A 72,089-nucleotide genomic window follows, 5' to 3' on the forward strand; every position below is an offset into this window, starting at 1 on the left:
CATTGAAGAAAAAAAAATACTCTTTTTTGTTTTAGGTGATGGTATAAGAAGAAAAATTAACTAAAATGAAAACAACCCCTTAAAACTGTTAAAGAAGTTTATGAAATCTGAGGGTGACAAAGTAAGCTCATCTAAGTATTTCACAAACCAGCTTGGAAGCCAAACTGCATAAGACTAAAGGCCTATGCAAGTCTTTATTTAAAATCTGAAATAAATACTTTTATTTCTTATGCTGGTACCCAAAAGCAAGAAAAAAAAAGATCAAAACACAATTCCTTCTTATGCTATTGTGCTCTGTACCTCACTGACACGGTGTGAGTATGTTTGGGCAGGTTTTCCGCACTTGGTTCTGCAGCCCATCAGTTTCTGCTGAAAAGCTGCTTTATAACGACCCTGTTCTTGTATCAGTTTATTGGCTGAAGTTACTAGCCTACACCAAAGCCCTAATGAAATTCTATGGCTCTCACTGGGCTTTGCAACTACAGATACAGCCAGGTAATCATTACCAAGTAAAGGACCCTTCCAACATGGTGGTCAAGTGTAGGAAAGATTTGGGGTACTACTGTTATTTAGGTTTGTCATTCTCATTAGTCTTTTTTTTGTGAATATTCTGGTGAATAAAAAAATCTCTTTGAAAAGAAGTAGGGACTTGTATCTATGTTTCCACATGTGCCAGTTTGCAGGTTGCTGTCTGTCTCTGGAGCTGCTCTGCTTTATAAATAATTAAATATTCAGTGAAGCACAGACTGGAATCTCTTGTTCTCACCTCAGTGCCCTAACCACTGAGCCTGAAAGTCCTTGTTTCCTTCTCTTCGGATCAATAAATATTTAATTATTATCCCAAGTGGAGTAATGCCAAATGATTGAGATTTTTTATGATACACAATAATCTCATGGGTGGGATGCACTCATGGGATATTTCGTGTGCCCATTCCATTCAGCAGCTTGGAAAACAAATTTCTGACCTGCCAAAGGTTTACCTGCTGGTGGAGCAAGTCCCGCCATGGCTTCATTTTGCTTGAGCTTGAGCTTGAGCAAATGACTCATAGGAGGAGGCCTACTGGAGTAAAAAAGAACAGCATCTGTAAATGTTTTGTATTAAGGCTTCAACTGATATTTTAATGAGTAACACAGAAATTGAAGTCTATATTATTCAATTCCAGATTACATGATATTGTTTTTATAAATAAGCAAGGATACAGTTTTTTGTATGTGCCATAAAAATAGATCCATTTGAGATGAGAAACAAAGGTGGAGCCCAAGACTGGTCTGTCAGGACCTGGTGGTATAATAATGTCACACTGTGAGTGACCTTGTGGCTTGCCTGGAATGCTGACTGGGAGCAGGATACCATGGTATGGGAGGCTCACCAGCCCCTTCTGTGCTGGAGCTGCTGTGCCAGTGCAACAGTGACTGAGTGTCTGTGCTCCGTCGGAGCAGGCTAGATGATCTCTGCCATGCCTATGGGCTGGATGTGGAGAGACAAGGACTGATGCAGCCACCGTGAGGTCCCAGCTGGAGTTTGCCTGGCTGTGGTGCTGGGTACAGAACTGTGGTTCTTTATTCTCCTGTACTATGAAATGAAAATGGCAGCACCAGAACTTCTCAGCATGATTCTGAGGGCAGGCAGACATACTTGGGACTCAGTCTCCACACCAGAGCCCTATTCTAACAAAACACAGACTTTATCACCAGGATTAAATATTCACCTTGTGTTGTTTAGTGTAAAGAATTATTTCCTATACATTTGCAGAAAAAACAAGAAGGCAAAAAGGCACACTGGCACACACTGTATACTAAACTACCATTACTAGTGTGGCGGGATGTGTAGAATGGTACAGATTTTATATCTCTCAGCTTGAAATCAGTCCTTAAGGGGTTTTTGTGGTTGCATGAGCATTCTTTCTCTTTGACAGTTTGCACAGGAAACATAGCTGGATGTTGCATTTCATTTCCCAGCATTGCTGCTCTTCAGAGACTATTGTGAGGTACTAAACCACCAATCCTCCTTCAGTGTGAAAGTGCTGGCTGGAATTACCACATGTGGTTTAGCGTAGTTATGTTGCAGTACTTTTAATATAGCTGATATTTTACAATTAAAATATTTGAAAATTGTAACTCAAATGGTTGTATGTACATGTGGGGGAAATATCTGAGATTACAGCAGTGTCTCTAGGATGATTGTTTCAATCACATTGCTTTTCCCTCAGTAAAAATTATTTGATTTTTTTGACAACACAGTATGTTAGGTTTCCACATTCAAAAGCAGAATCAAGCAGGTAGCTGACACTATGCAGGATTGTCAATGTACTTTTAAGCAATATCAGGGTGGGTGTATGCTAGCATTTTGACTGGAAAATGCAATAAAAACTGATAATTAATTGCCACTGCACAGTCAGAACTGGATGCTGTTGCTGATCTAAATCTCCACTTATTCTGAACTAAATTCAAATCCCAGCAAGGAAGAGTTTCTTGAGTAGCCATAGAGAATTTCTAAGAAAAATGAAAATAATGAATTTTTTAAATTAATGTGTGTGGCCTCTATAACCTCACAAACTGTTGACATGCTTTGTTTGGATTGGCCAACATAAATAAATATATCAACGTTTTCAAATGTGCATTTGTGCATTTGTTAGAGCTAATATAACTGTAGCTTAGCAAAATGAATTGTACAAATGATTTTGCCATGCTTGATTTTGCCTTTATCATTAAAATGTCCTCTTGTATTTCAGTTTTCATAATTTATTTTTATAAAGTTATATTTAGGCCTTGCTTGTTTCTTGTAACCTAAGCAATATTGTATACCTGTTGCATCTGTGCCTATAACTGAAACCTGATGCTACAAAAAGGAAAAAGAGTTATTTAATCAAGAGCATTAGCATTGCAGAAGAAAGCCATGTGATAAATGCTTGTGTTGACATTCATACATCCACCCAAGCCTATTATTTACTGTCCTCCCTCAGGTGTGAGAGGTCACTGGAGGTAGAGGTGAGTGTAACCTCAGTGACTGGTGACTCTGGGAGCAGAGTGATTTTAACAATAACTTTTTGGGCACAAAACCTCTCAATATATCTCAGAAATTCACATTTTGAGTTAAACAGGCCAGGTGTGTCACAAAGAGTTAGTTATACAAAGCTCCTAAGCAGTTAAACCTGGATGGGTTGTAATTGTTTAGGCTGCTAAAATCCCAGCAAGCCAGAACTGTGCTCAGCTCTTTTTGCCTGCCTATTGCTGGTGAATGGGGCACCATTAAAATGGAGCTGAGAGTAGATCTTTTGTTCTGCCCTGTACCTTCCCTCCCAAAGGAATTCTGCACAAATGGTAGAGCCTTACTAATTCTTGTCAGCCCAGAAATTAATGCTTAAATCAACCTGTCTTTCTTCTCTACAACCTGTCTTTAAAGGAAAGAGAAAAAACAATAAAAGTAGGTATTAACATTAATTGTGACTGAAAACTAGTAAAGCAAGATATACTGCACGTGGAGATGACAAGATGAAAGCTTTGTTTACACAAGATAAATTTGATTTCATAGTACTTGTTCCTATTAGTTTGTTTTACCTCTTACAAAGGTGGGGAGGAAATAAGAACTCCAAATATGGGGAAACTGTGGGGAAAAGTGCCCATCTTGTTTGGCCTGAAAGTCTGAGAAACATGCAGGAATTACTGAGTGATAAACTCCCATACTATTGCATGGGCCAAAAAAAAAAAAAAAACCAAAAAAAAAAACAACCAACAAACAAATAGGAGACAACTTGAATCACAAATGTTAATTGTTTTGGATTATGTACTCCTCTGCTTGGAGGACTTTCAAATTTGAGACTATTTAGCAGCTATCATGCCATAGGATTTAACTCCATAAAACCTCTTAGTTTAAGCTCCATTAGTATTACTAATTAAATGTAGTTTCCTACTGAGTTCCACCTTCATGCATCTGAATGCAAGATATCAATTTAGACACAGAAAGTGCTTTGCCTTCAGTATCTGTGTTTTGCGTAGGATCCATTAAGTTGATTAGTTAGTGAGAATTTAACATTAGATTTTAATAGAAAATGTTTTCCTTTGATAATTTCAATTAGAATCTGCTCACACTAAAGTATAAACTTGTCTGTTGTGGAAAATAATATGTGCCTGGATGACTTGCTCTTTTCAACAGCAAACAAATATATAGTGTTTAAGTACTCGAAATGTCTTAAGGATTAAGTCTTCTGCTTACTAAATTTTTCCAAAGGAAAGTGGAATGCAATCTATCTTATTTTATGGCAACATAGTTAGCTGGATTTTTCATTATTTTAGTGAGTGCACAGGTGATTGCATTTAGAAATCATGACTGTTTAACATCAGAGCATTTCACTTACAAGATTTGGGAGAGAGGTTATTTTATCTGTGTCAACAACAGCTCATCCTGAAGGATCAAGTGAAGAGGAACTTTTTTACTTTGTTTTTACTTTACATCTAATGCCAGAGTCTTTTAAACATCTGGAATGAAGCTACCTATGAGCTCTGAAAATTTTCCTTTTTCCTTCTAGTTAAAAGCCTAGAGCAGATGTTAATGAGGAATGTACTTTCATGTTACCAAGGAAAAATGTACAATTGTGCAGAATTTTTTTGTATTTATGAGTCTTTATGCTATCAAAGATGATGGGAAACCTGAACTAAAAGCATGGGGTTTGACACTCTATTAGTCATGCTACTGCCATCAGGTTCTGCATGACAGACTTATGTGATCTGAATAATGTGTTACAGTTCAGCATTGTGATCCATCTGTCAAAACCAGCAGGCTGGGTGGAGGGCTGTCATGAAGCATGCATATGTACAGAAGTCCAGTATTATAGGTGTTGCTGCTTCAGTGCTGCTCGTTGTGTTAATTGCACATCAAGGTTAATGGGTCTGAATGGGCCAGCTCCTGAGGTTTCACAGTGAAGTTTTCAGGAAACTCTTTGTCAGAATTAAATGCATTTATATACGGTGTGATTGGTACAAAATACTCTGTCAGTCAGTTTCCTTATTTTATACAAACTTTGTGACATAATGCAGCAACAGGACAGTAACATGCATGTAGGTTTCTAACTCAAGCATAGGTATGGCCCCTTATGTCAGAAGATATTTCTTACATTATATTTTGCTTTCAGTACTTGGGTGGTAATTTCTGTTCTTCTTATATGAAAACCCTAGCAGCTATGTCATTTTTTGTTAGGTTACCTAATAATATTCTTTTAAGACCTTGATACCCGGGACAGCTGTAGAGTGTTTTGCATCCTCTTCCCTGCTTTGGGAAGCAGTTTTGATAGTACTTATATGTTAGTTATATTTGTGTGTGTAGCACAGAATGGAGCTACAGGTTGGGAACAGCATTTTTTGTTTGTTTTTAAATATAATTTACCAAATAAGTATTAGGAACTTTAATGAATAGTGCAATAGGAAGTATACGTACAAATCCCCAACTGTTTCTATGTAATAAGATAATTTCCTGAACGGGAATATGCATATTGTTATGTAATATAAAATATTTATGTATATAAATCATATTTTTATCGTGATTTTAGATTATGAAATCAAAATGTTTTCTCCTACTTAGGAACAGATAAAATAGCTTTGTCCTGGATTTCTGCAGCTCATTGTCCAGCTGACCTGACGTAGATCCTCTACAGGTTTTATTACCATAAAGTAGAAATCTTTTCTCATAAAACAAAGTGAATGTTGGGACTTATGTAATGTTTGAAGTTGTTATGTTGCTTTCAATGCTATTTGAGATTTCAAATCCTAGTGGCTTAGTGGATTTAAGACTTTTTCATTTAAGGTGACACATAATGTGAAACAGATATAAATGTTAAAATCAATATAAAGGCCAATCTACAGATTTCTGTCTTTTCTTAACTAGAAGTCTGTTTGGAACAGAATAGGGTAAGATAAAACACATTTCTTCTTGGGTGAGACTGGTGCGGCTGGATAAGGCCCTGGGCAACCTGATCTACTCATGGATGTCCCTGTTCATTGCAAGGGAGTTGGATTAGGTGGCCTTCAGAAGTCCCTTCCAACTCTAAGGATTCTATAATTTAATATTTCTATGATTGTGAAATGAAATATAAGTAATAAACTTTGGAAAAAGACATAAATGTTTGAAGTCATTTATCTGGAAAACTTAATATTCTGAAATTTACGGGAAATATTTTGCAGTTCAAAGGATAAAATGCCCAGACAAGCTCTGAATTGTTTGCCCTTATAGTAAGTAGAGAATGGCCAGGTAACACACTACAAAATAATATTTCAGATCTGAACTGCCTAGATCTATCAGGCTATTTATCGTGGTAGGATTTAATTTTGAGTAGAAACTTCTAAGAAAATTATTTTCTCAGTAGTGCTGTCTTAGGTGCATAATGAGAGTTTCTGCTGGTTCAGCTTGCTGCTGCATCTTGTTTAACCCTTTCACCATCTTTCAATCTGCCAGGTATTGAATCTGTGTGGTTGAAAGAGAGTGAATGTCACCTTTGGATGTCATTGGATTAGGAATGAAATACTATTGCCATTGTATAGTTTAGATTTTGCCTGTGTCCTTCTCTGATCTTTTCTTTGGCCTACACAAAGGGAGTGAGGTAACATTCAGACTGTAATAATATAGTAATAATGTTTCCATTGCCTCAGTAGAAGCATAAAAGGCCAACACCAAAAAATAAAGTACCTTTGAGAATGGTGTTGTGGCATCAGATATATGAATTGAAAACGGCAAAGTGAAAGGAAAATTTATTACTAACACTTTCACACTCTTGCTTATTAAATGAGAAAGTGTGTCTTTTGATTGCTACATCATGCCTGACTTTTTTTTCATAGCAAAACTCTCACTTTTCTTTCTCTGTTAGAAATATGTTACTTTCTAATCCAATTTTTATCAATAACGTAACCACGGTTTACTCTATGCAAGTAAATTTTAATTGTGTTCACAAATTTCAGCCAGAGTTTAAGGTCACGTAAATAATAAGTGCACAGAAATCAGGCAGTGAGGTGTAGCTGGAGACTTCTTCCTGTTCCCTCCACACCCTGTGTTATTTTTTTTTAGGAAAAGAGAAACTGCAAAAAGACATTAATTCCAAAGCAAAATCATTCTCTTCTTGCTTTCTTATCCTGAAGGTACAAAGACTACTCTAGTAAAGCCTCTCCTATACTTGCAATGTTTTTTTGAGTTTTATACCAAATTTGTTGTTTATTCTTTGCATCATCAGTAAACAAATGTCTCAGTGAAAAATAATACTTTGGAAAAGGAGCATGGGATCTGTATTATACGAGATGCTTAAATTACAGACTGCTTACATGATCTCCAACATCAAGTTGTGTCTTTGGTGTATACAGTTACAGCTGTCATCTATTTTGCTAAATCTACCTAAAATCTGCCTTAGAGTCATTCTAAGGAAAGTCATCACATATAGTGCTTCTACAAAAGGTCTTGCAGTAAATCATATCTTATTTGTGTATTCAGTGGCTGTCACAGAGTTAACTAGATCAATCTACGCCTGTGACAGGGGGGCAGTAGACCCCTGGGCCCCCCCTTGGCCCCACAAAATGGGAAGGAAAAGGGAAAAGGGACAGGGAGATGGGAGCTGGGCTCAAGGAAGGAAGAAAAACAGCAGCAACAATCAGTGGAGGAGAACTTATTTTACTAACTGTGATATAGGAATGCAAGATAACACAATATAGTACAATCTAATTGAAATTGAGACTAATAAATAAAATAGAGGAGAGAGAGTTCCTGAGGCTGAGTCAAACCTGAAAAGCTTGGAACGTATAGGAAAGTGCCCTCCAGCACTCACTGCAAGGCAGTAAGAGGCTGCCACACACAGAAGGGCCAGTTCCCATGACTTCTGTGATGTATAGGGATAGGAACCTGGAATTGGAGCATTAACACTTTAACTGCCTGTACACTACATGATGTTATGATATGGAATACTGAAAACCAACAAAACACAAAACCATGACAGTGGAGCACATGGGAGCACATCTGTTATTCAGTGACCTTACGCACTGTTCATCCTGTACCACTTTGATTTGATTTTTTTGGGATAGTTTTGTTACTCAAGTTTTTCACTTTATAACAAGACAGATTTTCATGGCATTTGTTACATAAACACATTTTATGAGAAATTGCTTGCTCCTATTTCAAAAATCAATTGACCTGAAGAGAAATCAAATAATTATCAGTGAAGCTGCGTGTATGTTAAAAATGAAAGTTAATGGTGCCTAACCACTCTCCTATTGTTCAGAATACTAAGTGGAGAAAATTTGCTTGAAAATCATGCATGTTGGTGCTGAAACATAGCTTAGTTTTAGTATTTTGGAGATAATATCTTTATGTATTATGACTTCAAAATATCTTTATAAAATTGTCTTAGCTTTAGAACCTTTGGATTAAGACGCATCTGTTTCCATCCCAAAGTAGCATCGAGTTTATGATATCTAGAGTTTGCGTAATCACCAACCCAAGCTGTCCAGATTGCATTTCTTATGGATGTTTCTGTCTTCAAAAGTACGTTGGCAGAACTGATATTTTGTGATCTTCTCAGTCTTATTTCATTCTTGTTTATTACTGTAAGATGAATTTTATGACCATATAAATTGTGAGGTTATAACATATGATAGCTGAGGTCTATGTACACTTCCTGCTGCATGAGACAGCATGACTGAACTAAGCTACAAAGACCTGTAACATATTACATTGACAAAAGACTCATCTGCCAGAAACAGAGCTGAATTTCTCTGAATTGGGCCCACCACTCTGTCTCACACAAAAATTAAAGTAGCATCTTAATAACAGACTTGAGAAATGGTCGGCACAGAAAATGTTCAACACTCACTGATGAGTGAGTTGTTAAATCAGTTTCCATGTTCTTACCTATGCAAAACGTTATGAGCTAAACTGCCCACCTGAGTTTAGTTTGTAAGAGGAATCTTTGACAAGGTGCTGGTGGAGATGCTGGGAACAGCTTTTCAAGATCAGTGCTTTGCTGCAGCAAGGGTGATTAGAACCTTTTGCTAGACACACTTCTTCACACTTCAGTGCTCCTCAGGAAAATCGTAGGTTTGTAGAATCATAGAATCACCAAAGTTGGAAAAAATCTCCAAGATCATCCAGTCCAACCATGCACCTATCATCAGTATTTCCCCACTAAGCCACATCCCTTAGTACAGCATCTAAACTTTTCTTGAACACTTCCAGGGATGGCAACTCAATCATCACCTTGCACAGCCCATTCCACTGCCTGCCCATTCTTTCAAAGAAGAATTTTTTTGCTAGTATTCAACCTGAGCCTCCTCCAGCATAACTTGAGGCCATTCCCTCTTGTTCTATCACTAAATAGAGAGGAGACCAACTTCCACCTTGCCACAGCCTCCTTTAGGTCGTTGTAGAGAGGGATAAGATTTTCCCTCAGCCTATTCTTCTGCAGACTAAACATTCCCAGTCTCCTCAGCTGCTCCTCATAGTTGTGTCAGCAATTGCAAGCCACCAAATCCTATTGCAATTCTTGCCCTGAGACCATGGTAGCAATGTACAATATCCAAATATTTCTTCTTACCAGTATTTACAGGATGGAGAAATCCTGCTTGACTGGCTTTTCTCTCTGCACTGCATTATATTTTCACTCTGAAATATTTCAGGTTTGTCAGTTTTCTGGCTTTTTATTTTGTGGATGTTTTTGTTTGTTTGTTGTTGCTTTTTTTATTTGTTGGTTGGTTGGTTGTGTGTGTGTGGCTGGATTTTTTTTTGTGTGTGTGTGTTTGTTTTTGTCATCGTTGTTGTTTTTCAGTGAGGTGCACAGGCTGTGAATATAAAGCTGAGAGGCTGGCTACTGCAGTTCGAGGATGTCCCTAGAGAACTCAGACACTTTCAGTTTATAAAGTTGTGCTATTTTCAAGTTTAGTCTGCAGACTTACTTCCTTGTGCCATGAAATGCCAGCAGGTAAAGTAAGGTCTTGACACGAAATGGCTGAAAGTCCTGCAGGCTCTGCACAAAAGACCACTACTGATGATGTTTCTAGCTACATAGTCTAATGCTTTAGAGTAAGAATTTTAAAAAAGCAATGCAGATATAATGCCTAGGAAAGCTGCAAATGTGATATGAAATTTCCATTGCAGATTCTTCCCTAAAAACATACACAGTGGTCACAGAGTGAAGTGTCTTAATTCTAACCCAGCATCTAGCAAGGCTAGACAGGAAAAAGTAAATGATGCAAGGTGCAGCTGAGAAACAGAAGACTACATGCATAGGAGGAACATAGTGCAATTTTCATTTGACATTCATAGAATCATAGAATCATAGAATAGTCTGGGTTGAAAAGGATCGCAAAGATCATCTAGTTTCAACCCCCCTGCCAGGGGCAGGATCACCAAAAACTACAGCAGGCTGCCCAGAGCCACATCCATGGATGGAGCATCCAGAGCCTCTCTAGGCAGCCTGTTCCAGTGCGTCACTACCCTCTGAGTGAAAAACTTCTTTCTAACTAAACTGAACTAAATCTTCCCTACCTTAGTTTAAAACCATTCCCCTTGTCTTTATTTTTTTTTTTCCTTCTTCTATAACATCCCTCTTTTCCATACTGAGGATGGAGAAGATCTGAGAGTTTCCTGTGGAAAGAGCAAGAAAAGGCCATCTCAGTATGTTGGAATGTCTTGGAGAGCTTCAGGGCTACTATGCTTAGCTACCACCTTTATTACTCACTACCTCCCTGCATGCATAGCATTTGTCTAGGGCTACAGAGTGAATGTGAGATGTACATCCTGCATGTACATGTATCACTGAGGTCTGACATGTCTTTATTTTGCAAGGATCAGTACTGCAGTGGGGAGCTGATAATGGTAGATGGAAGCCCCTTCCTGTGCTCGTCATTAACATAGTCTTGGCTGGGCTACAACAATAATCTTTTGAGTAATGGCAGGTAGAACATATGGCAGGACTTCCTCACTAGGTGTTTGCATTTCCTGTATTCTGGATTGCCCCCCAAATATTGAAAGATTTGAATGTTTGTTATAGATATTTACATTCCTGTGCTTGGATATTTTTTCAGGGTATTACAGTTCAAGGTGAGCAGTCAGGGCCAGCAAGTAATTTTCTAAATGCCTTTTCTAATTGCTTGGCTACAACTGCTAGCTGAACAGCAGAGTAACAACTAAAAACATGCTACATAAATGCATTAGAAGTAAATAATGTGCAACTTGAAATTAGCACAAATTATATGGGACCAGAAAGTAAGACTAGTTTACCTGTAAAATTAATTTCTCTGTAAGTTATTTTCAACCCTGCTTTAAAGTGAGGATGAATAGCATTTCTGAAATGAGCACCACATCTTGCCTTCTTTGCAATTAGTTATGTAAGTTCTCCACTATGGAAATACAGTGTTTGTCTTCTTGGGCACATACAAGTTAATGGTACCCCTGGCCCAACTCCCACTGACTGTGTGGTTAGAATATTTGAGTTGCATATTGTTTGCTCTCAGGCAAATATTCAATCTGTCACCTTCTATTCCTTCCTACATTCTGTGTTTCTTAACTATTTGCAGAAATCTCTGAATTTGCATGTAAACTCATTATTCAATGTGGAAAATCACAGTTGAGTCACTGAATAGATTTGCACTTAGGGACGAATGTTACTGAAATTCTTCATAAAAATAATAGTTATAAAACTGTGTAGTGATTCAAGAGCTACCATGGTCTTGGATGTGCAAAAGTGCAAGCATGCCTGCCTGAGAAAATGTACATGAATGCTTTTCTAGTTATTATTGATAGATAAAAAACTAGAAAACATTTAATAAAAAGTAGTTAATAGCAGACCAGGCATACTCTATGAGGAGGACTGGAGAAAGCTGGACTGTCACTTTTGAAAATCAGAGGCAGATATTCTAATTTTATCATCTGTACTTCAAAGAAAAGAATATAGTGCTATCTTCCTCTAAGACTTTCACAAGGCTGACAGAAGGTGAATTAATAGGTTTTGATTTTATTTACAAATCATGAAAAATCGGTATTGTTGGAAGGTGCTGTGTACACTTTGAAGTATAATGCTTACACTAAAAAAATCTGCTTCTGAACAAAAAAATCATATACAGGTATCTTTTGCTATTCAATTCCCTTTAAATATTGCCTTTAAAGCAAGTATTTGCAGTACCAGACTTCTGATCTGTGAACAATTTGTACAATCTGTATAACACATTTTAGTATAATGCACTTACAACATCTGAAAACAAGTGTGATTGCTGTTTAAATCACAGAATCATAGAATCACAAGGTTGGAAAAGACTTGTATGATCATCTAGTGCAACTGTCCACCCATTACCATTGCTACCACAAACTACTAAACCGTACCTTGTAGCTTTTCATCCAGACACCTTTGAATACTGCCAGGGACGGCAACTCTACCACCTCCCTGGGCAGCCATTCCAGCACCTGACCACTCTCTGAGAGAAAAAGTTTTTTCTTGTATCTAATCTAAATCTCCTTTGGCAGAACTTGTGGCCACTTACTTGGGTCCTGTTTGTTGCCTCAGAGAAGAGACCAAACCCCTCCTCATCACAACCTCCCTTCAGGAATTTTTAGAGTACAGTGAGGTCTCCCCTGAGCCACCCCCAGACTGAACAAACCCAGCTGCCTCAAGCACTCTTCTTAAGAACTGTACTCAAGACCCCTTACCAACTTTGTTGCCCTTCTCTAGGTATGCTCCAGGGCCTCCATGTCTTTCTTGTAGTGAGGGTCCAAAACTGAACACAGTACTCAAGATATGGCCTCACCAGTGCTGAGTACAGGGGAATGACTACCTCCCTGCTCCTGCTGACCACACTATTTCTAATGCAGGCCAAAATGGCATTGGCCCTTTTGGCCACCTGGGCATACTGTTAGCTCATGTTCAGCCAAGCATCAACCAACACCCCCAGGTCCCTTTCCTCTTCACAGTCACCAAACCACTCGTCCCCAAGCCTATAAAACTGCATGGGGTTGTTGTTGCCAAAGTGCAGGACCTGGCACTTGGCCTTGTTGAAGCTCATCCCATTCACCTCAGCCCAGCGATCCAGCTTATCCAGATCCCTCTGATGAGCCTCCCTACCCTCAGGCAGATCGACACCACCTCCCAGCTTCGTGTCATCTGCAAACTTACTGAGGCTACATTCAATCCCCAATCCTCAATCTAGGTCATCAATAAAGATACTGAACAAGATGGGTCCCAGTACTGACCCGTATGGGACACCACTTGGAATGGGTCGCCAGCTGAACTTCATTAACAACTACCTGCTGGGCACAGCCCTCTAGCCTGTTCCTTACCCAAAAAAGGATATACCTGTCCAGACTACAGGCAGCCAGTTTTCCCAGGAGAATACTGTAAGAGACCATATCAAAGGCTTTGCTGAAGTCTAGGTAGACTACATCAACAGTCTTTCCCTTATCTTCCAGTCTGATCACTTAGCCATAGAAGGAGATGAGGTTGGTCAAGCAGGACCTGCCTTTCATGAACTCGTGTTGGCTGGGCTGATCCCCTAGATGCCACACGCATGTCGTGTGATCTCACTCAAGATGATTTGCTCCATAACTTTCCCTGGTACTGAGGTCAGGCTTACAGGCCTGTAGTTCCCCAGATCCTCCTTATGGCCCTTCTTGTAGATGGCAGTCACACTGGCAAGCCTCCAATCCTCTGAGACCTCTCCAGATAACCAGGAGTGCTGGTAGATGGTGGAGAGCAGCTCAGCTATCACTGCCACCAGCTCCCTCAGCACCGGTGGACCCCATCCGGTCCCATGCTCTTGTGACAGTCCAGATGGAGAGGAGCAATCTTACTGTCTCCACCTGAATCATCAGGGGTGTATTCTGCATAGCATCCCAGACTTCCAGATCAGGGCATAAAAGCTACAGAACTTCACTGATTACTAAGCAATTTGAGAACATATTTCAGGGTACTATAATATTCACTTTTTTTTTTCTCAAACGTTGCAAATTTAGATTTCACTGTTGGATATATCAGTTAAAATGGGATTTAAAAGTTGGTCTCTAAAATTTTCCTGTTCTCAGATTACTATTATGCTAATATTGTGGTGAAACAGTAAATGTAGTTGGAGGTAAAGAAAAATGATTAAGAGTGGAAATATTCAATTAATAATTTAATCTCACTTTTTGTATTAGTACATATAGATGTTACAAGCTTACATTTTTTCTATATGTTTTGAGGCTTCACTGGATATGAATATACTGAGGAGCAAACCATGCTCTGAGGATAACTTTCTAGCTAAGGATGCACAAATTGGAAGAAACTAACACAGAAATTTTACATGGATGTCAGAGAGATGTATTAGCAGAGGGCTATGTTCAAGCCAATAAGTCCTACTTCTCAGCAAGTTTTCAGATGCTTTTATCTTCAGAAATTATTCCTCAGGATGGAACATTAGTTGAAATATTGGAAAAAGTATAATATTTACAGAACAAGATAGACTATTTTGGGAATCTTCAGCACTGTAAATGCTTACAGATTCTGGCCAGAGATGTCTTTGATATCATGATATGACTGAGAATGCATTAAGTGGTCTCTCAACATGCCTCTGTGAACTGGGCTATGTTCAGGGAGAATTCCTCCAAGACCAGGATCCAAGATGTATTATTAAACAGATTGACTAAATATAGCCAAAGAGGAGGTGTCAGAAAAGATCTGTTATCTAATGGAAGCAGATACTTTGATAAACCCTTGTAGAGGTTAGAAGTGAACAAAGAGGGAATGATGAACTAGAGAACTGAAATTTGTAGTGGCTGTAGGGGAAGAAATTGCTAAAACTGAATGGAGGAACAACATACTTAGAGAAATAAGCAGAGGGCAGCTTGTGAGGTTTGTTGTGTACATGGATAGTATGGGCCCTCAAAGGGACACCAGCAAGGGCAGTGAGCAGTACTTGCTGTTGGCACTCTTACTATAAATTTTCTTAGAGAGTAGAAAATAATCAAATACAGAGAATGGAGAATAAAGTGTTACTATCTGTAAGATATAGAGTGTTGAAGTTTAATTAAGGAATCTTCACTGGATGAACTGTTATCTGCCTCAGATTACTAAAGACTATTGGGCATACAGAATGCTTACCTCAAAGGAAAGCTATGAGGGTTAATGAATGTATGCTTATATAGCACTTCATTTATATGGTGAATGCATTCTAGAGAGGTCGATTTTGTAATAATACAGATACGGACTCTTGAGCAAGAGCTGACAGATGCAAACCCTTGGTCTAAATTCAGACAGAGCGAAATAAACTGAAAGCAAGAATTTTGTATGGCTGGGTGGAACAAGATTGATAAATCAGGATTAATAGGATTAATAAAACAGGATTAATAAATAATTGAGAAGAAAAACCTCAGCTTCGGGAAATATAAATATTGTGCAGTAAAAACCATTTGCTTTTTAGACCTTTTTCTCTTTGAATAAGTTTGGGAAGGCTTAAATAGGGTGACTAAGTGAGTAAGCCCATTAAACCTCTAAAAACTAGTGCAGGGTAAAAGGTAGTATACAGAGTAGTAGGTAGCCTCTTCTTCCTTGCACTTCTGTGAGACAGGATGGTTTGCTTTTTCACTCACCACTCTATTTATTTGTTTCCTCCATTTCTTTTTCTACTGCAAACACAAAGAGTCTTTCAGCTGGTAGGAAAGGATAGTTTATAGTTGCACCTAAGGATCTGTCCAGCACATGTGCAAATCAAAAATGTTATGTAATAAATACATGATGCCATCACTGTGAAAGTTATTGCTTTAAGGCTTCCAGCTTATCTGCTGGGTTTCTTGCTTCTACACCCAACAATGACCCATTAATCTAGAGTACTGAATAGACATGTAATTAAACTAATTAGAATTCCTAGCTCTGCATAAGGCAATCTAAATGTGCCTTTTAGTTTTTGGGACAGCTCCTCACCCTAGAAGACAGCGGTGTGTCTAAGAAAATGATTATTCAGATATCAGTTAAAAATGACATTAAGGCAGTTACTCTTAATAAAAACAAGCCTGAGGGTAATGGAATCTTCAAAATAGTCTTTACAATTGTATTTCTAGTTGCACTGAATTTTAACTTGATTCAGATTCTTATCTTATTTGAACATCTTTGAAAAACCCCAGCCCAGACTACTCACGAATTTAATTTAATCTTGAAGCTCTCTGCTTTAATCCTTACCTATCATGTTTTAGTTCTCCGTCTCTATAGTGTCCACTGAGGGCTTAATTATGTAAGATGCCAATTGTGTGCTGGACCTGCCTCTAGTTACTGGGGTTGTGAGACACAATGCAGTCTCTACATACAGTCTGCATCTGAGAGGTCTGTATTTTAAATGTGCTGAACTGGAGTGTGTGCCAAGCACATTTTGTTCAAAGGTGGTTGGTGGATAAGGAACAAACCAGGCTGTGGAGCTAGATTTTGCTTCTCTAAGGATGCTGGCTGTGGAGTGAGAAGGCAGCACAGCTGAGTTCATGGGAAAAGAGTATGCCTGGCTCATGGAGGCAGTGGTAAATTCTCAGTCCTGATAGTCATCTGTCTTTCCTTCCAATGAAGAATTTACTCTGCAACACACTCCAACTGAACATCAGATTTACAGGATTCAAGTTCCTTTCAGTAAAGTAATATAAGACAATTTTGCATATTTGAAACTGAAATGTTTATGAACTGATAGTAAGCCCATGGTTGATTGCAGCTCAGTGTTAGGTTGACACTTTTAAAGGAGTGCCAAAGAGCTTAAAGCAGACCTGTTGAAAAGGTTAGTGTATTCTCAGAGGCAGCTGGCAACCAATAGATAACAACAGAAAACTCAGTGCAGACTTTGAGTTATACAATCACAGAAGAGAAGAGGTTGAAAGACAGAATGACAGATATATTTTCTGGTGAACAAAGTGGAGCACAACTGAAGCAATATTATTAGCATAAATTGGAATTATCTTTTTTATTTTAATACTTTTTTTTTTTCCCCCACTAATAAGGATCTGGTCTTGTGTAAGGTCCTGGAATTTTGACAACCAGCACTGAGAGTCAATCAATTCCTCTGAGAGAGGAGGGAGGAAGAAGTGGAAATCCTCCAGCCTCAAGGACAGGGCAGAAGGTGTCCCAGAATTACCAAGCTGTGACACACTGGTGCTTGACTTCAGTGCTGGACAGTATAACCAGGAGCTGGGGTTTATGAGGGGGACAGGGCAGGAAATGAGAGATAAACTTTAGCTACAATTAACTCAAGTCAGGGAAAATCTCAGGACAGTTTAATAATCTGTAACTTGACCAAGTACCAAGAGATGTCTGACAACATCAGATGTCCTGAAAAACTCAGCTTCCTGAAATTGCTACATTATCCCTGTGTTTCTCTGACTCCTATTTTGTAAAGTTAGATTAAGAAGATGTACGTTAAACACAAAAGAACAACCACTTAAGTATTACTTAATTACCTGTATTATTTTTGAAGAAGCTAGTTTTGCTGACAAAAATACTGTGAATTTTTTTTTTTTATTTCTGATTCCTAGACTTGAAGTCTGTGCTTCACCATTTTTACAGTAGTAGTTTTACATTTTATCAAGGATTGCAATCCAAGTTCTTACGGGCACTGTGCAAAAGCAGAGAAGAAAGGTGGATACAGCCTCAGACCTGGAATGGAATGTTTGTGAAATGACTGCAATTCATGTCAACAAGGATAGTGAATAGGATAGTTAGCACAGAAAATCCCAGTGTGGCTGAGTTAAGAGAGATTCTTTTAATGCATATAATTGATACAGCATGAATATTCAATGTTTTCCAGTTAAAGGTAAATAAGTGTGGGAGAGAAAATTGTTTCCCTCTACCATGTATGTTAGAAAAACTGTCATTGTGAAAACTTAAATATTCAGGGGGCTCAGTGGGCTCCATTATTTTCTTCTACGAGGGGTACAATTGACTCAATATTTTGCTTCTGTTAAAATGACCTGTTTTTCTCAAATATATCTAACTTGTAAGTATTTGGAGATTAACTGGTTGATCAGAAGTTATCAGAAGCATAGAAAACCTTCAGCTGAAAGGTGAGTAAGATTTGATTACCAGCTTTGTTGGAAAGTGAGGTGTGTTGATAGCCAAAGCTGCCATTGGTGCTCTCTGAAGTGATGTGCAGTCTCTTGCAAAATCAATACATAGTCAGCCTTTGTGATACTAATGCTTGCTTTGGCTGCACATGGAAAACCTCCAGTGTGATAATAGAGGACAAAGTTCACTTTCTGGATTGTTTATTGTTGAGTAATGTGCTGAAAACGTTGCAAGGTGAAAGATGATAGAGGATTTTCCAGGACAATCTTTCCCTTGAGAGAGACAATGTCTCTTTTCAAGACAACTTCCATTGTATTTTGCTCATAGATGTTCCTATGGGAACAATTGGACACTGAGGATCTGCATGTCTGAAAGCTGAATACCAGAAATGGTATCTGACAAGGATTTACTTAAATGGTGCTTGTGAGTGTGATGGTTCAAATCAACCAACTAGAGGCTTCTCTGTGGAAGACTTGGAATTTATCAGCATACTTTTATACCTTTATAGGTATCTATTCATATTGTAGTCATAGTTCCAGTGCTGAAAGATTAGAGAACATACCCATGTACCAGAACACTTCTCTGTTCTGTTGCTTTTTAGCTCCAGCTTTTCTTTTGTACCAGTCTGGAAGACAAATAAAAGTTGAGCATATGACTAGTTTGATAGTGCGTATATGAAGGTCAGTCTGCTTTCTTGTCTCTGCAAGTTGGTTCCAAGTAATGTATAACAACAGGGAAACTGCATAACAACTCTTATCCAAAACAGTTTTCCTCACTCAAGCAATTTATGACCAAGGATTCCCTTAGCCACCAGGAGCATTGTCACCATAAATGAAAGCTGCATCAGCACCATGCTAATTTCTTCAATTTATCCAAACACTTTATGAACCCATGCAAACATTCGCTGTACACAAGGTCCTATGCCAAGATGCTCCGTTGTTGAGCTGAGTTATCGAAGCATCTTTTTTTTTTTTAGTTTGAATCTACCACTTCCTATTTCATTTGATAGACACAAGTTTTCTACAGGGAAAGGTAAGGAGCAGTCATGCTCCAGTCATCTATCTTCTACTCACATCTTATGGGTGTCTGTTATATCCTCCTTTGATGGCTCTTCCCAAACCCGCAATTTCTTTTTAAGCTGCAGAGTCTAATTTCTCTAATCATTATCAGTCAGAAGTTGTTAAAGGTTTTCTAGTTGTCCTTATTTCTCTTTTTTTCTCTCTTGTTTTCTTTTCTACAAGACCAGAATTGCTCTTATATCAGGTTGTTTTTCTTTTTGCACTTAACAGATTTATAATGTGGAACATTATTTTATCTCTTTCATAATAATTCTTGAGATTTGATTTTTTCTTTTGACAGAGAATTTAGCTTATCATCATCAAAGATCTTGTCTGAGACTAGAAAGTGGATATCCAAATATCCAAAAGATATTTGGATATTGAGCTGGGAATGTGAAAAAGATAAAAATTCATCAATTTTGTCCATTTTTTAAAGGGAGAGGTGAATAAGAACTGGACAAGATAACTCTTCTCTGTCAGCAGGCACTGACTCAACAGTAGCTAAAGGGAGTATCAACATATATGGTGCCTGTCAGTGCTGCATGGTTGCAATTTTGGGACATTTTATTTTATTTTATTTCATTTTAAATGCTTCCTGAGCCTCTGTGTACAACAGGCTGCAATGGAATATATTCTGTTTATATTCTGCTAATTCAATCTTTTCAAAACACAGAACCAAGGAAGAGCTTTTAAGTATTGGAAAAATGCAATATTGTGCTTTGAAGATAGAAAGTCTGTAAATTTTTGGTCTTTTGGGAAGGAAATCTGAGCAGACATTTTATACAAGCTATTGGGAAAGAAGAAAATACCCCTTTCACTTTGTCCCTACTTTGGAACAAAAGAATCATAATTCCATTTTAATTTACATACATACATGTTTATTTGAATGTCTGTCTTTTCCTAAATACGCATCTATTCCTGCAAATCCTTACCACTACAAGTTCAGTGTAAGGCTTATTCAGAGTCTGAGTGCTTATACTGTATTTTTCTGTATCTTTTTTTTTTTTTCTTTTCAATATTTTTTCCCAAACTCCTATCATTTCAGATGATCTTACAAAAATGTTGGTAAGAAATACTGTAAGGTGTTAACGGCTATCACTATTAGAGGCTTTGATTCAATTCTCACAGGGTATAGTATACTCATTTTTTATTTTCTCCAGTTTTCAAGAAGACAATCGAAGTTCTTTGCTAAATGGGTTGATGGGATCCTACTGGAACTCTATAGAAGCTAGTACGGTAAGTAGTAGTTTGCAAAAAAAAAAGAGCTGAAATTTCATCTCTTTGGTCTGTGTGCATTAAAAGTAGAAAAGTTCTAAAAAGTTCTATTACAAGCAGAATCTATTCACCTAACCCTTTTTATCAACTTAATTTTCTCTCTTCAGAGAAAGAATGCAAGAAATTAAACAGATTCTGCAGAAAACAATTAAAGGCTAATCCTGTTCATTTTGTTTCAACCATTTTTTTCATATTTTTTCAAGCATTATTCCCAAAATTATTTGAATATTTGGACACACAACCTAAATCTGAAAAATTCTCCGTGGGTGTAATCTAAGCTTTATAAAGAATTTGTACAAAGTCATCTAGCAAAAAAACAACATTCAAACTGATCAAATCAGCTTTAGAAGACAATTTCTCCAGTAAACCCAGGAAATTATCTAGTTGGATTTCAATAATAAAAATCATAATGTCCCATATAAAGACACTTAATATAAAAATACAAAATAACTTGAATTTAGGCTTATGGCCTTGGACTCCCTGAACGTCTGGTGAAGTTAGAGTGGTCAAATTTAAGCTCTTCCCAGGAGTGATTCATTAGCGTCTTTCATTATCTATACAGGCAACCCTGAATATCAGCTGAAGCTCTTAAGTTTGATATCCAGTGTACAGTGGTGAAAATATCCTTCACTGACAGATCTAGTAATAATGTGAAGGATTATAAAGTCAGAATTGGTTATGCACAAATGTCAAGAGATTGGCATGGTGAAGATGGTGGCGGGAGAAAGCTCCAGTAGTCCTGGAGGATTCTGCGTGGGAAGTATGACAGCTTAGTGCAGATGTGCTTTTTCACTTGCTCTCCTGCTTCTTCTATATCTATACATGCCTTTTTCTTACTCCAGTAGGAGAAATTGCTTTGCAGCTACCAAAAAGAAAAGATGGCCAGAAAAGATTATTACTAAATAAAGAAACTTTATTATTTTTGTGGCACTAACATCAATTTCAGTAGTGGTAAAACAAGTTACACTATTCCAAAATGTGTAATTCCCCCACATTTATTGGCTGACAGGACAGGAAAATAACATGAACATCATTACAGAGCTAACAGACCTCAGCTACGTATTCTTAAATCCTATGAGAGTCCACTATTCACCAAACCTTGACTTCAGTTGATGCTCAATGCGGTTGAAATCCATTCATTTCCAGGAATGGCAAGAAAGAAGATCCTGATAACTAGAGGCCTCTCATTTTCATTTCAATGTTTGGAAAAATTATGAAGATTATTCTTGGAGTTATTAAAGAACATCTGAAAGACGATGCAGTCATTGATCATAACAAATAGGGCATAGAGGGGCAGCACTGATCTATGCTCTCTGGGGTTAACAACAGGACTGAGGGAATGGCATGGAGCTGTGTGGGAGAGTGGTCAGATGGATGATAAGAAAACGCTTTTCATCACACGGTGGTCAAACCCTGGAGCAGGCTGCTGGAGGCAAAGGTCATAGCCCTTAGCTGCCAGAGTTCAAGGAGTGTTTGGACAATGCTCTCAGACCCTGTGTTTGAGTTTGGAGTAGTCCTGTGTGGGACCCGGAATGGCTCCCTTCCTACTCAAGGTACTCTATTATTCTATGACCCTGAGTGCAAAATAACATCTGCCTTCTAATTCAGAGCGATATTTTTCAGGTAAGAAATTTCTTAATTAATGAAAACTACAGTATTGAAAGAGTTTAAATGCTGTATTATTTATGTTTCATAGCGGCCCTCATTCTTCCTTCCAATCTTTTGGAGTAATCTAAATGTACAACTTTGTTCGTAGAATTGTAGAATCACAGAATTCTTAAGAGTTGGAAGGGTCTTCTGAAGGCCATATAGTCCTAATCCCCTGCAAGGAATAGGGACATCACAGCCAGATCTGGTTTCCTAGGGCCTCATCCAGTTTCACCTTGAAAGTCTTCAGGGATGAGGCATCAACCATATCTCAAAGCACCTCTTCCAGTGCCTCACCACCCTCACTGTAACAGACTTTTTCATTATATCTAACCTAAATCTAACCTCTTTAAAATTGAAGCCATTCCCCTTGTTCTCTCACCACAGACCCTGCTAAACAGTCTGTCCCCTGTCCCCTTCTTTCCTATAACTCCTCTGTAGATATTGAAAAGCTGTTATCAGGTAATCTCTCAAGCTTGTTTTCTCTGGGCTGAACAGCCCCAGTTCTCTTGGACTATCCTTGTAGGAGAGGTGTTCCATCCCTTGGGTGACCTCCTCTGGGCACGTTCCAACAGGTCTATGTCTCTCACATCTCTGGTATGTGATGTTTCAGCAAATTCAGGAACACCTTTGGAAGTCCTGGATGGAAGATTTTCAGTGCTGTTTATACACCAGAGGCATGTTGTTGTTATTTTAATGGGCAGATCCTTTCTGTCCTTTATTTTTGTGTGTGTGTGTGTGTTATTGCTTTATTACTTATAGCAAAGCAACATACCATTATGGACACTACATTAGAAAAGCAACAGTGGAAACAATAACTGTCATCAGGCATAACTATAGACAGCCCCTGGAAAAAGAATTAAAGAAAATAGCAATAACACATTCAAACAGGATAGAAGTATGACTAATAAATGCAAAAGCTCCACTAGAAGCAGAGCACATAGGATTTTTATTTCTATTTTAACTTTGTGGTGCTGCTCATTAGTTGCTGCTAAAATCTAGTAAAAACATTTGGAAGTGAAAATGTATTTGCTTAAGGTTGTTATGGGTAGAAAGCCTACTGGAATGATTGGGTGGTGCAGGACTGACTGTCAGAACTCAACCTTTCCGCTTCAAAACTGAGCTGTGCTTTGGAAAGAGGGTACCAGTACTTCTCTTCTGTACACTGACTCTTTAGTCAATCCTGTGTCATATGTGTCCTGGACTCTAGCACACTTCAGGGCAGCCCAAAGAAAGCTGCAAGAATCAGATATCTTTGTGAGTTGAAATTGCTTTAATTGTGCCCCGTGTGGCTCAGATTCTCTCTCCCGTCAACAGTCAACATCAACGTGAAATATTCAAAGAGTGTAGGTATTGCTTTATGACTGTAAATTACCCGAGTTTCGCCTTACATAAGAAAAATACTTAAGCTCAATAAATGAGTTGAAAGCTGCTTTGTTTTGCAAAGTGATTACAATTACACTGAAGAATTTGGACCTTTGAGACAGTGAGCTCTTAAAGGTAAACACAGAGGGCATGGTGTAGAGGTAAACAGAAGCAAGCTGTTTTCATGGCCTTCTCTGTCATTCAAATGCTTCTTGCTGGAATACAACTACTCCTTTTTTTTGCCTTGTAGTGGTAAAGCACTGGATTTGACAGTGTGCACCGTCGAGCTTGGAGCGTCCCTAGGCAGCCTGCCTGTGACTTCAGTGGTAAAACTGATTTTATGAGGTAGCAGCTAAAGAATGTTTACTATTTGTATGATAGCATATCTAGATTTGTAGCACATAATCCATCCATAAATATGCGTTTTCTCTGCCTTTCAAAATCTGCTTGGTTAATCATTTACACTTGGGATCATTTTAGTTCATATTGTCATGGGTTTGGGGATAATTGTGCAAGAGTTAAAAGGTCTTAGCTATGTCAGTGTCAGGAAGCAATGCTTCTATTTATGTTAATTTTACAGGTAATAGGTACAATTAACTAATTTTTATAGTAGAAACATGATTTCCAAATTGGAAAGTGGAAATTAAGTGCAAAGTTCTAGAAAGTGAGTACAGGACAGAGTGGAAGCTATTACTTCTCCCATGCAGTGCTGCACTCTGTGGGGCTCCTGAATAATCGTTTACATTTTCATCTTGAGCTAATGAGTTATGTGAAGGAAAAATGCCTCCAGATAGATTTAGAACACTGTTTTAAAGTGATTGTCACACAAAAGCTAATTGCAAAGGAGTATAATTTCTGAAGAATTAGAATCTTCTAATGTTAATTTCCCAGAGGGAAAGACATCAGATGAGATATTAATTGCCATAACTATTGTTCTTTCTTTTTATCGTTTGTGCTAATCTCCACTGTTTCCAACACAGCATCAATCTTTTAATCAACTTAAATTAAAACTTACAATTCTGTTTATTGGCAATGTTCACTAAGTTTGGAAATCTAGTAGAGTAAAAATTTGAAAGCAGATGATCTCTAAATCCTGGTGTTACGTTTTCACTTTGAAAAGTACATAAAATCCCCTTACTGTGACAAAGATTATATGTAGTTATAATACCTATCATCCTTATTCCTTCATCATACCTTAGCTCCCACAAGACATCTTTTTCCTGAGATCTTAGCCTCCTTTGTGTGGTGAGATTTCTGTTAGACTTATATACTAAAGGTGAAAAGGCAGCAAGTCCATGCAATTGCATTTCATAGAATATTATTTCATAAGACAAAAACATGCCAGAGACTTGTAACAGTTAATACGTCTGGTCAGATTTTGGTGTTCAGAAACATTGCTCATCACAACATAGTTTATTAAAACAGATGTAGCTGAATAGGATAAACTTCTAAGTTTGGGTTTGCTTTTCTGCTTTGATCCTGTAGAGGAAGCAAGTTTTCCCATCTCCCCCTCCCACTCTCCTCTGTGGGAAGAGTTAGCCTGAAGTATTCACAAATCTTTTGATCCCTGTCAATATTCCATGTGCATAGCTGCATCTCTGCCTTGACACTGAGTTTCTGGACTGGAAATGGTACGGCAAACAAACTCATCTCCATATATGAAGGTTCCTACAGTGTGACAGGGCGGTCACATGTATTATCCACTGTTTGGACTGAATGTGATTACTGGCTGACTATATACACGTTTGGATGGGCTATACGTACAAAATTATTTTTTAAGCAAAATCCTTTATGTTGATGGACTTTGTGTAGCCATGAAGCACTTGCTTATGAAAAAATACTTGGAAGCATTGAGAGATCTCTAGGAAGTTACAAAAAACTGTGAAAGAGGATGGGGTTTGGATGCTGTGACAGGTGTTTTCAAAAGTTCTTTTTTTTCTTTTTAAGAAGCATAAACATTCTTTTAATTGTTTACTCTTTGCTTGTTCTTCAGACAACGTAATATCCTCTGTATTAATGCATTAGTCATCAAGCATGATCTTTCTTAAATCTTAGCCATCTAGATTTCTTGCAGAAGATAAGAAAGAGCAGTGCTGAAGCTAAAGAAAACAGGAAGATCCCATGAAGAGAATATAAAAAGCAACTGGATTAAACTGCTTATTACAAAGCAAGCAAAAATATTTTAAAACTAATCCTTGACTATGTCACCTCTGAAAGCTTCAAAGACTAGTTGTTTGTTTTTTCTTTTTCTGAACCTTGTCACCATGAAAGAAGATTGATTTGCTACCTGCTCAGATGAATAATTGTTGATGAAAATACATTTAAATTTAACAGCTTTAAATGCAACAAATTTCAAAAAGAAATACGTTTTTTTTAAATTGTTATGCATAAAGAAATCTTTCTTTAAGTACGTATTAGCAGAAATTACTTTTCAAATAATCTTCATTTAATAGTGTATGGATTTTTTTGTAAGTTCCAAAGTGTGCATGGCACAATTCTGTTCTCATCCCACTTTACTTGCTGAGCAAATCTGTTTTGGTTTATGTCAGCCACTGTTTATCAAGCACTCTCCTTTTTCAATACATCTCAAATGAGATAAAAATGTGTCTAGTGTTGTTGACATCAGACCCCTGAAACCAGCTGCAGAGTTGCTATTGTTTGGTTTCAATGCTCCCTAAAATGAATTTCCTTTCTGTTGAATCCAAGGGATATGGTGAGTGACAGGCCTTCTCTTTTTTTTAATCACACAGATCTGGCTGTTCCTCTAGATGCCCTGATAAGCAGCGCATATGTGTGTGAAAGGAAGGGAAACAGGAATTCCTTTCGGAAGGGTGACAGCTTTAGTAAGACTAAAGTGAGTTCAAGGCAGATGTTCCTGGCAGAAGTCAACTGAAAACTCACATCCTAAATTTGCACAGCTGCCAGCAAAGAAACATACATTTATCTTGGCTCTTTTTTCAAACATCGATCTTGTTAAAAAAAAAAAAGAAAAAAAGAAAAAAAAATCAATCAAAAGCTGTATAAAGAGCTAGCTTTGCAGCAAGTATATAGAATGCTGACATGTTGCAGCATGAAAAAAAATGTGATGATTTAATTCCCAGAAAATTTCAGCCCAGAAGTAATGTTAATATTCCTTGGTTTAATATGTGAATGTTTCAGTCTTATGGGGTACTTCAGGGGCAAAACATTGCATTTAATTAAGCATTTGTTGGTATTGTAATCAAAGTGGTGGAAATGACGCAAAGATCTTTCCTCTCAGAGAACAAGAAGTGAAACTGTGTCTGATGCTATGTCTATAACATGAATTTGAACCTTTCTTTCTTTCAGACATCCAGGATATATGTTACAGACTCCACTGATGCTCCTGGCCTCCTAACAAGTACACTATTCTTGGTGTGTGCTTCCTCTTGTGATTCTGTTCAGCACTAGCCTCTTTGATTTCCCCATTCTTCTTGTTCTGTGCTCCTCTTAGGCAGAGCACTACTGCTCTCTAGTTTTAAATGATAATAATATAGAACAACTTCTAATGCCTTGGAACTCAGAGGCAGTATAGACAGATAGATTAGTTCAACAGGGTGAGAAGCAACGTGGCTTAGTAGATCATGTAGGATGCAACCTTCCTTATAAGCAACTTTAGAAATACTGTAGAAGCTAATAAAGCCATCCTGAAAGCCCATGATTTTGGCTGGCTGAAGAATTTAACTTGAAGTTCTGAGAGAAGCTACAGTTGTGGAATGCTAGATAAGATGATAAAGTATTCAGAAGAAGCTGAACTTCATGGTAGTATAGTTGAAGAAATGTCATCACGGCATAGAAGTATTTAATAATGGAGATTTCAATTGCTCTTCAAACACTATAACAAGGAAAATAAAATTGAAGCTTTGTAGCACGCTAGGAAGGTCACTTAATCTGAGCTCTGATATTCTGTCTTCTACTTCTGATTAAAACAATAATTGTTATACTAAGAGCATGGGATTATAACATGCTGAAGAGCTAACTGAAGTTAATGAATTTTGAATTTTGACTTTTTTTTAATTCTAAAAAAAATATCTCCAAAGAGCAGATGGTATTAAAGAAAAATGTTATATCTACAAATACCTGAAAACTGAAGAGGCTAAACTGATTTGGATAAAACTAAGCCCATTTACTAGATGGTGTCAAATGACAGCATAAACAAGACATTTTCTTTCTTTCCTTGCTTCTTAGTAATATCTACTGTCTTTCTCTCCCTACTCCCTGTACAGAATTGCTCTCAAGATGTTTGTCTGATCTTACCATGCTTCCCTAAAAAGGACTACCAAGACAATATCTATAAAAAAACTCTTCCACTGCCCCACCCTTTTCAATATTGTGTTCTTGCGCCCCGCCAGGACGATAGTAAACAGACTACAGTGAGTCTGTTTCTTCTATGGCTCTCCTCCAGGGATCCTGTCTATTCTTTGTGAAATAACCATGAGCACTAAGTCACGTGGCCGGAGGCAGCATATTTTAAGAATTGAAGCAATGCTCCCCACTGGTGCCCTTGAGATTCTGCGTAATATATTGTTGACTAGGCAGCTCTATGTAGGGAATCCTGGACAGATGTGAAGCTAGCCCAGAGGAGGCAGATTACATTAACAGCTGTTGTGAAGTGCTTAATTACTAAAAGCTCTGCTAGACTAATACTTTCCTCTTGATTCCAGAGGCCTCTCGTGTCTTTTCTGATAGAGCAAATTCCCACCTGCTCTCCAAGGAAGCTGCTTAATTAGATTAGAATGGACCATTGGAAGGCTGTAAAGTGCAATACACAGAGTTATCTTCTACACTGTTTCTGATTATTAGAATTGTGCTTGAAATGATTTATATTCAAACAAATTCTCTTTTAAGCTTTTGAACAGTGATTAGAGACAAGTTATGTCACTAGGTAATGTATTTGTTGTTCCAACAGTACCTTTTCATCAGTGAGAGAACTGATATGGCTGAGCTATTAAATATTTTTTTGATGTTTTTGACCCCTACCATCTCAAATTCTTGTTTTTCTCCCTTCCCTGTGTGACTCTCACACTTCTCAGTCCTTTGCCTCACTCACCATTACACTCAAATTTCCTCACATATACTGTGCTGCTCTCTACTCTAGTGCAAGGAAACAAAACTTTTAGTGCAGAATGTATTCAGTGTGAGGATTGCTTTAGACAAATTTTGGACTCCTTGTTCACAGATTAATTAATCTTCTATTTGGGTTTTTGTTTTGTTTTGTTTTTTAACATCCTGGCTATGTATAAGATTTTCTGTGTGGATTTATAAAGGAGTTTATTTTAAAATTATTAAATAGCATTGTTGTAAATCAGAAAAAGACTAATTGTCGAATTATGTGAGAAACCACTTCCCAGTTTCTTTGAGTCTTCGGACTGTTCCTGGAGTGATGTGATAAGTTCACCATTCAGAACTACTTTGGACAATAGGATTTCAATATCTGGGTCTTAATTCTTTATCTAAATTTCCATTTTTCAAGTATACACTATAGCAAATACAATTTCAAATTATAAAGTAACTTGCTGTAGTATCAGATCTCAAAATATGAGCAACATAAATAGATATGTAAATACATAAAAAGCAGAAAACAAAGAACTTTTTTCAAAATGTGTCACAGTTGCACAAATTCCAACATGCACAACCATATGAAATTGCAGTCTTTGGAATACAGCCCGTATGATGGTCTCCTGATGATCCTTCATCATAATGACAAGATATCTGAAAGATCCATATAATACAGGCCAGTATTGCATTAATCCATATGCAGTTTGATCTACTCATCAGTGACAAGATCTGCCTCCAAAGCTCTGTTTGATGGGAGACACCAGCATTGGTTCATCCCTGGAAGTGACTGAGATGTATTACTATTGTGCACCAGTCCAGTGGCTACTGTGGCCTTTAATAATAGAATCAATAACTACGTGCATTGAACTGATGTATGCTGGCTCTTTGTTTAATTATTTGCTTAGTATGTGTTTAGCCATTTCTCCGAAGAAAATGGAATCTTACGTATTCAAATGGTAGACTTTCTTATCAGGGCATATGTCTGCTTCATTTATAGATAGGGGATAAAAACTGGAACTTTAAATATAATATATCCCATATCTGTACTTGGAGGTGAGATCATGCACATGCTATAATTACATTCTTGATTCTGCTCTCTGTTATACATACCAGTTAACAACCAGCTGGACAACTTCAAATAGTCAAGAGAATCCTGTTAGGAAAATTCTTTTCTGCATAAGTATGAATGCTGAAGTCTCTGTAAGCTAAATATCCACTGAAATTAAGGCTTTATTGCTTTGGAAATATACTTGGGAATCTAGGGGTAGAGATGAGGGAAGAGCAACTTATCATCATCTACCCACCCTAGTCTGTAGACTGAGATGCTTTTTGGAGACTGAGGGAAAGAATATGTTTGCTACAGAATCATAGAATCATAGAATTCTTAAGAGTTGGAAAGGGCCTCTAGACTAGAAGGCTATCTAGTCCAACTCCCAGTCTGGGACTCCTTTTGCTAAGTATCAATTGCATCCATATGACAAAGATCCACGTTTGTCCAGGGATATTGACTGGGGCAGATTATATTTGTGAAATTCTTATTTTACACAGAACAGTATGTGTGAAAGAATTGTCACATTCTTCACTGAAATGAAGGGATTGCTCGCAGATTTCACGTATTTGTCATCCATTCCCCGTGTAGGAAATCCTAGGTCACTTCTGAGCATTTATTAAATGTGTGGGTGGGTGGATGCATGGGAGGGGACACTTTGTTGTGACACACAATTATCCACATGTAAAAGTTATGCCAGATTCCTGTAGAGGCCAGAGTGACCAGGAAACAGGCTGCAAGAGTGACGTAGGGGAAATTCGATGAGGTTGCACAAGCAGAACACTTAGCAATAAGCAGCAAAATGTCAAAGTTAGCAGGGAGGAGACTCTTATGTGTGCTAGGGTGGAGTTTTCTTTCCCTTCATCAAATTTGCAGTGGTAATAACAGTTGACATGTGATTTACATCTGCATCTCCTAGAGACTACAAAGCATTATTTGCTAGTTTGCAATTGGTTATCCTTATCTTGTTTTAAGAAATACAATCTGTTTCCTCTTTCTCATCTTGAGACTTGCAGCCAGATGCTTCAGCTGAAGCTTCCTTTGCTGTCACTGAGTACAGTTTGCCAGGATTTTAAGTGAAAATATATTAAACTGAATGAAAACCGTAATTATACAACCTTGTGTCAACTGTCACTATTCTAACGGATGAGATGTGGCAGAGGTACATGGCATAGGGCTATGGATTGTATGATTCTGCAATTTCCCTAGAAAAGAGTCTAAGAAGCACAGAGCTGAATGGAAGATTATGGAAGACCAGCAGCACACTGCCTGTCTTAGCATGGAGGAGACATGGCATCATGGTCTTTCATCCATGCTATTTGTTGTGGAGTAGAGCCTGCAGCCAGAGGGAGAACAAAGTTAGAGTTCTATGAGTGCTCCATTTGCATAAAAAATGGGCATTTATTAAGTAACACTGAAACTACTCCTAAATCTCTGAGATTTTCTCAAAATGTTTGAGGCACTTATCTTGCTGCTTGCTGTTACAACTACAGTTTTGACCTGGGCAGACTGGTGAGTGACACAGACAGACTGGTGAACTGGCTGGAGAGGAACTTGGTGCAGTCCAGCAAGGGCAAGTGTAGAGACCTGCACCTCAGGAGAAATAACCACACGCACCATCACAGGTTTGAGGCTGACCTGCAGCAAAGGACCTCTAAGGAGAAGGGCCAGGGGGTTATGGTGGACAACAGGTTGGCCATGAGCCCCCAGTGTTTTCTGGTGGCCAAGAAAGCCAGTGGTATCCTGGCATGCATTAAATAAAGAGTGGCCAGCAGGCCAAGGGAGGCGATCATCCCCCTCTACTCTACCCTGATGAGGCCACGTTTTGAGTACTGCATCCACTTCAGGGCTCCCCAGAACAAGACAGGAAAAGAGAGAGTCCAGTGGAGGGCCACAAAGATGATCCGTGGTCAGAAGCACTTTGTTTATGAAGAAAGGCTGAGAGATCTGGGTCTGTTCAGCCTGGAGAACAGAAGACTTAGAGGGGATCATATCACTGATATGCTTATAAATAACTAAAGAGTGGGAGTAGTAGTGGGATAGTAGAGTGGATGGTGCTAGGCTCTTTTCAACTCAGTGACTGACCAATGAACACAAACTGGAATACAGGAAGTTCCATAAAAACATGAGAAAGAATTTTCTTAATTGTAATAGTGACAGAACACTGCAGCAGGCTGCTCAGAGAGGATGTGGAGTTTCCTTCTCCAGAGATATTCGAGACCTGCCTGGACACTTTCCTGTGTAACCTACTGTTCAGAACCTGTTTTAGCAGGAGATTGGACTAGATGGTCTCCAGAAGTCCTTTCCAGCAGCTATGATTCTGCTATTTTATGATTCTGTTGTGAAATCTTTTTCAAAATTTGCAATGATTTGGCTTTCACCAGAACTCCTACTACGTTGTGCTCCTTTAGCTTAGGTCTTCCACTTAGCTATTCCTCATGCAATCCAGAACAGGACTGTAGAATTACAGAATCATAGAATTACTAAGTTTGATAAAGACCTCCAAGATCATCGAGTCCAGCTGTCCACTTACTACTAAAATTTCCTCACTGAGCCATGTCCCTTAGTACAAAATCTACATGTTTTTTGAAGACCTCCAGGGTTGGTGACTCAGTCATCTCCTGAACAACCCATCCAGAGTCTAACCACCCTTTCAGAAGATAAACCTCTCTTAATATTCAATCTGAATATCCCCTTGATCAACTTGAGGCTATTCCCTCTAGTCCTATCACTTGTTACCTCGCCACAACCCCCTTTCTGGTAATTATACGTAGTGATATAGTCTCCCCTGAGCCTTCTCTTCTCCAGACTGAACAATCCCAGTTACTTCAGCTGCTCCTCATAAGGCCTGTTCTCCAGATCCTCATCAGCTTTGTTGCCTTCCTCTGGACATTCTCTAGGGCATCCATGTCTTTCTTGTTTGAAACTGAACACAGTACTCGAGATGCAACTCCACCAGTGCTGAGTACAGGTATGCAATCACTTCCCTGCTACTGCTGGAACGCTATTTCTGATACAAGCAAGGATGCCATTGGCTGGCTGGGCACACTGGTGAGTCACATTTAACCAAGCATCAACCAACACCCCTAGGCCTATTTCTTTCACACAGTCCTCCAGGTACCCTGTTTCTGGATGTGCTGGTAAAGATTCATTTCCTGCTTCAGAAGATGGCACATAAGAATCATTCAGAGAATTAGCAAGATCTGCATAATAAGACAGCTTTCAGGCCTTCACTGGAATGCCAATATCTGTCTTGCTTGTAAGCTCACGTGCTTTCTTTGGAAAAAGTGAGGAATTTCAGTGCTTTCATGCTGAAGAACAACTCTGGGATGTGAGAGATGAAAAAGCCATTTAATGCATCTTTTAGAATTGTTCATAAATGTACGCTGTGGGAGGAACAGTCCTTCTAATCTTCAAAGGAGAGCCGTTCTTAATCCAGGAACTGAAAAGGTTTCCGTCTCTATCTATATTCCTCTTTTTTCTTAAACTGAAAATTTTCTGCAATTGGTTCAATTGAACATGGTTGTTGGGTTTTTTTTGTTTGTTTGTTTGTTTTTGTTGTTTTTTTTGTTTGTTTGTTTTTAATTAAAAGATGCTTTTTCAACTTCATGATAGAGACAAGAACATTTCTCATTTCTACATTTCCTTTCCTACTACCAGAAATTCTCCTATTCTTTTTTCTTTCTGTTTCAAATTCTTAAAGTCAAGTATGTGTAGCCATGTTAGGAAAAATCATCTGTCACCATAGAAACCAGTGTTTCAAAAATTCAGACATTAAATGTCCGTTTCTGCTTCAGCTCTTGCTTATCATTTTATTCGAGCTATATAGCATGCTCTCTTGCACCTGAGAGAAGTAATGAAATATAATCATACAAGAGTATCTTCACCTCCATGGGCACTGAAAGGAGTGCCATAAATGATGTAGTATGTCGTGTCAGTAGTGAAAAATATTTATTTGCTGTTGACACTCAAGTAGGAGAGAAAAATCACTGGTGATTTTTTTTTTGCATTCAATTTTTTTTTTCTTTAGTCAGTAATTTTGTACAGAGATATATGTTTTTATATGTATATTCCTGATGAACAAGTGGAAATTCTGAATTACCTTTTCTGTCCTCCTGTCATATTCAGTGCTTTTATTTTGTGTGATATAGTATATATTCAAGTGCTGCTTTCCTTTGGATATGGTACTACTGCTAAAATACTGCTATTACTACTAAAGCAGGGATATTTTCAAAGTTAAATCCAATTACAAAGACCTGTCTTTATTGAGATTCAAAAATAACTAAAGATGGATGTTTGACAGGCTTTCATGACAGCGTATTGTAATGTTTGACTGTACTCACTGGAATGCTTTCTTTTCCTGTATATCTAACTAGAATTTACTTTCTGATTTACCTGCAACTTGTATATCTGATTTTGCTTGGTTGATCAGAATGGACAGTTAGCTTTTCTGTAAACTTGTGCTGTATTTCTTATTTATATTTTGCTGTCTTTAGCTTCTGTTCAGGGGGACTGGTTATACTGCCTAGACATATTTCAAGTACATTATTAAAAAAGTTTTCTTTGCAGCAAAAAGTTTAGAAGTTTTCCCTTATAAGGGCAGACTGAAAAGTCAGCTCAGTATCATCGCAACATCCCTTTTTTCTTCCCATGTCATCTGTGAATGTCGCCATGATTTTTGTCATTCTTGCATTTGGAGCATTTAAGGAAGAGTGAACTCATATTTTCTTCTTCAGAGATTTCCTGATGTTATCTGGGGGAGTGGGGAGGGTTCAGATTCTTTGGAACACCTCCCCTCACTCTTTTTTAATGCAGAGATATTTCAGATTCTGAATAAAATCCTGAAGTTCACAGGTATTTCTTTGTGAGTTGTCCTATAACAATGTATTTGAAAAATCTCACTTTGAAATTCTTCAGAACATTCACCATTTTTACTGATAATCTCTTCACTTTTGTTGCATTAAACCCCAATAACTTTTATGATATCTGATATCTATTATGCAAAATGGAAGGCATTTGCTGTGCAAGTGGCACAGCAAAGTCGTCTTTCAAAGTGTTAGAACTTATTTAAGCTCGTCTCTTATGAAGTTGCTATTTGAAATTACATCACTGGCAATGCAGAGATGTTCTAGCTATTCCAGAGAGAAGTGTTTAGTTCCACCACATTTCTTAATTAACATGAAGATTTTGTCTTCATTTCCTTCTTACAGTTTGAAAGAAAAAAATGAGAGCCTATGACAATGGCTACAGGGTAATGGATATTGAAAAGTATGTGCTATGAAATTAAAAGTCACCTGAAATACAAATAATTTTTTGAGGCTTATTTTAGTCCTTTCAAAGTACAACTGCATAATTTTTTTTTTTTTTTTTTTTTTTTTTAATTACTAGGCTGTTTGATCTGGAGTGGGAGATCATTTACACTGTTTATTTGTTTCTTTTTTAATGTACCTATAATTTCCCATTAATAAAAAAGAGGTTAAAGCTCTTGGGTAACACCTCCCCAGTTTGGTATGGTTTGGCTTGGTTTTGGACTGGAGTTTACTGAAGTAAAAAATTTTGAGTTTAATAAAAAAAGGTAAACTGTGTCCAGGTGATAAGGAATAACGATTTTATGCAATGTACTAGAACTGCGAAATCCTTATTAATATAAGAATAGACCAAAATGTCAGTATTCAGACAAAATAAATATTCTGCATACTTTAGGAAAAGCAAGAACATTATCTTTTTCCAAAGAAAGTAAAAAAATTGCTGATTAAATTCTTGAAGAATTTAATTTAATTTAACCTTATCTACAGTATACATGGTTGATTGGTGCACTAAAGATCCACATGTTGAAAAAATATTGGCATATATATATTATATAAGAATATATTATTTATGTGATAAGTCTCAGTTTCTGATGAATTTAACTCATCATCGTCTATTATATGTATGCTTTAAATGGTTGTCTATGCTCTCTCTTAGTCACTGAAGAGGCACAGTCAAGGCCTTTTAAGAGAGACAGCCCTCCTACACTTGACATATATAACCTTTGGATAGGACAGAACTCTCTTTGCAAGTCCTTAGCTATCTTTTGTCTCCATGTAGAAAGTGGGCAATCCTCTTCAAGATGAAGTCTTTGTGAAAGTACAGTAATTTGTGGTAAAACCAACTCATGTAAGGCCAATATCCTCATTCTTCCTTTTCAGAGTGGGTAACTTCGGGCAAGAGGATGCAGTCGCTTAGTATCCTACAAGGAGATAATGACAGAGAAGGAATAAGAACAAACCTTGCCAATTTGCATTTGCTCAGTTAGCTTCAACCAGAACAGTTTTCTGAAAGACTTAAATTTACTATGAACCTTCTCCTGAATGACAGGGCCTTGGGGCAAATGACATTTTTTTTTCCATCCACATTCACATCTTCAGCTGATCAACCTTTGTGCACCATCTAATGTTCCACTCTTTCTCTGTTTTGTCTAATAGTGAAAATGTCACCACTTTTCTTGTAAAACGATATCTTAATCCCAGCTGTCTTTTCTAACAGGCAAGCATGCAGTGTGTTCTTTTGTGAAAAATCTCTCTAAAGGCACTTTCTCATTATTCCCTTCCTATATTTGAGAGTGGTAAGATGTCTTCAGCACAGATCCAAAAAAGTAATGCATAGTTTGCATAGGTGCAGAAAAATAGCAGAAGGGATATTTCTACAACAAACCAGTTCATTCATATGGCAAAATAAGAAAGGAAAACACACTGAGTTATAATATACAACAAGCAATTGTTTTGTTCATAACCAGCTCCCCTGTGATTAGAGTGTACTCTAAACCTTCAGTTCAAAAGGCACTTTTGGACTCTTTGTAGGTGTTGGTTCTCTTTTGCTTTTTCTCGTAATAGTCTAATTCTGATCATGTATGATATTTAAACAGTAAAAATAATTCTCTCAGAGTTTCATTCAGGTGCCGATATTCCATAATAATGCAGTATATTATACATATATAAGATATGACTCAGGCTGTAACAGAAGTCCAACAGTAAAGAAATGAATTAATAGTATAGAATTCATAGTATAGAATTTATGGTGTGGACGTTTGAAGACGAAAAAAATAATGGAAGCTCCTAGTCTACTGTTTATAAAGTATGACAGAAAGCCCATTGATAGGTAATTGATAATAGGTTGGATATTATGAAATCTATTAGGAATAAACATGACATCAGTGGGTATTAAACTGATGTGTAGTACTGTAAATATATGGTCCAGGGACATTCCTATTGTGGAATGTGCTCAGCTGCTGCTGTGAAATACATAATATCAGCACGTATTGATTTACGTTACAGGTATCTCCATGAATCTATGTCTGCCACAAAGCTTGTGAATGCCTTCTCTGAAGCATGGAATTACCTGCAGTGGTGTCCTGGGAATTTCTAGGTACCTGGATCTGTTCCCTGTATTTATTTGCAATTTGATCATACGAAAGCCATTGCATTGTATCAGAAAGTTAAACATGCACAACACTACACAATAGAATGGTGTAATACAAAGTGGGAGGGAGATTCCATTCCATCCTGCATATCTCACGGATGTTGCAGCAGTAGCACGTTGCTGTGACTGTAATGAAGGCAGTATGTATAGGTCTTCATTTTTTTCACCCCTTCTATTTTCCCAGGTTAGGAAGAAGAACTAGACTTCACATATGATTCTAAATGGTTACTTGTCTTTGTTTTACATGAATCTGCACTGTGTGCCTCTTTTGTGCTGCTACATATAAATTAAAAATTATTTTATTCCCAGGAGGTATAATGTCAACCTTTCCCTTTGTTGAACAATGTATTTTGATTATTACCGACCTTGGGCAGCAGAACAAACTGCTAGGCTGCAGATGTTCTTTGGTAGCTAAAGATTAACAGAGAAGTCAAATGCTGGCTAGCGTGTATACTTCTTCTTTGAATAGAAAATGGGAAATCATCCAACATGTCACATTTTCCTCAGAGGAAACTAGTCATAGGAACAGGAAGGCTATGTCAATAAAAAAGGTACAACTAAGCATTTATTGTTTTTAACTTCTAGATACTGTACAAAAGCTAATACATACATGTGTTTGTTATATATATATAAGTGTACATATGTATTAACATATATATATATATATATATATATATATATATATATATATATATGTATGTATGTAACTTGAACAGTTGATGCTGCCTGGCAAAAACATGAAACAAACAAACAAACAAAAACCCAGCCCAAAGAAAAACAAGAGAGCTTGCTGTACAGCTGTCTAACTCAGAATTGATTTATATCTACTCAGGCTTAAATTTCAGTTGGGAAGACACAACAGTGTTTTGTATAATTTTCTAATGTGGACTTGTGTGTGGACATCACAGTAACCATGCAGGTGTAGAGAAACTCCACAGCTTGACTGGCTGCCAGGAACATTGCTTTGGGAAAGCTCTTATCTTGCAGTCTGGTTTGTGGAAGTTTCATCAGTTTCAATTCTTTGTTAGAACAGCTTGTAACATGGTTACCTACTAGGCAAAAAAAAAAGGACTAGGATTGTTTACAAATATTTTTACTTCAAACTGTCAACTCGGTTTTTGAACTCAACTGCCTTCTGATTTTGTTTTCAACTTCTGGAGTGAAAATATGCTGAGGTAGATGTGATGTCTTTTACACAATTACTTTGATTCCTTCAGACATGAGATTGCAACTTTATAAAAGACATCATTTTCACCCACAAACATCTCATACTTATACTTGTTTTCCTTCTTACCTGAAAAGTGATAGACTGATTTTCAAACACCTCTTTAAAAGTATCTCCTTTCTGCATGACATAGAACGATTTTCTCAAGCTTTATATTCCTGTTCCTGCAGCTTCCTGCAAAAAATTTGGAAATCTCTTCATCATAATTGTGTTTTGATTGTTATATATGCCATGCACTGACATGCATGGATGGAAGGATATAATCTTGGAGGTGCTAGCACATGAAGGAAACACAGAAACTGGCATATTAAGATGCTTTGTTTAGGGCAACGAAGACACAATTATCAAATGGGGAAATAGAGACCATTTAAGTTAAAAAATGCTATTGCAGTGTCTAATTATTGGAATGTGTAAAAAGAAAATCAAACCTCTTTCCCTAAGATGAGGCATTTTCTTCCAGTTTCTTCTTCACACCTCTGGAGGGTATGGGAGAATACATGGCTAGAAATAATATTTCTCTGTAGCTGGTAGTAAGATGCTTACAGGAAGGGGGAGGAAACATGTTAGAAATCTCTAGTAGAAGCAGCTCTAGAGAGTATACCTTTTCAAATCCTAACTCATTTTTATTCCTGTTAGGAAGGAGTGGGGAAAATAATAAGGAGTGGCAGCAATTTCAGCATAAGTTAGTATGGTTTGAAGAATGGTGGGTGGGGAAAGGACTGCTTAGCCAACTTGCATATCATCACTTCACATGATCACCATCACAGATATTGCACTGCTCCTGTTCCCTTGTTCTGAGTTCCCATTCATTCACCATCCCCTCTCCCTGTAGGTGTTACTATTCTTTCCACAATTGTATGGGAAAAAGGTACACAAGCTACTAAGTAAACTCCCATGTTTCTTGAGCTTCCTCTGAGTGCGTATTAGCTCATGGTATTTGTGCAGGGCTGTCACTCTGTTGTCAAAATGTAAAATGAGAGCATTTTAAAAATATATATTCTGCTCCTGCTGTGATCAGCCTGTATTCACGATTTAGATAGATGGCTGTGTCATTTCTGTGGCACCTATAACCTGTACCTTTCAAAATTCACTTGGATGAACACTGCTTCTTATAGTCTTTGGATAACGGGCATGTAATTCTCTAACATAAACAACTTTTGTTTCCCCTCAGCAATGCTAAAGAAAATGCAACACTGTTTCCTAGCTAAGCAGAAGAAAGGAAACAGTGCTTGCAAAACTGCATTTCAACTCTGCATACATTACCAGGTGTCCTTCAGCTTTCATGGGAGGAAGGAAAAACAGAGTCCCTTTGTTTTACAGCATCCTTATTTTAAGACTGCAAAAGACAACTATGTTGATGTATAACAGTTTACAAATGCACCCTGACCAATGCAGGTTCATATCGTGGCTGTTTTATATGGCCAGAAACATACTCATTTTCCCTTGAAATCACAGCACCCGGGACACTGTTTGAAGAATTGCTTTCTGACTCTAAATAGCAGAGGTACAGCAGGACCAATTTCCTTTTCTTAGCTCATATGAATTTTCTTCAAGAAAAAAATGATAGAAGACCCAAACATTATTTATTACCTCTGTTAATAAACAGTATGGTAAACTCACTGAGTTTGTTTCTCTTCCTTTGTCTATGACAGCAACAATCAGCTATTATTTAGCTATTATCCCCTCTCCAGTTCTTCTGTGGTCCTGTATAAGATCTCACTTTCATTTTGACTAGGAGTGATTTACCTTTCAATGCCTGAGAGCTGCTCTGTCTAATACTGTCTGCCGGGGAAGCCACGGAGCAGTTGTGTAATTTCAAGCCAATCCAGTAACATTCTTCTGGCTTCATTGTCTAGGATAACACTCCTCTCAAAGATCAGGTAAACAGCTAGTGGGCTGAGAACTCCTGATGAGCTGAGACACAATCACAGCAATGACATAGGATATATACATATATATATATATATTGTTGTTGTTGTTTTGTTTTCTTAAAGGGGCAATGCACAGATTGGCAATTAATACTCTTTGATTTATTTAAATCCAATGGGAGCTTTGCAAATTGTGTTATTAAGCCCAAGATTCTACCCAAATCATCAAGAGACAAAATCAGACACTGATTAAAAATTATTAATTCAGAGCAGTCCTAGATGTTGAAAAGCTGTGAGTTATTTTACATTCTGGACTAAATCTATCTATTAATTACTCAGACTTTCTATGGCATATGTAAATAAGCAAGAGTAAATGCAAAATGTCTATTACTGATTCTATTGCTACAATTTTATGTATACCTTCTTCAAAAGAGGAATATGTTTTTCTGTGTCTTTAATGTGAAGAAATAACTTCCTCGTATTGTCTTCAATGCATCTGAAATACTAGTTTCAAACATGTAAATTATAACTGCATTACATGGAAATGACCTTTCATAATCACTGTTTTAAATATTTAGTTAGGTCTTTTGCATGATAGAGAAAAGAAAGCACTGCAAATGCATTCCTTCCCAACTTTTATTCACAATATTTTGACAATTCATTCCTAAAAATATCAGCTATTAAAAAAAATCACCAAAATTAACAATAGGATGTAAAGATGTGGTAAAGCATTCATACTAATATACTGAAACACTGCAATGTTGTAATGACAAATATTCCCTTCAAGTACAGGAGAAAAGTACCTAATGTAAATGGTGTGTCAAGAACAAAACTGATTTTCAGCTGCTGTGGATATTTTGTTTTCAATTGAATCCATCACAGAACGGTTCTACCAAATATCTTCCTGAGAATTCAAATTTGAGGCTCTGACTTGCTCTGCTTAGAATCAAGAACCCAATTGCAAATCCAAAAGGCATAAAAATTAATAGAATATTGCCTAGACAGAGTTTCGTGAGGAAGAATAGATTCTGTGCAATTTAGAGACTATAATTTGAATGTCAGATCTTCATGTGTTTCAGAACAGGCATCTGATCTTGGCAATGGAAGATGAGTAAGGAAAAGGCAATTCCAACATGCTGAGACTGCTACAAATGTCCAAGTGACCTAAATTTTATAGGTCAGTAATGGTGATGCGTATTAATTAAAATGTCCTATCCACCCATTACATGCCAGCCACTGTTTCTGTGAGAGCTGCTCCAAAAGTAGTGCCTTGGTGATATGGCAGTAGAGAATGAATCTTCCCAGAGCATTCCATTCCGTGTTTTTGCCATGTGGCAGATGGCAGCAGAAAGGCACTCCGACAGTGTGGCATCTGACATGGAAACGCATATGAAACTGTCACTGTCTGACACTGAATTCCTCTATGGCCCCAGTTGATATTAACTGACACTTGCTGATGTTTATGGAGTCCAAGCAGTGGATGTGATCACAATGGCTGGTGTGTTTCAGCAGCAAAGACAGTGACAGTGGATCATCTCTGCTGGTGCAGATTTTTGTGAACATGGCATAAAGTCTCCAGTTCATCACTGGCAAAAATGCACGACTAATGTTGGTGACTGTGTTGAAAAAGAGTGTTTGTAGCAGAGAATTTAGTCTATCAAATAGTGTTATTTGCTTTTTGTATCTGTTGTACTGTCCATGAAAATAAATAGGATGCATTACTTTCGGATGACCTATGAATTAATCATTTAGTATAGGTTTAGTATGGTTTGGCAGTTTTGCTCTCTCAGGGCCTGGAAAATGACTGAGCAAGGTCTATGTAGCAGGGCAGACATTGGGGCACTGACGGTACTTGTTCATATGCGTAACCTTTCTTTTCAGATACAATAACAACCTGCTTGGGTTGTGCACTTATTTCCAAAACGTGGTGAATTCCAGATCTAAGCTCCCCTGTATGTCCACTTTCTTAAACAAAACAACAAAGACTTCTGTACATAGCACAGCTGTGCTATGCACTGATGTTTATGGAACTTTCTTGTTTTGTAGACTTTATAATGTTGACGGAAATTTGTTAGTTGTTTTTGGAATCTACTAAATTCATGACAGGTGGGACTTGAAGCATTTCATGGCAAGCTGATAAAATTCATAGTGTGGCCATTAGCTTGTTCCTCTAGCTTCTTCCTACACAGCAGCTGCTGCTCTTGCAATATGCAAGACTGGCTCAAGTAGTCTGCAGTAAAGGCTGTGACTGGCAGCTTGTGTTACCTTGCTACCTAATATTTGCCTCTGTACCAGCTGATACTTGCCTAAGTCAATCTGTGGCAATGCCACTGATCTGTGGAAATTAGATATTTACAGAGTGGTTATTTCCACAGACTTACCCTGTGGAATGCACATATGCTGAGTCTGCCTGGACACATCCATATCTGAATACACTCAGAACTGAGTATTTCCAGGCAGAATAAAAGCCGAAAATCCTCAGAAAATTCATTTCTTTTGCATCCTTATAAATCACACAGATATAATAATGACCAGTCTTCATTAATTGCTTTGAAGTGCTTGGATGCTGGGGATGACTTCATGAAAAATATTTATAATGGGAGATAATTCCTTTATGGTAGTTACTAGAAAGGATAAGGAGGTTCTTCCTTCATAGACCTTACAATCTCAATATTGTACATAACAAGATAACTGGCAAATAATTAAAAAATCGGGTTGACAAGTGCTATCAAAATGTGAAATATGAATATTGCTTTGGGATCATGTAATTTACAACCTTAAAAGTGAAGTATATTGGTTTTCTATGACTCAAAAATTGATTTTGTTTCTAATGGCTCATTTCTCTCATAATAATAATAAAGGACACAAGTATTGTATTCTGTTTACAAGTTTATGTTGTTTATTCTTTTTCTATGTATCAAGAGTGAGAATATTTTTATGGTGAGAGTAACACAAGTGTGTCTAGACAGAACAAAATTTTCTGTAAATATTCTCATTCCTCTTAGTTTACCCTTTTAGTATTGCCTAGATAAACATGACATATAAGTGATTGATTTGTAAAATCCTAGATGTTTACTGTATGTTTGTATCACAAAGAATGTTCACCTGCATGTAGCTATTTATTCAAAAGTTCTTTTACAGTTAACTCTTTGAAATTCAAGGAATCTATATATAAATTAGCAATTAATAGATGCATCTTTTCATCCTTTAAGTTTCTCTGTATTTTTTAATTCATGTGTCTTGTGTTAGGGAAAAAGACCAAAAGATATGAGAAATAGTGGCTTTATGTTAGCAAGGAAAACAAAGTGAAAGTGAAAAAAAAGTGAAAGTGATACATTTTTTAATTTGAGAAAAGATGTGTTTGACTATATTTTGGAAAAGCCATCACTTTCAGTACTTAATTGCAGTCACCAATAGAAAGACTCCAGAAGTGACAATTCTAGTAAATCTTAGGAATGTTTATTTGACAGAAGTAAGGGTATATAAACTTCTACTTCGTAAATTTTTTTTAAGTTCTGAAAATTGTTTTAACTGCTGTTAATTTGGTGACTAGGCTATCTTCTTATTTTATCTTTTACCTATAATACTGCACTTATTTCAGTAATGTCTTTCATTATATTAAAAAAAAAAAAAAATACTTCCTGATTAAACAAAAAAATATCCTTTCCAAGCTATTAAGAAGTTTTATCTATAGCTGTTCCAGAGCTTGAGGCACTTTTGCAAAAGAGAATGGAAAACAACCAAGTTTGGAAAAAAAAAACACTTTTTTTGTGAAAAACACTGATGCTTTGCCCTTTTCATCATGATTCCATCAGCAGGATTCAAAAGCCTACCATGTATGAATCAGTTCCTGGCAGAAGTTAGAATAGCCTCAAGGCAGTATTTATTTGAATTGGCTAAAATTGCTCTAGACTAAGTTATCAGATTGCTCACCTGCCTTTAGTCAGGAAGAGGTGTTCGACCAAGGCACCTCTTTCTGTCCTAAAATGCCACTGTCTTACTTGATTTATGCTTCTACATGGTGAATTGTGTATGAAGTGGCATGTGCACACAGTTGAACACATAGATTGATAAAATAGATCATGCCTGATTCTTTACATAAAATGAGTGAGATAGTTCGACGGACATGACTGTATTGATGAGACGTTTTGCTCTTAGAGATAAGAAAATTGTATTGAAAGTGTACTGAACTTGACCTATTTGACGGAAAATAGGAAATAGAAACTGATTTTCCAAAATAAATTACAGATATTTCTCCTGTATATTCTAAAAATAATCTGTTGTTTCAGGAGTGCTGTACTTTATAAGCCTAGGTTTATTAATGTTATTTGTGAAATAAATCCATGAAGGATGACGTACTACTATTAACAGTAACATTTCAATAGGGGGCATTTTGATCCAGTCCCTGTAAGTGAGTGGACAATTTAAATAATCTATGAAATACTCATTTTCTTTTGAGTAAGTTTGTGTAGATATATTTAATTGCTTTCAAGCAGAGAGATATAACTCATTTTAAAATTACTTTTAATCATTCCAACTGATATTATTAGTAGTATTTAATCTGAATAATTATTAGTAGTTTCAATATCTCCCCAAATGCATGACTCATTGGACTCTTATCTCACAGGAAAACAAATGAAATCTGAAAGTATCATCCAGTTTTTCTTATGGAGAATTGCTATACATCGAGTACAATAAAATGGTGACTCTGAGAGCACTGCTACACCACATAGCCTTTGGCAAACTCTTCTCATCATGCCAAGGATAGAGACTCATCAAAGTCATTCTTCTCATACTGTTTTTTGAGCTTGCTGCTGATGGGAAATTGTGTATAGATTGGACTGGAGGTTATTTGAGCCTTAAGCTGTTTCTTATGTGGAGAAAAACAAGAGTTTGTCAGCAGCGTAACATTTAGTTTCCAATATGAAAGGAATAGCAGCTAAGGGACTTTAATCTCAGCCCTGCCATGTTTAATTTTATTCATGCAGGAAACAGTGCAGACTCATGAAACGAAATGCTCTATAGTGATGCAGCTGCTTTCTGCCAGTGGGATATCTGAATATCACAGAACTGTCACAGGGACGCGTGCCACTGATCTTCCTTTGCTAAAGAGGAAAATGACTGTAATAGAAACTGGCAGATCTGTGTCAGGACTGCACTTCAGCCTCCTACAACCATACAAGGCTAGTGTATAAATATGAAGTGCTCACCACAACACACAGGTAGTGGTTGTGCATAGGGCAGAAAACAGCACTAAATGAGTTTGTTCTTTGCACTGCAGTACTTAAGCCAGATCTTCAGATCTCCAGGATCTGCAGTTGGACATGCTTGGAACAAGCAAAAGAATGACTTCTTTTATTTTTGTCTGGGGAGGCTTTTCTAGATCCTTACTTTCTTTGTGAATATATCAAAGAAGATTTTGTCTTATCCGAATTCACGAAGACAGTTTTAGCAGTCAGTAAGACAAAACTAGTCTGATTCCTATCAGGAAAAGTAAAAAATTTTCAACTTGCTACTTTTCTATCTTCGTGTTATGATCTTCTAGTTGTTCTCGGATCATGTCAGAACATGTCAGGGCAGTTATTTTGGCAGGGCTGTGTTTCAAAAGCTAGGAGCCAGAACCACCAAGCTATTACTATACTATTGCCATGCTATTACATGTCTTTGTTGAGCTTTAATGAGAGTACAGGTGATATTAAACATATTTCAAAGGATCTTATCTATGCAAGTTCTGCAGTCTAAGGACATTACAGTGTTGCATGCTAATGTGATTGACATTACTGAAGATTTTATGCATTGTAGGAGTAGTAATGTCAGAGAGAAATGATAGCCACATAACATAGGATGAAGCACTGGAACAGATCACCCAGGGTCATTGTGGAGTCGCCTTTTCTAAGGATATTTAAGACCCTTCAGGATGCCTACCTTTATCATCTTTAGAAGTCTCTTCCAGACTTTTTACTCTTTCAGTAAACAAATACGAAGTATCTTGAATTTAGAAAGGGCATATCATGGCCTGTGAATTAAGCCACATGAATGAAAAGAAATATACTGTCTTATGTAATTGCTTTAGAATTTATCCAAAGAGTATTCCTCATAGAATCAAAGAATCAAAGAATCATAGAATTGCTCAGATTAGAAAAGATCACAACTTAACCATACTACCCTAACAACCCTCCACTAAATCATATTCCTAAGAATCACATCCAAACTGTTTTTAAACACATCCAGTGGTGGTGGCTCAATCACCTCCATGGGGAGCTTATTCCAGTGCTTAATATCCCTTTTCCTCTCTACTCTCTTGTGAGGCCCCATCTGGAGTACTGCGTCCAGGTCTGGACCCCCAGTACAAGAAAGACAGAGAGCTGTTGGAGAGGGTCCAGAGGAGAGCCACAAAGATGATCAGAGGGCTGGAGCACCTCCCCTACGAAGACAGGCTGAGAGAGCTGGACTTGTTCAGCCTGGAGAAGAGAAGGCTGTGGGGTGACCTCACTGCGGCCTTTCAGTACCTAAACAGAGCCTATAAACAGGAGGGGAGTCAACTCTTTGAAAGGGTAGGTAACAGCAGGACAAGGGGAAATGGTTTTAAGTTGAGGGAGGGAAGATTGAGGTTGGATGTCAGGGGAAAGTTTTTTACAGAGAGAGTGGTGAGGTGCTGGAACAGGCTGCCCAGAGAAGCTGTGGATGTCCTGTCCCTGGTGGTGTTCAAGGCCAGATTGGATGGGCCCTGGGCAACGTGGTCTGGTATTAAATGGGGAGGCTGGTGACCCTGCATATGGCCAGGAGGTTGGAGATTGATTCATGATTCTTGAAGTCCCTTCAACTCTGGCCATCCTGTGATTCTGTGATTATGTGACTGTGTAAATAAATTATGTGATTTTGTAAATAAATTTTTCCTGATATCCAATCTAAACTTCCCCTGGCACAACTTGAGGCCATTTCCCCTCCTCCTGTCACCTGTCACCAGTGAGAAGAGACCAGCCCTGCTCTCACAGCAAGCACCTTTCAGGTACTGGAAGAGAGCACTAAGGTCTCCCCTCAGCCTCCTTTTCCCCAGACTAAACAGCCCCAGTTCCTTCAGTCGCTCCTCGTAGGGCATTTTCTCCAAGCCCTTTACAAGCCTTGTTCCCCTTCTTAAGGCAACAGTCTCGGATAATTTCATATAAAATATTCTAAATTTGTGACATAGTTTTCACCAAAGCTGATAGCAGAATGGCTGAAATTTGTGATTCCTTCATCTGCAAAATAGTGGTTGCACAGCTGGGATGTGTTTTGTGTGTATACTTTCTAGTTTGCACTTAGGAACATTAATTTAGCCAGAAAGGTTCTGATTAAACCTAATTTCAGAATCAGTAAAAAACAAGGTGTTTCATTTAGAAACTTCTATTCAAATAATAACATTATGACTTTTTCCCTAGTATTTTACACTGAAAGATGACATCAGCATATACACACTACAGTGTGATTTTAAAACATTTGTTTTATCACTTGCAATCCAAATTCCACTGGGATTGTGTAAGGCTCTTGGCAGTGTCAATACCTTATTGTCTGTAAAACCAACAGCATAGAAATTACAGAATTCCTTTAAGATAAACCCTATGTCTTACCAAGCCTTTGAGGTTCTATTCTTCAATTGGCTTTTCAGCCTCCCCCCCACTTGATTGTATGAGGTCAGCTTTGAAAGTCATTCATTAGCTTGGACAGTATCCGCAGGTTTGTCTGGACAGGACTAAGCAGACACAGACTGCGGGAAGTTTTGGTTTTCATGTAAGTCATCTAAACAGGAGAGCTGAAGTAGTTACCTACCTCCCTAGCCATTCCATGTCCCAGAAGCAAATGCCCTGCTAGCAGAGATGAACAATTAAGCTTGCAAACAAGTATGGTAAAAAAAAATCCTTATTTACTAACACTACTGTGAATTTCAGTTCATGTTAAACAGCAGTGTGATGATGTTTTAATAACACTGTCAAGAGGGAGACATCATAGGTGCTGAAGGGAGGATCATAATTCTTCCAGACATCTAAGTTTTCATCCATTGCATGTCAGTCAGTATCTTGTTTTTTTTTTACAGCATCTTGCTGCCAAGTAGTTAATGGAATTTACAAAGTCCAAGTAGAATTCTTTGGCTTCTTATGAAAGGTATAGCACAAGTTAGGACATGTCCACACGCAATGAAATGCAGGGCAATAATTTCCTGACTCGGTAAGTGTCATGGCCTTGATAACAAGGCTATGGAAGAAATATTGCTGGAATTGCCTGATACTGTGCCAAAAGTTAACTGGCTCTGCATGCACATAGCTACTGTTGCATCTCTGTAATATGTTAACAGAGATAGTAAAAACATGGGTGTATCTGTCAGAAAGCTGGACTTTGGCGCTCAGGAATGGGGTCTGCAAAACTCAGCCCTCCAAGATGGGAGCCATTGTTTACCTGTGTCTGCGTGGCAGTGGAGGGGGTCGGTCTCATAGACTGCTGTGGCATGTCAGCTGGCTGGCTCCATCTGTTTGGTATTCACAACTGTGAGCGTGTTCCTGAAGCACGACCACCAACTCTCTTCTTTCAAAGATTTAAGCAATGGCAAAGGATTCGTACTTCTTTTACAAACCATCAGGGTAAATAGTGCTGGGGTCTAGTTCATGGTCTACTACATATTTAACATAAAATTAGAAGTTCTTCAATGAAAAAGGCTCTGGTTCCCAATCCTTTCTGTCAAAAGCTTCCAGAGTCACGCTTGCACTTGCTGTTTTTCTGCCTCTGGTGTCAGTTTTCCCTACCAGTTAGACAACTGTGCTAGAAAGAAATGTGGATGTCGTCATTTCAGAGTACATTACTGCCTGTTAGCCAGGTCAGTCTCTATCAAAAGACTAGAAAGGAGTTGAATCCTAATTGCCATAAGTGAGTGCCCTAGCTATTAAGATACTAGATAAAAGAGAAGCAAGCTAATGATTTCCATAAAACTCTGGCTCTTGCACCTACTGGGTGAAGACTGGAGGCGTGACAAGTAGAAAATCTAACTTGTGAATACTGTCAAACCTTAAGTTTGACTTATTTACTGAACTGCCCCAAAGGCTGAAACGTTTTGGAGCAGAGCCAGAAGCAGGACTTTAGACAGCTAAAGAGCTTTACGATTAAAAAGTTAGGTGATTAAAGACTTTCTACATCTCCAGGATAGGTGGCAGATGAAAAGAGGAGTCTTTCCTGAGGTAAGATCTCTGTCCACAGAGGAGAAAATAGGAATAAAGGCAATTGGGATGACTGGCTAAGGGGGGGTAAGAGTATTCTTGGACCTGGCAGTGAAGTTTGAGCTATATGGGTCTGGCAAAGAAAAGACACTGGTTAAAACCAACTTAGTCTTAAGCAAGGTTAATCATATTTCTGATCAAAAGGTTTCTAGGTCAGCTGTTGTCCATGTGAAGCTCTGCAGAGAAATGAAAGAGTTGTGAGTGGGTAGTAATAAATTGGGCATGACATCTGGCGTTATCCTTTACTTTAATACAGGCATTTTTTCTTTCCCTCCTGCCCCATTTTCTCAATTTGCAAAAGAATCTAGTGTCCTTACAATGAAACTAGCAGGAAAAAAAAGACTAATTTTCCACTGTGATAACACAAGATGGATTCATTATCACATGTAGGTTGCTCTGAAAATAATGCCTTCCACTTATTTCCATGGAAACGATAACAAGATATTAAAAGCACAATAACACTGCTTGATAGAACAAATTCTCAGCTACAAAACACTATTTTTCAACATAATCACATAATCACCACCATTAGCTATGCATTTTTGCCAGTAATGAACAAGAGCCTGTATGCTGTTCTTGTCAGAAGTGTATGTAGCCCACAGGTGTGGTAGGACAGTCTAAACAAGACAGGCATTTTGCTACGGAGTGTTTTAACTGGTATGGGGCTGGGTGTTACAGTGTTGCAAGAAAAAGATTATCTTCTTCCCTGGCCAGGCTCTGGAAGTTCAAGGCTTTGGCTTAGTCAATGTGATGATGGTCAGGGTTGATGGTTTGTCTGGGTTTCAGAAAATGCAGAATGATTACACCTTTCGTATCCCTTCCCCTCTGCCCCCCAAAATGCATCTTTTTACCTACTAAGGTAAATATTCAACTTCTTCATATTCAACTTCTTCCTTAGAGAATTCACGTGTTGTCACTCCAGGGACTGCCAGCTTGTAGTAGTGGTGCTGTGTTTCATCACTGGTAATGATGTGGTCCAAGAAACTGTCACCTTCAATCTCATACTGGTTCAGTAGATCCTGAGAAACTTGCATATGGTGTTTATTCTGTTCCTGTGCAATCATTCATGGAACCCATTTGGCACAATATTTGATATACTCCAATATTGCCACCATTGTTTCAAATGCTTTGAAACCAGTATTGAGCTCCGTACATACTTCCTTGGTCATAATCTGCCAATCTGTGTGAGTGAGCTGATCGAGGCGCTCCTCATTTCATAATGTGAGAGCTGTGTGCGTGGCTGTCCAGAATGTGACTTGTCTTCCACATTACTGTCACCACTTCTGAAATACACCACCCTCCACTTCACTGTGCTTACATCCACTCTTTGGTCTCCATAAATGTTCTGCAAGTGTCAGTGAATGTCAGTGGGTGCCATTTTTAACTCACAGAGGAATTCAGTTACATGCCCTTGTTTCATATGTACTTCCATGTCAGACACCATTTACACATATAGACGTATGTAATGTATTTGGTTTGGTTGTGGCTTCATTTGTTTCTTTTTGAATTTTTGTGTGTAGAACTGAAGGAATATGTAATATCTATTTGCTTTAACTAGCTAGACAAGATTACTTAATCTCAGTTATAGTCCCACAGGCAAACTGGGGCTCATTGAAAAGTGAGGCATGCAGGGAGAAAGCCTAGGGAAATTACCAGGAAAAAAAAAAAAAATGGTTTTCAATGTACCTGCAAGGAAAAGAAACCAATGAGAAGTTCAGGTCAAGATTCTTCTGCTGACTTCCTTTGTGCAGCAAACCTGAACTCCACTCTGTGTGAACAGGTATATGACAGCCATCTACTTCACCAGTACCCAGCTTCTCTGCCCCATTGTCTACAAACATTCGACAAACAAGGGCATTCGATACCAGTCCAGATACCTTACTGAAGAGCTGAAGAAGATTTTCCTGTCCGACTATTAGAACTAAACTATATTTTAAAATTAATCCTCAAGACTTACATTCAACATTTTTCTCACTTAGAATTTCTTATAGAAGCCTCTTAAATTCAGTGATGCCCTGTCAGCCCTGACCTCAAGTCAAAGAAGCAATATCTAGTACGAAAAAGCTTTTTTTTTGTTAACACTTATTTCTAGAATAGTTCTGAGGTTGTGAGTGCTTACTCAGATCTACAGCTAGAATGTTGTACATGTTAAAAAATACATTATACAATATATTTCCAGGAAAGAGTGTTTTCTTTGTTTAGTCTTACTCTCTGTATTCTCCATAACAGAGACAAAATAATGAAGATTTGTATGCACTGCTACAATTTTACCAGGTCTAACTGTACCTTTTCCTCTTTCCACAGCATACTCTCAGATCCCAAAGAGTAGAATTGTTTCACAAGACATCCCCAGATCTGCTTTGTACATTTTGCTCAGTTCTCTTTCCCCTCATAGCATGATGTTCACCCCATTTTGCTGCTGCAATATGTACTTATTAACATTCATCCAGGTCTTTGCAATTATTTACTCAAGTGATGATTGTTTATTTCATGTAGTCTGATTGTCATGCTTCACTTAACTTATTCTTTAAGTTTAATCATTAAGATTCAGATTATTACATTGTCCATGTTATTCTGTGAGATGAAAGTAATTCATCTCTGTCTCAGCTTGGGGCTGTAGTAAATGTCAGCTGAATTACTATATATTGGCTAGAAAAGGCCTTTTCCTGTTACACAAAGGACAAACTTTTACCAAGCAATTTAATTATTCTATTTTTACTTTGCAAATTATTATTTTTAATTTTGAACAGACTGTATCTTTCATGCAGGTATCCAAAGGAGATAAAATTATATTTTACAATGCGTACTAAGATATCCTAAGAAAATAATAATGTAAACTTACACTCCAGTTCTTCTGTATTTTTAAATTCAGTCCCAACTTTAAGTATTAGCGTAGTCTTGATCACTTTTTGACACTGGTTTTCTTTGTTTTTGCTAAGTTCAGTGGTTTTGAAAGAAACATTGATTATTTTTAAAAGTTAGAGAAAGAAAGTAAGAAAGAAAAAAGGAAAGAAGTAAAGGAGAGTGAGGACAGGAGAAGAAAGGAGAGAGGAGGTGAGGGCAGGAGAGCAGAAGTATATCTTTAGAATGTTATTTCTATAAATTCTGACAGCATGCATGGACTACTTGTAACAGCAAAAAATCCCCTTCTACTCTGCTTTACTTTTTAGTCACCATTACCTCCTTTGTGCTTTCTTTGGGCAAGCCATGGATGCTTTCTTTATGAAACCCTGCCTAATTGTGCCCAGTTATATTTTAGTTCACAGTAGAGAGATCCAGGCTGAAAAGAACTTGAAATAAGAAACTGTATTTTCCTGAGTACTGAGGTCATCCAGAAACAGAGTAGTTCTTTCTGCTATACACTTTGTATAAATCATTAGTGCTATAAAAATTCATGGAGGTGTACTGAATCACTCGCAGCCATGGCCCTGCTGAAAAAAAAAAAAAATCATCTGCAGAACAAAGCAGCACGGAGCACTGCACTTTGAGTGAAAAAACTGTTTTGCTTCTTTTTTTAAATATAAAAATGAGCAGAAGCTGAAGACTGTTCTTTTCAATTCTGTAGGAAGGCCTGAGGCCTGGAAACCTGCTATCATGCTTCTTTGTTGGAATGTAATTAATTAAGTACTAATCTGGTAGCAAAACCTGATTAAAACCTACAGTACACTGAGGGATCATGCATGTGTGCTCATTTCTGGAAATGCCTGAGCATGAATGTTGTTAAAAGTTGTATGAAATTGCTCACAGAAGTAAGAATTGATACCATATTGTTGTAGGTCTGAAAGATTTTGGATAGAGATTGGAAATCAGCTACCAGCTCTTTACCTCTGATAAGCCTGAATACATTCTGTGTGACCTTTTTGCAGATTTCTATGTTGGATTTAAAAATTAAATTCTGTTGTGGGTATCATCCATGAAGCACTGCTTTTGAAATTTTTTCCCCCTCCCTCTTTGTCTTCCCCCTAATACTGTCTCATAAAAGTATTACCTCTGAGTTCTTCAGCCACCATGGTCCAGTAGTTTGGAAGAAAATTCATAGCTTAATTTCGTTGCTAACATGATCATTGAGCGTATGTGGTCTTTTAGCATGTATTAAGAACAGAGTTAAAATTTCAAAAATTATGGTGTAGATGAAGAATATTAAACATATCCCTGGTAAATCCTTGTGTCTGTTATGTTTACTTGATGAAACCCAGAAGTGTATTTTGCAGCACTTTATCTGGAAACTTACTCCTCTCCCGACTGTTACCTCTTATGATTATCTGCCAGATGGGAGCATGGGCAGAATGTCCTTGCAACTGTCTGCTCAGCTATGCAGACTGTCTGGTGGCAAACAGACACTGTCACTAGTGTGCAAGGCTCAGTGGCCTAAGGACAGCTCATTTTTCTTTCTCGGAGGTGGCTAAACATTTCCTGTGAACCACTTTCTTCGCTTTTTCCTCTCTTTTCCCCACTTCAAAGATCTTTAATGTATGCCACACCTTCTGCTTACATACTGATGTTCAGATGATTATTCGTCTGAAATACTTTAAGAACTGGCACTTACAGCAAGTGGCAGGCTACAGGAAATACACCTTTTTTTTTCTCTAGCTCTGTCTCAGTTTTCTTTGTCTCTGTTTTCACTGCCTAGTCTTCTTTGTCTTTCCTTTATTCATAATGTATGACAAGGCAGAAAAGAGCTCTTGATTAAATTAACTTGGTGTGATAGGGGTTTCATATGAAACTGAGCTCTGTCGTAACTGGCTACAGAAGTGAGACTTATTGTTAGTAAGTATATGGACCTTTCCCTTTGGTCTCTAGTAGTTAACCTTGCATCATCAACCTCATAATTTTTAATATCTCTTCAGTTGCAAGGATGCATGTCAAAAACAATTTTACTTTTGTTTTGTACAAATGAGTTGAAAATTCGTGCTATGAGGTGGGATTTGGAGAAAATAGCATCCATGTATAAAGAGAGAGAAATGAAATTTAACAAAGAGATCAACATGATAGTGCGCTTTTGCTTTTGTTTTGTTTTCAGTCCTCAAGAACATGCTCCTCATGAGGCTGAATGCATCCCCAGCTGTTTCTAGTATGTTTCCTACAGTATCTCCAACATAGAGCTAACCAGAGAACACTCTCCTAGACCTAAAGTAGATTTATGATATAATTTTGCAGTCGTATTTTCTGTCTCAGCCATTCAGCCTCTGTGGGTGATACAGCTTATCCTTTAGATAGGACCTATGAGCATTACAGGCTAATAAACACAACTGTTATGCGTTCATGCTTCAGTCTACAGTGCAGTGATTTCAGCAGTTGCACATTTTAAAAGCACTGTGACACAGAGGTCAGAGGATGATATCCAGGGCAGCGTGGAGTTAAGGAAGAGGATTAGGATCAAATAGGTTTTAAAAGCATGGATCACATTTGAGGGACTAAATGAAATTTATCTAGCTCTGATAACATTAAGAACCAAAACAGAATATGACCCTATTTCACTTCAGACAAAAAATCCAACTGAGAATTAGTGAAAATCTGAAAGAGATGGTGTTGCAGTGTTGCAATTCCAGTAGGAGATATGTGATCGCATGTAGGTCTCCTGCATATTACATGTATTTTTTTGTTATCCAGTGGATTTCTGAATGACATGGACTAGTCTTAGATGTAGGCTTCTATTTCTGTACTTTGCTAAGTCAGGGCTTTTGCCTTGTCTGAGGTCAGCCTCCAGACTTGCTTGCAGCTGATACAGAAGATAAGAAGATATCCTTGTCCTCCTGCCAGGTCTTCACATGCTTGCACAATGAACCCTACTCCATCTCTGGGAGCAAAGTTCCAGCAGTGTAGCCACCATTCACAAGAAAAGTTAACCAGGCTGGTGACAGTCCAGAAATAGATTTGCAGAATGCAAGAGAGGAAAGCTAACTGTTTGTTGCTCTTCTTTTGTGTTGAGGGACATGGTTTAATGAGTACTATTGATGATAGGTGAATGGTTGGACTGGGTGGTCTTGAAGGTCTTTTCCAACCTTGGTTATTCTTTGATTCTGTGAGAGTGTGTTACTTTTAAAGTTTAGATGTAACTATGTTTTTAAAAAGTTCAGATATAATGCATCATCTTCAAGTTATTTTACAAAGAACAATCATAGGTGTGTTTCCGTACTACATGCAGATCAATAAATCTAATGAGTTTGAAATGGTGTGTTGGACAAGCACAAAGTGAGCACAGCAGATTCAAATCTCTTTGCTCCAAGCAGTCTGAGCAGCCTGTTGGTTGACCTACAGTAGGGAAAAAATGTCCAGGTATTCAAGCCAGGTATATAATGTAAATGGTCCCTGCTGCAGGGCAACTCACCAAGCTTAGACAAAATTGAGATTTCAGGTACAGTTGATCACATCTGTTTCTTAATCATGGATGTTCTATTGTTCTACCTGAGTTTCATGTCTTGTAGCCCAGGATATAACTACCCAGATGGATGCTGCTTGGATGGGTGCTTGAAGTTGCCTAAATCAGTTGTAAACCTGAGCTTGTAAGCCCTGCTGAGAGGCAAGTTGCAGTATTTCAGTCTCAGTGCCCTAAGAAAACAGATAAACTATATACAGAACTACCAACGTGTCTTCAGTCACATGATACTCAAATAGTCTCTGTAACATTTAGATGGCTGAGAAGAAAGTTCTTTAGACAAACTGATAGTCATAAAACTCTGGAGATGTGTGCCATGCTACATGGCACAATTATGACCTATTTTTGCATTTTTGAGTAGTCTGCTTTGCCCCTTATCCGTAGCAATACATTTCACTTTTCAAAGTCTACCATAACTTCAAGAACATGCCACATATGCCAAGTAACTAAAATGATTAAGTTGTCATGTATCTTCAGTGGAAATTTCTTGTTTCACTATTTTTGTCTGTGTCAGTGAGGGGTCTGAGCACAGATACAGGGCCGCATGGTATGCTACAGTTCAAATAGTAGGATAACATTTATTATAAGGTTTCATGTTTATATTGAAAACTCATAGGATTAGACTTCCTCTATACCTCAAATGCCTGAAGAAACATTAATATCAGTAGGCCCTGCATTTTCAGAAATAATTCTCAAATTCATAGAATTGCTCAGGTTGGTAAATACCTTAAATATCATTAAATCAATATCATCAAATCCAATCACAAGATTCAATACATTCAGTTTCTAGCAGGTGTGCAAACTCAGTCAGACATTTAATCTAAGTTATGTGTTTTACACACATGCTGTGTTTATAAATGTTAATTCTATGGAAGATCTTTTTCTAATTCCTCCGGATTCTTGAGATCCTATCATCAATTTAAAAATAAAAAAAATAAAAACATTTACACTTTCTCATGATTTGCAGAAAAAAAAAAAAAAAAAAAAAGCCACATCTATGAGGTGTGAATGGCTCAGGATATGTATGGCCTTTACTAGAAAAATTTGTACAGTTTAATAATTTCAGTTGAAGTAGTAATATAATTTGATATTATGTAGATACGTAACTCTTTATTGAATGTCTGATGGAAGCAGGTGGAAAGTAGTCATAAAATGCTTTGGTACCTACACTATTGTCTTTTCCATGCCTGGAAAGCTATTGGTAGAACTAGTGCAGCCTTACCTTAAGTGAACATTATGAACAAATCTGAGACTCTTGGAAGCAAAGCTGGAAAATAATTTATTGTAATTTCGTTTTAATCCCAAGAATCTGGAACCTTGTACCAATATTACCAATTTAAAAATAATGAGCAAGGGACAACACTGTGCTAATGGCACTCTCTGAAGTTCAGGAGAGGAAAGTAACTGAATGCTGTACTTTTCTGAGAAATGAGCATAAAAAGAAAGATGATTTCAAGGTACTACCTAATCTTCATGACATATTATATGCCATGTCCAGAAGCTTTTTAAGTCCTCAGTTCTGAAGCACAGAGAAAGAAGCCCTGCTTTTAAGAATAAAACTAGATATACCCTTAAAAAAAGAACAAAATGAGAAGAAATAAAACCTCTTCCCAACGAATGGCAAAAGTTATTTAATTATTTAGACTCATGCTGTTAGGTGCTTCCGAGGCAGCTGCTGGAAAGAACTGACTGCCTTGCTGCTCTGCTCCCAGTACCTGTTTCTTTATCAGAGCGCCCCAGTAATTGCCCCAGCCTCAAGCAGTGGCTCTAGATCTGTATGGCCTTAATGGTGTGCTGTATTTAACAGCAGTTTCTCTAAGGTGAGAAGGAAGCTCAGGAGAGCAGGATCTGTGAAAAGCTGCAAGGTTTTGTGTGCCATCAATGCTGCTGGGAGGAGGAAGATGAGTGCTAAGAGCTCTCCAGGTGAGCAATTCAGCAGCCTTAAGAGCTTCCTGGTACCAGGTATGGCATAGTTTATACAAATGAAGCCATGCTTCATCACAGAGAAATTATAGATTCTGATAGTGATAAAATAATTTAAAATTTCCTGAAAATTTTGTCCATTCACCTCAAATGGCCGTTCAAGATGATACACGTTTGAAGTGCTTTAAATAGACGTGCAAACCAAACATAGCTGGAGAAGGAATGCTCCCTTGCTTGCAAAACTCACTGTGTAAGTGCTACAGATTTTCATGGTAAGTACTATGAGCAGAGAATGAATTTGGTGTTATGTGCTGTTTTTACTCAATGCAAACAGGAAAGACAAATGAGATAAAGGCACACGGTTTGTGACCCAGATAGCATATGACATTTTCTATGCAGATTTGAGACCCACATTTGCAGTATTCTGTGTAAATCCCATGAGGAATATTTTCTGAAGACTGCTGCTAGCTCTTAATATTCTTCCTCCTGATTACGCATTCTTAAATCTTTCTCATTACAGCAACCCTTTTCATCTCAGTGGGGATACCTTTGTTTTCTGTTTCTACCTTTGGTCAATGTCTTGCCTTCCAATTTAATTTCTTTAGTGTATTTGCTATCATCAGCCCTTGTATGGATAATTTTCCATCATACATCTCTGCAGTCCAAATTTCTTCCCAATTTCTGATTGCCTTCTGATGCACCCTTTTGTTTTCATAACGTCTTGCCTTCTAGAGTGTGAACCACTTTTCTTCACAAGCCTCCCTCCTTCACTACCCACTCCTAACACTCATACTCACTCCCACACATAGGCCTGCTGTACTACTGCATGACTCCTACACATAGAAACTCTCATTACCACATTTCATGACTCCTCCACAAAAAAAAATCCTCTCAGACGTGTTCTCATCTGCAGAGCTGCTTACACTCCAATACATCAGCACATGGGCACAGTGCTGTATTCTTGCTTTCCCCTGCTGTCAAAAATTCCCTGTTGTCTTTTCATGTCCCCATAGTTCTTTCTGCCTTGTCATTTTTAATTTAGCTCACCTAAATGTTTCTGTCCTGTTCCCTCCTCTGCCTAGATGTGATGGCCTGAATGAGCTCCTTCAGCTATACTCTGCTCTCCTTATTAAGCTTTAAATAAATCACAGAAGGTCTCATTTTTTTTTCATTTTATTTTCCTATTTTTTAGTTAATATGTAATATTTTACTTCCTCAGAGTTGTGTGGTAGATTAACCTTTTTCACTGAGGATTGTGGGAAATCCTCAAGTTGAAAGCACAGAAAAATAATTTTGTTCTTTCATTCTCTAGTACCCTTTGCTAACCTTGAGTTGAGGCAGGCTGCTGGGAAATCCCATTAGGTAGCAGGTATTCCCAAGGTCTTCACTAATCTATCCGAACACGGCTTCTCTATGAATTTGTTGGAGGGTTTTGTTAATTAATTCAAATATCTGCTTTATGTGCTTGGTTCTCACAGCATTTTGCTTTTTTCTTAAATATTTTTGCAAATGAAAATATAAATTGATTCAGCAGTGGTTACAATGTTCCATTTTTGCAATTTGTTTCATATTTATTGTATGTGGTGTCTTTGAATAGTTGTAGAGACACTCAAAATATTTTACTTCCTTCAGTTAGAAGAGGATAGTGCAGAACAGCAATGAACAGGGAGAAAAAATTAAACATTAGAATTCAAATATTTGCATGTACTTCTTTAACTGCTATTGGGATTAGGAGGAATGGAAATCTGAAAGCATTTGTATTGCAAATTACATTTGGAAATTTGCATGAATTTACCCAGCTTGTGAATGACTCAACTCCTGACATTAGACAATATCCTTTAACCCTGCAGAGACTGGAAAAATTAGCTTTGTGACTGTGAGAGGCACCTCTCCAGTTTTTCAGCAATTCTATGGGACTGCCACACAGCACTCAGGTGCATGCTGCTTAAGAGCTTGATGCTCCTCTCACTGGGTGCATCCTGTAACCACGTCCAAAGCCTGACTCGCAATGTCTGGGTGATATCCAGATCTTTGTCTTCTGAGTGCAAACTTGAGGCCTTTCTGCATCTTCTACCCTATCTTTATTGTACATCTTTATTTATTTATTATCTTTTATCACATCAGTAAGTTTGCAGATGACACCAAGTTGGCTGGAACTGTCGATCTGCCTGGGGGTAACAAGACCATACAGATGGATCTGGACAGGCTGAACAGCTGGGCTGAAGCCAATGGGACGAGGTTCAACAAGGCCAAATGCCGGGTCCTGCACTTTGGCCACAACAGCCCCAGGCAACGCTACAGGCTTGGGGCGGAGTGGCTGGAGGACTGCGTAGAGGAAATGGACCTGGGGGTATTGATTGATGCTTGGCTGAATATGAGCCAGCAGTGTGCCCAGGTGGCCAAGAAGGCCAATGGCATCCTGGCCTGCATCAGGAACGGTGTTGCCAGCAGGAGCAGGGCAGTAATTGTCCCCCTGTACTCAGCTCTGGTGAGGCCGCACCTCGAGTGCTGTGTCCAGTTTTGGGCGCCGCACTGCAAGAAAGACACTGAGGCCCTGGAACGGGTTCAAAGGAGGGCGACAAAGCTGTGAGGGTCTGGAGCACAGGGCTTATGAGGAGCGGCTGAAGGAGCTGGGGTTGTTCAGTCTGGAGAAGAGGAGGCTCAGGGGAGACCTTACTGCTCTCTATAGCTACCCAAAGGGAGGTTGTAGTGAGCTGGGGTCGGGCTCTTCTCTCGTGTAACTGGTGATAGGAACAGAGGGAATGGCTTCATTCCCCTGTGCCAGGGGAGATTTAGGCTGGACGTTAGGAAATACTGCTTCTCTGAAAGAGTGGTCAGGCACTGGAATGGGCTGCCCAGGAAGGTGGTGGAGTCACTGACTCTGGAGGTGTTCAAGGAATGGATGGATTTTGTGTGGAGGGATATGGTTTAGTGAGAACTATTGGTGATCGGTGAACGGTTGTATTGGGTGATTCTGTGGGTCTTTTCCAATTTTGGTGATTCTACGATTCTACGATTCTACAATTTAGAAACTCTGGATATGGTACGTTCTTTCATGGATACGTGTCTCTAATTTAAAGTCCATTTTCAGTTATTAAAAAAAGGAGATGTTGCTAACCAGTGGAATCTTTTAATTTTCTTAGAACAAGCAATGCTATCTTAGGAGCCTTTTTGTAGTAAAGAAAAAATATCAGTTTCAGATCTTATCTGTCCTACTAGCTTTTGCAGTTTGTGTTGTACTAGCAAAAATAATTAGGCAATATAATCTGATTGCTTGATAATTCTCTTCATTTGAAGAATATTACACTAAAAGATATTTCAGGATATATGAGATCAAGAACTGTGTGAAATAGCCGTATTTGTATCACATGAGACTATAACATTTCCCAGAATGCTGCTGGAAAATCAAATCTCAAATTCAATCTATATACTATGGAAACAGTCAGAAATGAACATTCAGATCTTAAAATTGTTTGAGCTGTAAATTCATTGAAACTCAAGAGATGGTAGACAGAAGCATGTCAGGCTATTTTTTACTCTAATTATATCACATGATGGGATATGGAATGACCTGATGCATATTACAGTAAACTTGGAAGCTTTAAGGTTTCAAAGAAAATACTGAAAGAAGATCAAACACACCTCTGCTAACTACAAGATTACACTACTGATAAATGAAGTCTACAGCAAAAGAATCAGTAAGATTAATTTTAAAAAACTCTCATTCCCTTAACTCATGATTGGAAGATGGAATTATATCAAAAGAAAGCTACAGCATGTCATAAGGGATTCTAATTGCTGCATCAAATTACAAAGGTAGCCACCTCATTAAAATTCTTTTTAAAATTCATTTCTATACTATAAAAAAATGCATCTCTGGTAATCGCACAGAAAGTTGCTATACTAGTCATCTTTTAGAGAATTGCTTAGACTTTCATCAGATGCTAGTGTAATATAAAAATGTAGTAAAGGTCCTTTTTGAAAAATAAAACCTAAGTTTTTGCAGATCTATATATGTTATTTATTGAATTTCTTTTCTCACTGACACACATTCTGACCTGATTTTTGAGTGCCTCAATATTTCATGGAAAATTCTATACAGATTGATTTATTGAACTGAATAAGATTGTTGTGGGCAGAACACTTTCAGTTGTATACAAATCAGTGAACATAAAGACTTTGCAAATCTTGTAAGATAGTCAGAGTGTTTCATACAAATCTTTCTTTTTGCTGTTGAGTGGCCTCGGACAATACAGCATGACTTCTATAAGAAGAGACCTCTCGAGCACACGGGGTGCAATCAATCCCCAGCTCAAAGCAGAGTCATGTAGCTGGTTTCACAGGGCTATGTGCAGCTGGGTTTTAACTGTCTTCAAGCATGAAGATTCCACAACCTATCGAGACAACCTTTTCAATATTTGGATATGGTAAATACATGTTCTTCACATCAAGTTAGACTTTCTTTTTTCCACATTGAGTTTGTTGTCTTTTTTTCTATCCTGGTGTGTATCTGAGAAAGGTCTGACTCTATCTACTCTCTGTGGTCCTTTTCAGTAGCTACAGAGAGTAATAAATTCTTCACGTTGAACTAGAATCGTTCTTTCAACTTCTTTGAATATGTGATACTTTTCAGTCTCTCAACCACCTTGGGCCCCAGATTAACTTGTCATTAATGTCTTTTTTGTACTGAGAAACCCAAAGCTTGATAATCAACAATAGTCTATAAGCACAGATCTCTGTGCAGAGATAAAAAACAATCTGAATTCTATTAGTAGTTTAAAAAGCTGTTTTATTATGTGATAACAATTATTACATTGTGTTTGATGATGTAAATGTGCCATTTAGGTATCCCTTTTTGACTAACACATCACAAGTTCCACAATGGTTTCTGGTCATTGATGTGTTCAGCCAAGTGTAGCTGTTGTCCCTGTGGAGCTCATTTGATGAGATACATTATAAGAGAGGAAAAAACTCTGTTCCTCTATTAGCTTTGAAGATGAATGTTTATGCTATTGTATTGACACTGACAGAACAATGGCAAAGAAAGAATATGCAAATCATCAAAGTAGTTGGAAAAAGGCCATCTTGAAGAAAGCTCTGTTTAAAAGTGACTAACAGTATATTCATGGGTAAAGAGTGCACAATAAATAAATAGGATATGCAGAATATATCCCCCACCAAAACATGTGCCTAACGCACACAAAGAGGGAAACTTTGCTTCTTTAATTTCTTTTATATCTATTTCCTTATGAAAAGGTAGGTATAATTAGGTAGAATGGAACATAGAAGGTGTTTCAGTGGAGTTGGCTGGTAATTTATCTTAATAATTCTTCAACAGAAAATGGCGGTTTACAGAAATATACCTTTTTCAATGAGAATTCTTTTTTAAGAACTCATGATGGCCTTCTAAAGAAAACTAGAATAAGATGTAAACAGTTTCATTTCATACTAAAATTGATATGTAACTTCAGTCAGGTTAATTGACTTATTTGTCCCCATGTCTAGTCAGTACTGCAGTGCATGCAGTATGCTTTTTGTTCACCAAAAATCTGGTGATTGAGGACATCTGTCTAACTAATGAGAAAATACATTGAAAATGGTTTTGTCTAGCACAAAATAATGCAGCCAATCATCTTCTAAATTTGAGAAATATAGAAGCTCTGAGTTTCAAAGATCATTTGATTCTTTTTTTTGATTCCTTTTACTAATAATGTAAACACAGCCTTATGAGAATACTGCTCCTTTCTTCTTCTCATTATCTTGAACACCCTTACTGTAAGACAGTGGCAGTAAAACAAGATTTTATCATCTAAAATAACTTTTTTATTAAATGAAGAGGATACAGTGCTAGTAAAATGTAATGGAACATTGATGGAAAGATACACTACTCATTCCTTATGTCAAGACAAAATCTCTGCAATATCTCTTAAAAAATGAAACTCTTAGAAAGTTCACAAGAAGAATATTTTATTATAACTATGGCTATCTGGCCTGCAGAAATAAAGCAAAATCACCAGAGCAAGTGTTCCACACTGGTAGGTGAAGTATCAGAGTGATGGTATATGGTTATTTTGCATGCAGCCACGATTACTTGTTAGGAGAATATTATAAATAACACTGGGTACAGCAACTGCTGTTGCTGATAATCAGCAGAGGTATTAATGCCAGATGCCTACTTTCTAGTATATAATTCAGTCAGTTTATTTAAACTATGGTCAACAACTGGTAATTATTAAAACAATAAGCAAATAACATTCAGGCAAAATTAAAGAAATTTTTATTTGAAAGCTTTTGGTAAAATCTCAAGTTACTGGTACTTTCACTTATATATTTTTAAATCAGCTGCTACAGAGGCAGATACATCAATGTTACACTCCGACACCTCCCTGTCCCACAACAGCCTTAGAAGCCAGTGCTACGCGTAAAAAATTATTTTGCATATTTGTACAGTAATTCCCATATAAAAGCCTTAGGTTGTATTTCTATGCTGAAGTTTGGATCTGCATGGTCAGATAGGTTGACAGTTGTGCTGACTTTACAGACAGTGGAACTTGAGTTCAGAAGTCCAAATGGCTCTGCAGAAACTCATACATGAAGTAAAAAGCAAACCAGGAACAGAGCCTATTTAAAGCCATGCCTTAAATAGAAAATGTTCCATCTTGCAACAATATCTTCAGTCTGACATTGTCTAAGGGATGGATTGGTGACCTCACAGGACTTCTCCATCACCAGCAGCTGGCCTTTCAGGATTAGTCATGGAAACTTTGTTGACGCTGTGATTAGTGATAGCTGTCTCAGAGTCTTGGGTGTGATTATGTAAATGTCTAAAGCTAAAGTTGGAGGTGGAAAAGCCTTATTAGCTCATCTGAAGTATACCCCACCCATACAAGCCTTGCTTACAAGAGTGCTTATTTTTTAATGTTTCTGCCATTATCTCGTCCACCATTGTTGGATGTTTGTCACGGTTTTATCTTGAACAGTGCTCACGGTTTCTCCATTTCCTTTAACTATAAAAAGTATGCAAAGGACTCAGCATTACCACTTAATGCTTCTCCCACTTAAAGATTTCTCCAACTGTATTTTTGTTTCTTTATTCTCAGGTGTTGTTTTTTTTTGATTTTTTTTTTTTTTTTTTTTTTTATTATGTTTTGTCTATCAGTTTGTATTTTCTTTCTCTTCTTCATTCTTGTTTTAAATCCTGACCCGAGCTGAATCAGTTGCTATTAAAGGATTCTGACTTCCACTCTTCCATTTGAAAATACACCAAAACACCTCCTTGTGCTACCTTAATTAATGTTGTGACAGAGGACTGAGACACAGGTCTACCTCTGAGATCTCTGACTTGGAACTAATTGCTGTGTTCTGGTCAGAGATGAAAGCAATATGCAATGGTCAGCAGAACTGGTGTTCTCAGATGGAATAGATTTGACAGTCACCTTCCTCTTTCTCCCAGTGCTTCCTAGGGTACTTTTGATGTTAAACCCAAAGATTTAGATCTGTGTTGGTGGAAATCAGGCGTAATCCAGAGAAGGACAAGGAGCTGTGATGAAGTAACCTTCTCCCATAACCTTTGTCACAAAGCAATAGCTCTGTATGGCTTATTAAATTACTCCAAAGGAAAAAGAAAAAGCAAAGCAAAACAACCTGCTTGTATTTTCCTTCTGCTTGAGGTACAATGTGTTTTTTTTCAGTACATGGCTGTTTCATTAATTGCTGTTGTTATTGTGAATGACATCAATCTAGAGAGAGGAAACTCATTACACCTTCATAAAGAGAAAGAAAGTAATAGAAATCTTCCTAAGAGATGAAAAGTTCTTTCTGAGACTTTTTAGTAAATACAGGTCTATCATCGTATAATTTGTAAAATGAAACATTTACACAGGCCAAAGGTTTTTTGAAGAGGATTTTTTCTGCACATCACTCTCATTCAAGCATCTCAGATAGTACTGCTCATGTAGTATTTTCTACTGTAAGCAGACATGCTTGTTCTACATGCTTGTTGCCATACTAAACTGGCCACAATGGGTATACTTGTATTGTGCAGAAAACAAGCTCTTGCACCTGCACAGTTTACTGTATGTAAACAAAGTTTACTACTGTATGTAGTCTCTGTTGTGAATTTGTCCTTATCTTGATCAGAGGAAGAAATGGATCTGAATTCCCTTGACCCAAGAATGAATGCATTAGCTGTTCTCTAAAGCTGTAGGTTCTTCTACTTCCCTATAGTGTTCTGGTTTTATAAGAAAGAAGGTAAAGCTACTGTTTATGAAGTCTGAATGGCTAGTATTCATTTGGCTTTATATAGACTGTAGATATCAAAGTCTGAACTAATTGTGTAAAATCTCTGGAGAAAATTAGGAATTTACACAGCTTTGTGGACTCTATCGCTGACAAGAAGACTCATGAAATACAACATGAAAGTGCTTCATTGGCTGAGGTGAGACAGCCCTAGGACTAATGGTGAATATTTCAGTCAAATACAAATAAATTGTACAGCTTACATCTTAATAGGATGAATGCCATCAAGAGGATCAAACGTGCCTTCTGTATCAAGTTCCTAGAGAAGAAAAAGGTATTACAGGTATTTTTGTATTACTGTAGACCAACAGTGAAGTACTTAGGAAGATCTAGGTGGCTGCCAAAGTCAGGAAAACAAATAGCAGTTGAATTCCATTTTTGCTTGAAACTTAACCAGCTTTTAAGTTAAGTTGTCTAAATCCCATTTTGGATCTAGACAATAATTAACACAGCTGTAGTTGAAGTTCAAAAAATGGATTTGATCCTTTATTTTCTCATGAAGCATTTTGTTCTGACCCTTATCCTCCTCATTTTTTATTGTTACTGGATAATGCTATAGCTGAAATGCTGTCATATATCTCAAGGTTAAAACATTTCTTCATTTTGTCATGTTGAAATTATTTGGAAAAATAGAAAAGAAATCCATCCGAACAAACAAAAGCACTACTTTTAGAAGTTCAGAATTATGATCTTCAAATAGGCAAAGAATACTACCAAGCATGTTTCCGTAAGTAATAGGTAGTTTTATATCTTCATTACAATTTTCATTAATAGAAAAAAGATAAATTCAGTGCAAAGTAAATTGTGGAAAAATATTTTTACACGTATGAATTGAAGTTGATATGAAAGAACAGTACTACTCTAAGGTACTTTTAATCTTATCTTAGATTAATACAATTTATTATGTTTCCAAAGTAAGCATTCGTACCATAAGTGGAAATAATTTCCTTCAGTTTCCCAGAATTCCAGCAGGTTATATGCAGGACTTTCACATTTCCCTGCATGCTTTGAAGTATTATTCCAAGGGTGATAATAAAGGAAAACAGGTATTATATTCTTGTTTCAGACTAGTAGTTTTTTAACTAGTACTGGTACAGCAAAAGTACAAAAGTCTTTTGAGTCAAAAGGAAATCAAATGTAATACTTCTTTTTCTTCTACAGTGGATTAATTTGCTTTCCTAAGAGTAGCTTGGAGGAAGAGTCAGTCAAGAGAGTGAAAAAATGACAGTTTTAAATATGCCAGATTCTCATGAAATTCAATAGAATTTTTGTGTTTTTTAATTTATTATCTGATATCTGGTAATTCATACACGTACACAGTATTCAATAAAGAATATTTACTTTAGAAAATAGATTACCCAAGTTAGATTGCATTTCTTTTATCCAGAAAAGAGAAAGAAACATAATGTGAGCTCAGTAACAACTAATGTAGCCAAGATGTCTCATAAGCACCTATTTTTAAGGTTTATGTAGCTAATTCCTAAGAATGTGAGCAGGACAAAAATCAACAGAAAGTTATTTTGTTTGCCTTTTACATTAATAATGATACTAAGTATGAGGTATCATTTCAACTTATCTTTTCCCCTTTTAATTAAAAGCACCTTGCTATTGAAGATAAGTGACATCTCATAAGAAGGAATTTATGAGTGGAAGAGGAGAGGCTGTTCCTTGAATCAGAAGTGACGACAGTAATCTCCCATGGCTAACAGATGTATCTTCCTGGATGATTCCCATATACAAGAAATCCATTGTATAGATAAAGAATTCTGTCTTTGAATACATATTTGCTATAATTGAGATAAATATGCATTTAGTCACAGAATCATAGAATGGCTTTATGGCTTAAGAATTCTATGACTCTATGGTTAACTCCTAGACTATTCTCAAACCCTGAAGTGGCCTCCACAGAAGAGGAAGTACTAGGTTTCTTTTCCATAGCCACTGCCACCTAACGTCTTTCTGCAAACTACACATTCCTTACAAGGCTGAATAATCTCAGGCAGATACTTAAGTATTTGCTAACTGCTTTTTATGTGATCTAGTAGATGATAACAAGAGGATCTGATGCTGCACCATTCAACACTAAATGTAAGGACAGTGATACTGATGACTATATATTCGTGGTGTATATGAGTTATGCAATATTAACAATATCAAAACTCTCGAACAGATGTACCTTAATGCTGATTGGATCCTTCCCACAGGGAAGTCTGCTTCCTCTCTGGGGACCAATTCAGGGACTTTACTAGGAAACTCCTTGGTCTGTTACAGCCCCCAGCAGTGAGGAAGTTAAGGGGAGAAGCACAAGGGATATCAAAAGAAATTTTAGGGCACTGGGGTGATAAGTTGGAAGAGTGGAAGCTCAGATGCTGTTTTACTCAATCTCTTCTGTAGTAAGAAAATATACTTAAAGGAACACGAACACCCACATGATCAACAAATGGCAAATGTCTTGTGCCACCAGTGGAATTTTAGTTTTTTGGATCATGGGGTAGTTTATATAGCTGGCAACAGATAAGGTTCACCAGGTAGGGAAAAGCATTCTAGTTGAGGTGGGGCTCTTTCAGAAGGCTTTAAACTAGGTTTGGAGGAGGAGGAGTGTGAAACCAGTCTTTTAAAGACAACAAGGCTGAAGAGACAGATGAAGAACTCTACATGCACCTGGCAGAAGTAACACAATCACATGCCCTTGTTCTTATGGGGTACTTCAACTTACCAGACAATTGCTGAAAATACACTACAAGCACATCAGAAGAATATCAGAAATACTTATATCAATTGAGATAAAACTTTGCAAATGTCACTGTAATTTTAAATCATAGTTGTATTTAAGTGAGAAAGAACTTTTATATGGGCTTCTTCTCCCTTACTCCTCTTCTTTGACAAAATTACAAGTAACTCTGATCAGTGATAGCTATCCTGTACCCCGCAATCACTGGAGCGCAGCCTGGTATTTCTTATGACACAGCAGGGAGTTTGGACTCAAAGCAATGTAAGTCATAAATTTTCAGGAATTTTCCCATTTTATTACATAGCTAGCATAGCTGGAGAGGCTCAGAAGCCAGCAGGATATTAATTCGACTTCATTAAATTACAGGCAAAGTAAAATTTAGCCCACTGAATTTGCTTACAGTATAAACTCATGAAAAAATTCTCAATTGTTACCTCTATATTATTAAACTAAATGTTGCGATACCATCGGCCTGACACAGTTGTGTAATCATTCATGCTATGGTCCCTGGCATTATTTTGATTTGGGTTAGTTTGGGTATTTGCAGGCAAGGCCTTGTCTGGTGTACAGACCTACCCTGCTGAGAGTGTATCTGGGGAGCTTAGCTGCTTGAAAGTTATATTTTGCTGCTTCACGTGGGACTCAAGAAATAAAAGGTCTGTGGCCTTTTCATTCAGAAGTAAGCAGTTTACGTAAGAGCTTTACTCCACAGCAGGAGAGGGTGATAAATGTGTGTTCCTCCAGTGTTCTGAATATCACTGTTTGAGAAGAGAAATCCTCCAAATTTCGCCCCGATTCTTTCTCCATGACATTTGAAGCCATGCCTTTCAAGGAAAAACTAAGGTTTTCCACTTTCAGTGGTGAACTGTCTATGTTGAGTCATGGTGTGTGTTCTCATGCTCTATGGAAAGAGGGAAAAATACCATGTAGGAGTTTATCCAAGACCACACTGACACAAGAGTGTGACAAGACCCAGCTCAGGGGCAAGAAACTATGTTCAACACACCTCTCCAGTCTGAGAGGTGTAAGATTTTCAGGTGTCTGTGTTTAACCAGAGGTCATGCAGTTTCTTCCTTCCTCCTTCACATGGAGCATGTTCTGGGAGCCTTTAGCAGTGCTGTGGTAGAATGGGGACCAGTTGGTATCAGGCCTGGCACTCTGGCTTTCTTCTCCTCTTTCTCTTCTCCAGCCTGAGTATATAACGAATACATCTTTTGGAAAATGTAATGATCTCATTGTATTTCAGGCCTTTTGGATTTCCTCTATGTGTTTGTCACAAATGAAATTAACAAACTGGTCCATTCCAAAACTGTTGATGAAAACATACCCACCTCAAAATAAATATCACAGGAACAGTAGCACTGCAACAGTGGGTGCAGCAACAATCCCACTTCTACCAGTCATGCTGTTATGTTCAGAATCTTATCCAGGGTCAAAAGTGAAATACATGCTTAAATATATGCATATATGGTCAAGAATTTATTGTTAGTGTAACTGAAATCTTAAGAGTCTAATCATTACTAGTTCTTGTGTAATTGATATAAAAATAAAGAACAACAACAAAAAAATACTTCTCTATAGCAAAGTCTCAATAATTGTAGTAATGTATTTGAAATTATTATATGCACATTTATCAGTTTCTGCCTCTTCTGTTGGAGTTGTTCACCCTTCTACTGCTCTGATGATGATGCTGGTAGTTTCATTCTGGTAGTGGTGGTGGTAGGAAAGTTACCAGGAGTTATCAAGATCTAGAGTCCTCTGCCAAAGTGACTCTGATGTTCATATTGTTGATTTCTTCTCTTTACTCCACTTAGTGTCATTTTTATGTGCTTCCTAATGTGCTTTTGCATCTTGTCTATTTTGGATTGTTTGCATGTCCATCTTAAATGCAAATATCTAATGTACGTGGTGGTTTTTATGTATGTTAGATATTATTTCTTTGCTCTCTTTATAACTCTTAGTATCAGCTGTGTCCAGCTTCAGGCCTTTGTTTCTTTAGTTGACCATGGGTAAGGTTTCACAGCTGCAGGACCTCCAAAGCCAAACCTACACTCATCTTTTAAGATCTCATGCCTGTACTCCTCTGTGCCACACTCAGAGTCTCTGTTTCTCAATGACTCATCATAATATGCTTGTATATCTTTACAGTATGTAATTTTATTAGAACTGTAGACATCTCATTTTTCACAGTATACCTGTTTTTTACTGCCATCTATACTGTGGTGGTACCACATGAAGATAACAAGAAGAAAATAAATTAGCTATAGACACCTTGTCAATTGAAGAAATTGCTGCAACAGCTAAACCAAGTAAAACAATGCTGCAGGGAGGTCAAGAAAAATTCAGACTGAGCAAGCCTGACAAACATTAGTCCTGATGCCTTAAAAATTCAGTGCAAATCTGTACAAACTGTGGTTTACAGCCACACAAGGGTATATCCCATGTTTGCATAGTTTGCAAAAGTGCAGATATAAAGAAGCATGTAAAGTGTCCTGATTTCTGCTGACATATTCTGATGCCGCTATACCTATGTATCAGTTGAAGTTGGGAATGTTGTCTGAGTTATGACACTGGCAATGAAAAAGTGATGACCTTCAGGATGAGCAGGAGTAGAAGTACATTTTGCTACTCTGGTGTGGAATGGCATGCGTGATACCAGATTAAAAACCACTTGAGGGACAGAGGAAGTGTTGTTTAGTGGTGAGATTTCAACTAAAGCTATATTTCTTAATGATTTTTGAAATAATTGTTACTACTGATTTTGCGGTCATATAATGCTAGGAAAATACAACAAAATAATTCTGTCCAAATATACATACAATATACAATATACACATATCAGCCTTGGAAGTCAAGGCAAAAAGTGATATCCGGACAGTGCTTTTTCTTTGTATTCTGTTAATTCACTTCTTATCAACTATGGATATTTATGTCTATAACTATGAAAGATAAGAAAGGGTCTTATACTCATCACTGCAGTTTGCACAGGACAGAGATAGGATCAGCCAGTATATCTCTGCCTAAAAGGATCTATAACATTTTCAAGAAGGATTATAATAAAATATTATTTTTAAAAATGGGAAGGTTTTCTGACTGTTAAGATTAAGAAGGAATTTCTGTTCCATATATCGCTCCATCTTTCCTTTCTGGAGGATATATGGAAGAGAGAAACCCTTCTATGCACATCAGACAAATATATAAAAGGTTTATAAATGCCTGAGGTGTGGGGGCCATAGTGGTGAGGCCAGACTCTTTTCAGTGGTGAGTGGAGACAGGACAAGGGGAAACGGACATAAGCTGCAGCATAGGAAGTTCTGCACAAATGTGCGCAAGAACTTCTTTACGGTGAGGTGACGGAGCACTGGAACAGGCTGCCCAGGGAGGTGGTGGAGTCTCCTTCTGTGGAGATGTTCAAGACCTGCCTGGATGCCTACCTGTGCGACCTGCTGTAGGGAACCTGCTTTGGCAGGGGGGTTGGA

General features: G+C 37.7%; 1 long non-coding RNA gene across 3 annotated transcripts; it reads left to right on the plus strand.

Annotated features, from left to right (window-relative positions):
• Positions 1-21,862: 21,862 nt before the first annotated feature.
• LOC122182312 lies at positions 21,863-51,733 on the plus strand. Of its 3 annotated transcripts, XR_006179766.1 has the most exons (7): positions 21,863-21,976; positions 23,616-23,710; positions 26,116-26,219; positions 26,693-26,758; positions 36,803-36,893; positions 41,120-41,217; positions 51,587-51,733. It is a non-coding gene; the product is annotated as an uncharacterized LOC122182312 (long non-coding RNA). The 3 variants fall into 3 exon arrangements; XR_006179765.1 differs by lacking the exon at positions 51,587-51,733 and having other exon boundaries at positions 41,120-41,693; XR_006179767.1 differs by lacking the exons at positions 26,116-26,219; positions 51,587-51,733 and having other exon boundaries at positions 41,120-41,693.
• Positions 51,734-72,089: the final 20,356 nt, after the last annotated feature.

The sequence above is a fragment of the Lagopus leucura genome, unplaced genomic scaffold (genome assembly GCF_019238085.1).
Source record: "Lagopus leucura isolate 7727_CA_CO unplaced genomic scaffold, USGS_WTPT01 Super-Scaffold_100014, whole genome shotgun sequence".
NCBI lineage: Eukaryota > Metazoa > Chordata > Aves > Galliformes > Phasianidae > Lagopus > Lagopus leucura.